Here is a 71,786-nt window from a genome sequence, read left to right as displayed (position 1 = left end):
GTTCCCATCAAAGAGTGGTGGTGAACTCGAACGCCATATTTCTATTCCTTCTCTTCATTCACTTTCGCAGAGAAACAATTAGAGCACTTTTCAAGCAACTTTGAAGCTTGCCAAGGTCTACTAGTCACAGATAAGACTTCATTGACGACCTTAAGACTATTTTGTTCATCAATCGGTTCTTGAACAGCTTCAAGAACATTGAACGTCACCTCCTCATCTTGGTCTTTCAATTTTAGCGTTCCATCATCCACATTGATAACAACCTTTGTTGTCTTCATGAATGGCCTCCCAAGAATGAGTGGTACCCCTTCATCTTTCTCCATTTCCATCACCACAAAATCAACTGGGAATTTAAGATTATCTATTTGCACCACCACATCTTCCACCACGCCATAAGGGTACTTGATGGAGCTATCTGCTAGTTGCAAGGTCATCCTTGTTGGCTTGGCTTCGAGGCCACCAATCTTTTTAAGCATAGATAGGGGCATCAGATTAATGCTAGCCCCTAAGTCAACAAGAGCTTTCCCCATATCTTGATTTCCAATGGTGCAGGGGATGGTGAAGCTACCCGGATCCTTGAATTTTGGAGGAAGATTTTTCTGAATAATGGCACTACAACTCCCTTGCACTTTAATGGTTTCCTCTTCTATGTATTTCTTCTTTTTGCTAAGGAATTCCTTCATGAACTTTGCATAAGAAGGTATTTGTTGTAATGCTTCAGAAAACGAGATCTTGATCTCAAGTTGCTTGAATATGTCTTTGAACCGAGCTAATTGTTTCTCTTTCTCTTTTCTTGAAGGATTTTGATGATAGGAAAGGGGTTTCACAACAACTTTGTCTTTTTGTCTTTTCTCTTTATCCTTCTCTTCACTTTTATTCTTTTCTTCTTCCACAACAATTTCTTCATCAACTTCTTCCTCTTGAATCTTTTCTTCATTCCTTCTCTTTTCTCTAGCCTCCACATTTTCTTTAGAACCTAGTCCAACCTCCTTTCTGCTTCTAGTGAAGATGGCCTTACATTGCTCTTTGGGATTGGCTTCGGTATTGGCGGAAAAAGAACTTCCTCATTGATCAACCAATTGCTTGGCTAATTGCCCCACTTGCACCTCCAAATTTTTTATTGATGCATCAGTGTTTTTTTGATTTTGAATTGACATTTGCAAGAACTGTTGCATCATGTCCTCAAGCTTTGAGGTTCTGTCAGTCAGAGAGGGATGTTGGTAAGTTTGTTGATGTGGGGGCCTATTGGAAGGTCCTGCTTGGCCCATGTTTTGGTGAGGTTTCCATCCTTGATTATAGTTCCCTGGTCGGCCTTGATTGCCCATATAACTAACTTCCTCTTGAGATGTGCTTTGCATAGCACACTGCCCATTGGTATGGTTTCCTCCACATAACTCACAACTTTGCACTTGTTGGAGTTGAGCTATAGAGGCATTTTGATGCTCTTGAGGAAGTTGTGACGGTTTCTTCATGAGGGTCTCCAGCTGCTGAGTCATAATCTTGTTTTGAGCCAATAGAGCATCTTGAGATTGAAGCTCTAGAATACCCTTCTTTTGAGAATGGGCTCTCTTAATATAGGCTTCATTATCATTAACTGCCATATTCTATATTAACTCATAAGCTTCCTCTGGCGTCTTCCACTTGATACTCCCACCGACAGAGGCATCTAACATCAACTTTGACTGGGATTTAAGACCTGCCAAGAAAAGAGTAAGTTGTGTAGGTTGATCAAACCCATGAATGGGAGTCTTCCTCAGCAGTCCCTTGAATATATCCCATGCTTGGCCCAAGGACTCATCCATATCTTATTGAAATGCCGAGATTTCCTGTTTTTCCTTGTTAACCTTGGACTGGGGAAAATATTTGCTCAAGAACTTTGCAACCACATCATCCCAGTTAGTGAGGCTATTTTCAAGAAATGAATTCAGCCAGGCTTTTGTAGGTCCTGCTAGTGAGAACGGGAAGAGACTCAGTCGTATGACTTCATCAGAAACTTGATGGATCTTCACAGTATTGGATATCTCTAAGAATGTGACCAGATGAGTGTAAGGATTCTCATGAGACAGGTCGTTGAACTGATTACTCTGCACCAGATGAATAAGAGATGGCTTCATCTCCATGTTGGTGGCATTGACTGTTGGCCTAGCAATACTGTTGAAGTTAATATGGCCTGTGAACGCTGCATAATCTTCCAAAGTGTGTCTTTCACGACCTCTACCATCACCATGAGGGTTGTCTACCATTTCTTCTTCTGAGTAAGAATCAAGATTCTGAGAAGTAGACGAAAGAATGTATGAAGTAGAAGAGTGATGGGCAACTTGTTGCGCTTAAGCTCATCTTCTCCTTGTGGCACTATTATTTTTGCGGGCAGTTTTCTCTATCTCAGGATCAGCAAGGAGTAGTTCTGAAGATGCAGTCCTCCTTGTATGGATCCTACTCTTCATAAACTATAGAGCAACAACAAAAGCAAGCTCAAACTACAAGTTAGCCCACAAATAATGTGCGTATATAAGTAAACCGAAAGCAGTAAATATGAACAAAAGAAAGTCTAAATAAGTCAAAATCACACAATAGTCTAGTATTAGATACGGGTCCCCGGCAACGGCGCCAAAAACTTGTTAAGACTTTGGCAAGTGTACCAAGTCGTGCAAGTAGTAACCGGTAAGACCGGGATATCGTTTCCCAAGAGACTCGTGTATACTAATTAATTGCGTAATTGGTGACTAATTTAAACTAATGAATAAATCCATATTTTGAGTTTCAATGTATGAAATTAAATTTTGCATAAATAATTAAAATTGAACTTTGGAAGTTAAAGGCACTTAGTGAATGGAAAAGATTAGAAATGATATGACTTGATATTGTCGGGGTTAGAATTCACCAACTATGCTCTCATGCAACTACAATTTGACATCCTCTTCATTAATATGCTAATGCCAACCCACAATTTTACTCAAACCCTAATTTCTTAATGGATTGAGCCTAAATTCCCTTATTAAAAGTCAATTCCTTGAACTCTTGATAAGCAAATTTGCTTTATGCATTAAGGTTTAAGACAACCAATGGGTCAAGCCCCATTCCTAGGTACAAGCTCCATTGAGTTTTCTTGTTCCAAATCAAGGTTTCAAAAGATATTTCCACACCCAATGAACCAAAAATCATGCAATTGATGGCTAAATCAATGCAAGCATTAAGTGAAGAAACAAAAAGACTAACATTCAATGAAAAAGGCATTTATATATTCAAAGCATTGCAATTACATAAGAGTGCAGTAGCTACTTCTAACCCCAACAAAAATGGGTTTAGCTCTCCATTGTCATGAAGAGCTCAAGCTTAAAAATGGAAGAAATGGAAGAGAAAGAGATACAAGGAGGAAGAAGGAGCCGTTCCCACAAGCCCTAGCACACCTCCAAGCTGTCCAAAATGAGTTTGTCTGCGCCTCCTGTAAGACCCGTAGAATTTAATTAATTAATTAAATAATTAATTAATAAATACGGGAGGAGAAATAATTATGACATTAAATTATGGTTGGTATGACATGGAAAAGTACTAGCTCAAGTGGTTGAGAGTACTTTATTGTGTGTGAGGACTTGGTTTCGAGTCCTATGCATGATACTTTTTGTGTTATTATTATTATTTCAATCTATGAAAGCATGTTCTGTTATGATATGATGCTTGAATTGTGATGGTTAGCATGAAACATGATTGGTTGAAATGGTTATGCACTTGAGTGGTAACAAAGGGGTTATGGGTTCAAACCTTGGAAATGCTAAATGGAAATTATGCTTGTTTTTATTTTGCTAATGGTGACTTTAGAGGGAAATGGGAAAGGTTAACAGAGGCCATGGGAAGCAGTACGGCCAAGGGGGGGTCTGCATTCCCATTCATGATGAGAGATGGAGAGTTATTAAAAGGTAAATGAAATTAAATTCGTTTTAATATTTTAAGTAACCTAAAGTACTAGTTTAAAAGGAAAAAGTTGGAGTTTAGGCAAGGTTTTGGAAGGCTGAACTTAGACTTAGAAAAACAGAGGCAAGAGTGAGTGAGAGGGGCTGACGTGAGGGAGTTGAAGGCAGAATTGAGGGAAACCAAGGTTGGCCATTGGTGATCAAGGGAGAACTTCATCAATTGTGCAAATTTAAGCTAAGGAACCAGGTTAGGGGAGCTGGTCTCTGATTTTATTTATTCGTAATTATAATTGCATGATTAGCATGATAATTGGATGTGTGATTCTGTTAAATTCTGCGTTTTTTTCTGGTTTCTGGGAATTTTCCAGAAACCGTCTGGCGGACTACACATAGCCGCCAGGCGACTCATGTTATATTAGAGGGTTTCTGGGTTACCTCGAGGGACCGCCTGGCGGTGATGCCTTATACCGCCAGGCGACGCAAACTGATAATGATTTCTGGGTTTTTTTCTGATGAACTGCCTGGCGGGGATGAATACCCGCCAGGCGACACGAGTGGAATGGGCTCGGTTTTGGTGTTCTCTGTGTTCTGGAATGATTCTGATCGGGAGAAAATGTAGTTGCAATGAAGGAACGAGAAATTGAGTCATTATATCGTAAGAATCCATATGGCAGAATGCCAATATGATACAGGGCTATGAAATCCTTGTTTGGTCGAACGCTGTGATATCCTGTGGTATGATGGAACGCGGAGTGTTATGAACTGTCGTAGTAACTGATGATTTATAGGACTAGATTTCGGTTGCTCTGAACGTGGTTGGAACCTGAATGGAGAATGAAGAGAATTATCAAAGTAGGGTAATTGGCAGGGGCGTGGGTTCTGGAAAAGAACTTGGAATTGGCAGATGGGGTGTACCGCCTGGCGGCACGAACCTTGCCGCCAGGCGCTAACGCAGAAGTTTCCTCACCGTGTTGACGAGAAGAATGCGGAGGGGTTGGAGAATTGGTCTGGGAAGAATTAGTTCATTAAGAGGAAATTGGGGTCGAGAAACTAGGAGGTCATGAGTTGTTTTATTATGTTGCGGACAAGCATGTTTGACTAGGTCACATGAATAATCAAGCACGAGAGTTGTTCATAACCAGAAGAAAGCTTAAGTCGGGATAAATCAGATGGTTTGATTATTGATAGCTGAGTGGATTGGGATAGTGAGTATAAGGATTTAAATTGTTAGGGGCATGGGAGGAAGCGTTGGATTAATATACTCGCAAGCCTTGAAGAAAGAACCGTGAGCAAGTTACTAATAGTACATTGTTAGGGCTTAGAGTACTGAACAGAATACTTAAATTGGCATTAGTCACTCTGTTAAGTCTAAGGTTTCAGGCACGACTTATAATTACGTGTTAGAGTGGGGGTTGTTGGGATTGAGGACATAGATGGTTGGAGTACATTATTACTGACTGGACTATTGAAACACAATATGGTAAGGTAATATGGTAAGTTTTACATTTAGTGTCTGAAACTCATTGGTATTGAGATAAATCTGAGATAGAGAACCTAAACCAGTAGAGGTCAGCTGTACTGATACAGCGCCTGGCGGCGGGAATGGGTAGCGCCAGGCGATGGTAAGGACTCAGTGGGGTTCTGGATTGATTGACGCCTGGCGGTGGGATAGGCTCCGCCAGGCGGCGGCGATACGAACAGTGGCTCCTGGACCAACGTCCGCCTGGCGGTGTAGACTGTTCCGCCAGGCGGTGGTTGCAGACTTTGTGAGTTTGAGGCGCTTGACGCTTGGCGGTACGTGTCCCCCGCCAGGCGGTCTGGAAGCTGTGGCGCCTAGCGGTACGTGTCCCCCGCTAGGCGATTTAGCTGCTAAGCCCTAGTTGTTGGACTTCGCAGGGTGTTCTACAAGGCTTCTGGTAGTGCTTTAGAGGTGAGGTTGCTGGAGTTCCTTGAGTTGTGGCTCGGAACGTATCCCTTGAGTTGTGGCTCGGGATAGGGGTTAAGCACGTGGTATTCCTTGAGTTGTGGCTCGGAATAGCATCTCTTGAGTTGTGGCTCGGGATGGCAGATGAACACGAGAAACCCTTGAGTTGTGGCTCGGGTTGGCGAGTGTTGCCGGTATGAGTGTGCTGGTTGTGGCCAGTACGGATGGGTCCAAATAGATTGCCCTCCTCAGTTGTTGGCTGACGAGTTTGGTAGTCTTAGGACGATACGGGCTTTGTTCGTATATGGGAACTCTACTTGGCGTTGCGGTGTATGATCCGTAGCATGTTTTCCCGCACGTGCTCTATCGGTTGTGACCGATAGGTATGGCAGCAAGTCACCTTGAAGTAATTAGCAGACGAAGTAGAACACGAATAAACTTATTGGAGATCGAACTGAGGGAATAAAGATATAGGGCAATGTGGAAAGTTAATTTAAGTGGTGTTATGTGTATGTATACTGATTTATATATATGTTTATGGCTTTGTATTTATGTGTGTTTTATCTGCTAAGCTCACCCTATCTGCGTGTGTGTGGCGATGATCGTGTACGCGGTACACGGGAGCAGATGTTGGTGATGCAGGTGGCTCTTGTGCAGCTTAGTCGCGGAGAGGGGATTGACTTGGGGAACTTTTACTTGTATTACTTTGTTTTGGAAACATTTGTAAACCCGGATGGGTGACTTAACAACATTGTGGTTTTAATTATGTAATCGATGTTCTAAACTTTATCCGCTCAATTAATAAAGCTTTAAATTTTCCCGCGTTTTGGGAAAATGAGGTATTATTAAATGCGCTGTTATATTTATTTGTTTTATTTATTCATAAATCAGTAATATCCTGACGGGATGTTACACCTCCCACTGCCAAAGATGGTTTCCCCTTGAGAATCCATAAGAAATAGGTTAAATTTTACCACATCAGCACTGATGCCGCTCAGCGTCGTCCCCGCACCGCTCAGCGCCCAAAAATGCGAGAAGAATGGTGCTCAGCCTTGAATTTCTGGCGCTGAGCGCTGGAAAATGCGAGAGGAATGAGGCTCAACCTTGATTTCTGGAGCTCAGCCTTGAATTCTGCTATATTCTTATCTTCAATTTTGGCTTTTTTCTTCTTTCTTCTCTGGTTGACAACTTCTTTGACTTGAGATAAAAGCTTCCTATCATTAAATTGGACACAAAAATGGGGATTAATGGTATAATTAGATATATGTAACCCATATTGTATTTATTCACAAAAGCAAAGTAAAAGTGAGGATTAAGTGGGTTAAAAGCTCAAGAGGAGTTGATTTTTTTAGCAAAAGATAGCCAAGATAATGGTAAAAAACTACATTATCATGTACACGCAAAGTTTCAGCACTGTTTGGTGGTTTGCGCCTGGCGGTGAGAGGCTTCCGCCAGGTGGCAATTTTCGCTGATGTGTCAAGTTGACCCTTTTTCTTTTATTTTCGCGAGAGAAAACTCATCTTGGACATTTTGGAGCTCGAGAAATGCGTTTTGGAGCACTTGGAGGTCTGCTAGGGTTAGTGGGAACTACCCTTTCTTCCTCTTTGTAACTTTTCCCTCTTCCATTTCCATTTTGTAAGCTTGAGCTCTCCATGACAATGGAGAGCTAAACCCATTTTTGTTGGGGTTAGATGTAGACACTGAACTTTCATGTATTTATGGATGATTTGAATATATACATGCTTCTTCCATTGATTGCTAGTATCTCCGTTTATTTGCTTAAAGCTCGCTTTGTTTTAACCATTAATTGCATGATATTTGGGTCATTAGGTATTGGAAAATATCTCTTGAAACCTAGAATTGGAACAAGATACCTAATGGAACTTGTATCTAGGAATGGAACTTGACCCATTAGTTGTCTTAAGCCCTACTTTGTAAAGCGGGTCAGTTTATTTAGGGATTCAAGGAATTGGCTCTAAATAAGGAAACCTAGGCTCATTCAACTAAGGGATTAGGGTTTGAGTAGACTTGTGGGTTGACATTAGTAATTAATGGAAAATAGTTTTATTGCTTAAAATACATGAGAGTGAAGTAGGTGAAGTCTAACTCCAACAATTTCAATCCATTGCATTTCTAGTCTTTTCCATCTTCTAGAGTGTTCAAATATCCAAGTTCAATTTTACTTGTTTATAAAATATTTACTTTCTTGCATACTAAAACCCAAATTATGAATTTATTCATTAGTTTAAATTAGTTACTAATTACGCAATTATTTAGTATACACGAGTCTCTTGGGAAACGATATCCCGGTCTTATCGGTTACTACTTGCGCGACTTGGTACACTTGCCAAAGTCTTAACACACGGAACCATTCTTTTTCTCCAAGACTTATTCCTCTTCTTTCACAAGAAATGTATTTTGACAACAGAAGAAAATCCTTTGACCTTTTTCCTTCTTGTATTCACCTTTTCCATTTTCTCCATTGGTTTGTTTCTAGTCTTTTTCCCCATCCCATCATATTCCCCTCTTTCAATTGTGTACTCTTCATTTATTCATTGTCTTCTTTCTTGCCACCTATGCCTTAGGGTTTTTCATATTTTTTCCTTTCAATTTTCTAATGCACTATGTGTTAAAAGGTTGAAGGCTAACATGAAAGCATCGTCGAACATGGAAAGGAGAGGTCAATTGAAGATGATTTTGACGATTGAAGATTGGAAGGTTCAACCTTTGATCAGACAACGATTTCTTCATCATCAAAGGTTCTTCCTCTACATCTTCATCAAATTAGGTTTTCTTGATTTGGTTTCCATCTTTTCGTTTGGAATTTTTTTTTTTGTGCAATAATAACATCCAAATTAATTATTCTTTTGCTTTGTTCCGAAATATACCCATCCTTGTCATTCTATTTATTTTTAGTTTTGGATTGACTTTCTTCTTCTTTGTTCTAATAGATACACATCCTTGTCATTCTTAGTTTTTGATTGGGTTGAGTTTCTTCTGGGTCTGCAAAGGTAAGCATTAAAGGTTATATTTGTTGGGTTTTTTATATTTGTAATGTCAGTGTTGGTTCAAGTTGGTATAATTTTACTTATTTAATCATCATGTATTTTATGTTTTTGTTTTAAACATAGGGGTTTGTTATATTTCGTTAAAAAAATATTTGGTTTATGCTTGGTATGAATTTGGTGGATGAAAGTTAGAAATTTGCATGCAAGTTGCAGCCGAGGTGGCAGAGTGTGAGACTGTAATTGGAGTTTGTGACGATCTTATGCTAAAAAAAAGTTAGTTTTTACATTTTCCATGTTTATTTGGTTCTTATTTTTTGTTTATCTTGAAAGCTTCTATGGTTTTTCAGTTATGGTTTTTGGATTAGTTGTGATTTGTGGTTGAAGTGCTAAATAAATGTTAGTTTTTGGTATTTTGGTTGTTACGTTCGAGTTAATGCTTTTCTATTTTTTGCTTTGTGGTCTTTTGGAATGTGTTTCATATTTTAGGGTTTGTTAAAGTTACCATTGAAGCGTTTAGAGGTGAAGAACTTAAATTAATGGGTTAGATGTTCCTTAACATCATTTCTTTAACCTATCAATTATTTATGTTTTGTGGTTGTATGTTTTATGAAAGTTTTTTTTTATATATTTTGGTTCTTACCGTATGAGTTGAATATTGAAAACCAAAAGCAAGTTAGATAATTTTTTATAATGTTTGTGATTTTGTCATTATTTGTTGGAATTCTGTTTTAAGTTATGGTAAGAACAATACATCATTAAACTATTTTTGATTGAGAAATTGTTTTCTTTGTTCGAGAATCATTTGTTTATTCAATAAAAAATATGTCTTTATTTCTTTTTTTATGATTATCAACTATACGTGTTTTATTGTAACTTTTTATTCTTGCACTGTATTGCATTTAGATGATTCTAGATTTTTTAAAATAGGTTTATTTTATTTTAAATATATGTCAATCAAATAATTACAGTGTTACCTTTATTATGACTTTTGTGGTGACATATATGTTAATCAAATTACTATCATTCAAAGACAATAATTTTCATATTATTGAGGGATATAACAAGATTGTTATTGTTCTGATATATAATAAATATTGTTATTATTTAGGGATATAATCATCATATTCATATTATTCAAGAATACAATTAGATTTCAATGATTTAGGAATATTTTTGTTACACAATAATGGTAATCTACTAAATATGAAATAATAAAGTTTGTGTTTCATACCAAGTTTTAGAGATTGATAACATTTGTATTTTGAAAACTAATATTATTACGGATTGGATATTCTGTTGTCCTATTATTATATTTATAATATTTTAATAGTTTGTTATGTTTCTTGACTCTTTATGTTTACCATTTTACTTTTTTTTCTAGGTGCCTCTAAGCCTACAAGACAGGGTAAGATATTTGCATTTCAAAAATGAATATTTAATGTTGGGTAGTCTAATGTGTTTATGAATTTTTTAAGTTTTTCGTTTAAATTTGTTTTTTGTAATTACCTTTGAGCAATATAACATTTGTCCTCTACTCTAATGTTATTTTTATGTTTATTTTTCTTAAATGTTTCTAGATTCTTTAAATTTTTTTGTTTAACTTATAAATTATTGGGTAAGGATGACAATTCGGGACAGGCTGGCCCATAGGCTCACACAAAAAAGTGCGGGGTGGACTAGGATGTTGAACCCGCTAGCCCGTAATGGTTCGTTTCGCATACCGCACGGGCTAAAGACGGGACGAGACGAGCTGACCCGCTTACAAAATTATATGTTCTCATTGTTTTAGTTCTCACATCATTCATCACGTTGTTTCTTTAAGTTTATTTTATTTTTATTATTATTATTATTATTATTATTATTATTATTAGTTCAAAAGGATACAGTAACTGGCTAATATGCAAATGATATTATTTTCATTTGAGGTTGATTTAGATGCATTGACTCTACTGATTTAGATGCTTCCTCTAATGAATAATACATAGGGTAACTGTTCTAAGCAGATTAAGACTGATAATTAATTAATCAAACAATAACCACACTCCATTAACGCTAAACCAAATACATTTTAAAATCATAACGCAAAACGTGGACACTCTGTATTTTTCCACTCTTACGCGTTGACTTTCGCAGCCGCATAATCTATGTACAGTGTGATGTGACAGATACAAAGATTCCATATAAGTGCAGAAAGATTCAGACTGATAGGTGCAGCCACCACTTCTATCTGCACCAATTAACAACATAATTTACATCAAATTGCATTTAACATTAATGCTTATATTAATCAAAAGTATTCAACATAAAACTCAGAAGATCACAACCACAGCAAAACAAAAACAGTGTAACCAACCACATTCTTTATCATAGTCCATTGTCTAGTGGTTATTCATTCATGTTTCTGCAATATACAAAACCAAGAAGCAGCAGAGGAAAAACTTTATGAGTCAGCCATGCTTTTACATTGCAAAAGTGGTGGTGGCTTAACGTATATATAGTGATGCAAACTCGTACTTCTCTCATCTTTATTCATCATGGTTTTCTCTTCCTATAAACTAATACCATGATGCTGACATACTTCTCAACTATCACTCACTACTACTACTACCATAACAAAACTCATCATCATCATCATCATTTCGTCTAGGACAATAATATTATCCATTGTGCTTAATATGGCATCACTGCCACCTTTCATTCACTCTAATTCAAATTTCAATTTCATATGACCTCCACGTCATTTTCCTTTATTAATTTATCAAACTATAGTTCTAAATAATTATTTTAAAAGAATTACTTCTTTCTCTTTGCATTCTATTTTCTCTTAAAATATCAATTAAAAGTAAGCTAGTCGCTATTACTCAATAATTCTTCCATACTTAAATTCAATCCAATCCAATCCAATCCCATCCCATCCATATCTATTTTAGAAAAACAAAGTTATATATAAATGAATTTAGTGGGTTGGATTATTCTGATTGGTAAAAAAGTGTTAGATCTATCTATTTTTTTCAAAACCAATTGGATTACTAAATTAATAAAATTTGTTTACGTGATTTTTTAACAACTGTTTCTTCCTCTTATTTCTATTTAAAGCCCGATTATTTTTACTTTCTTTTTAAGTAGAAATCAAGTAGTTCGAGATTTTGGTGGGTGCTTGCAATACAATCTATATCATAATCTATTAGGTTCACTCATCGGTCTTTAAATTTAATAAATTGACTTATTTAATTAAATGTATTATTATATTAATTTCATATAATATATTAAAATTATATATCTATTTCATTTTTTAAATATTAAACATGTTCACATAAAATTCCAACTTGATCAGAGGTTTATTAAATCATCATCATGTCATTTCGAATGTCTTTTCGTCTTGTAATACATTCAATGGATGTATTAATTATAAAATTTCAGTAATTATAAAAGTCTATTAATAAATAAAAATTTTAAAAAATTCATCAATAAAATATTTATCATACATCAATTTTTGATAAGGAATTTCACGAATAACTATTAATGGATCATGACTGTAGTAATTACCAATCAGTAATTATCAATGACTTCTCGTTTTTAGTAATTATTAGTCATTTTTTGTTGACTTTTTTTTTCTGCTCTCCTTTTTTTCCTTTTTTTTATTTATTTCCAATTATTTATAGATTTTTTAAAAATTTAGTAATTAACATATTTATCGATGAATTTTCAAAAATTTCAGTTATTGAAAGATTTACTAATAAATTTTAAAAAGTAATTATCGATCAATTTTAAAAAGAAATCATTGATGTACAAATTGTTTTCCAAAATATCAAAGTCCAAAATAAGAAGGTTGACAGTCATTTTAACGACAAAATCTTTCGGTAATAAAATTTCTAAATTACTCATAAATATTTTTTTGATTAAATTTTTTTTAACTTAACATTAAAATTTATTAACAAATATTTTACTGACAGATTTATTAATAACAAATATTTTTATTAGTAATTAACATTGTATTGGTAATTTGACAATTTGAAACCTTTATAAATATAATTAATACCATGATTAAAGTAATATTACAACCAAAATCACTTTAGACAACATTATAAAATTGTAATCTAAATTATAAAAACCGTGGTCTAAAGATTAGATCACAATTTTTCGGACGTGGTATAAGTGAATGTAGTTATAGGTGATAAATAATGGTTTTTAGTACGATAATACTTATACAACTGTTGCTTAAAATCCTCATAATAAATAACAATTTTTCATGTTGATCTTAGACATCGTCTATATTTTTAGACTACATTTTTACTGGTTTTGTCCACATAATTATAATTTAAAGCAATAGTTATATAATTATAAACTTTCATTATATTTATACAACATTTATAAAAATATTGTTTATTATATATTTAAGTCACATTTATTTAACCGTTCTCTAATTTAATGTGACCTAAACTAAAAAATATTTAAAATAGTTATTACCTATCGTCATTTTGATAAAATTGATAATGATGAAATTAAAGTATCTTTAATAAATGTTCACTACTTATCAATAAGGGACTATCACTGTCTTCCAATCTTATACTTGTTTCACGTGGAATGCACTTCAATAAACGATGCTCTAATATTAAATTGAAGTCAATAATTCTATTTAAACACGTCACTAATATATACTGTATACGAAAATCGAATCTATAGTCTTTGTGAGCTACGTAGTTATTAGCCTCACTTTCCACTCTATCTTAAGTTATTAATCAAATTTATTAGCTTTTGCAATAAAGAAAGATAGTGAGTTCTGTAAACAAAGTCATTTCTAATATAGAAAATATCAGTCATTAAATATATTTTTAAATCTGTTAGTAAAATATTAGAGTCTAAATAATTTTTAATAGTTTTTTCGTTGTGGAACCATCATGGTTTGATTTATTATTTCATCTTTTTACCTTACCAAACAAATTATTGCAGAATATATATTTTCTTTCTCAATACTCCAAATTTTGATTACTTTTGACCTAACGGATCTTGAAGTTGTTTATAGGCGAAAATCCAATTGACACCGAAATTGTCCAACCAAAACACGTACTCTTTTTCGGTTCGCCACATTTGTTTTGATATAACATGTATAATTTATTAAAAGTTAAAAAATAAGGTAATACGTACGCATAGAGAAAATTAATAATACGAGTTTAAGTATTACATTAAATATAAATTAAGATTGATGAAAAAAATTAAGTAAAATATCATAAAAAGTAAAGTAATATAAAGGTAAAGTATTATAAACTCGCTATTTTTAAAGTTTTAGGTTTGAAGTCTTATAATGTGATTGTTCTTTACGTGGATTAATTCATGGTTCATTGAGAAATTAGAAAAATAAAAATTAGGGTTTCTGAATGGCCTTTGGAACCTCTATAAGGAAAAAGTTTGATCCGAATATATAACCTTCTAGAGTTTGAAGGGTCTTGTGGTGGTCGTGATTAGATATTATTATGCATTTATTTTGGAAATTAATGTGAGAAGCCTAAGTACTAGAAGACAAGTTTGAATGCATATACATTGGATCAATACGTCATTTTATTCCAATGCTTTTTCGTGTTTGTGCGTCACATGTTAATGCTTACGCCTCATTCTTCTATTATATCCCATGAACTCCCACGAATTTTGCGTGGCATACCAAAAATAAAACTTCACTTTTGTATATTTAAGTAATTAATAAACTATTTTTTATGGAAGAATATTATTTGTTAGGTTTTCATTAGAGCCACAACCTCTTTTTTATATATATATATATATTACGATCATTTTCATCTGATTCTTGGTTCGTGATTTTAAATGAAATAAATGCATATAATTTATTAACCGTGAACCAAAGCAAGAGAAATATTATATTTAAATTGAGTTTTGATTTAAATATTAAAAAGTGGCATGGAGTGTAGATACTATATAAACACGTTCAGATATAGTCATTGGGAATCCATTAAGGTAGGTTGAAAGGGTTGAAGAAAATGCGAAACTCAAAGAAAGTATTACTGTGCCTAATTCTGCTTCTGCTTTTATTTGCCCAGTTTGAAAGTCGTTCTCTTGAAGCATTCATGGAGGAGAAGAAGAAGACACCACTGGAAGGTTTTTCACAAAAATTCATTAAAATATCACAACTTATGAAGCCAAATTTTCCGAATACAAAGCCTTTTACAAATCCTACAGTCTCCAAAAGACTAAGCCCAGGAGGACCTGACCCCAAACATCATTGACTTTTTTTTTTTTCTTTCATTTAAGCGTGCTTTTAATTATTGTAAAATGAGTGAACTTTTATTTTAGTCATCGCAATTGTGTTTTGTTTTAATTTCTCTCAAATTAAAAATCATCACTTTTTATCCTTATTATCATTCAAGACTCGCTAATTAAAAAAATATATTTTTTTCGTTTAACGTTGCAATATTTACACGTTATTGTGAGTAGTATAAACGTTAAATCGATGGACCACTCCATAGATAATACAAAATATTATTTTGTGTATATTAATTAATTCATAGAGTGGTCGAGGTGTCAACAATTGGTAATGCATGGGTGAAAAATAGTATAAATTTACTGCACGTTGGTCACTGATTAATGTGCTCGGCTCAGAATAGTTTCTACATGTGTTGTGTCGCACATGCATGGTATGGTCGCAGCAACAAATTTAAATTAAATTTAAACAACTTTTGCATTAATGAAATAACTAAATATGTTTTGTTGTAAATTTTTCTCTCATATTTTCACTACTCACTTTTAAAACCATCAACAATACAAAGATATTATAAGAAACTTATATCTTATTATCATGATATATTTATATATATTATGTTACTTTATATCTTATCATCATATAATATGTTACCTACTTAATAATGTGAATTTTGGTCCACAAATTATTTTGTCACTAATCTTATCATCATCTAAGCTTTTTAATTAAAAGTTGAAAAGAAAAATAGTTTACAAGATTAATTTTTTATAATATATTATTTATAAAATGTAAATATATAATATTTTAATTTAAATAATTAATATAGTTGTTTAATTTATCTATTACAAATATTAATTAATTAAAACTTAAAATGTATTTGTATAAATAAAGGAATTATATATATATATATATATATATATATATAAATACAAAACTAAAAATAATGTTTATATATTGATATGCTAGTTTATTGAATACCTTATGACAAGACCTCTTAATATTTTTAACCCACTTTACTATTCCGGTCAACTCTTCTATCATATTGTTGAAGAGTCTCTACATATTAAGAATGTTTATAATTATCGATAAATTTTTATCTATGAATATTTACAAATACAAATAAATTTGTCAATAAATCCAAATTTATTGACAAAAATAAATTCGACAATAAATTAAATTTAATAACGGATTTCAGAATTTAAATTATTGATAAATATTTTCATTGATAATGAATTTGTCGATAAGATCAATTGATAAACTAAAATTTGTATTATTGACGAATATTTCCATCAGTAATACACTAAAAAGGCAATTTTGTTAATAAATTTATTAGTGAATTGAGCGACAAATTTCTTGCCAAATCTTATACGATTTTTATAAGGGGTAGATACGTGAAAAAAAAAACAAAGAGAAGAATAAGAAGGAGAAGAAGAATCAGAAGAATAAGGGAAGAAGAAAAAATGAGGAGGAGGAGGTCAAAGTCGATGGTGACAATAGAGCCACAGTAGTAGTGATAATGGCTCGGCGACTTAGCAGCTCGACAAAGGAGTGATGGTGATGTAGAAGTGTGGCGATGATGGCTGGCAAAGTTAGAGAAAGAGGAGAATGAGGAGGAAGAGGAAAGAGAATAGAAAAAAAGGCAAAGGACAAGTCAGAGGTGACAACGGTGGATACAGTGACATGGAAGCATGACGAGGAGGAGAGAAAGGAGATAAGGAGAAAGAAAAGGAGGAAAAGGAAAAAGAACAGGAATATGAATAAGAAGACTATGTCATAATTTTTATCAACAAATTTTACCATTGGCCAAAATTTGTCACTATTTAGCAATGGATACATAGAGATAGATTTTGAAATTCATCATAAAATTTATCAACGACCAATTCATTGATAGATTTTTGGCCATGCACTACAAAAAATTCATTTATTACTAATGATTAACAGGGTAAAGTCTAATTTTTTGATAAATGTTTCAAACGAATTTTGCATTTAAATTTATTGACGAATAATTTTGTCGAAACAAAATAAGTTTGTAAAATTCATCGAAAAGATCCACCAGTAACTTATCATGACAATTATTATCAAATATTTTCATTGGTACCTTACTATCACATTTACCGACAATCGAATTTCGTTCGTAAATATGTCAATAGATTGGGCGGCAAATTTCCCATCCAATCCATTGGAATTTTATATAATATTTAGGAGAGATTGGTGAGAAGAAGAAAAGGAAGACCAAGAGGTGGTAAGGGGTGAAGGGAAGGATGGTGATTGTTGCGGAGGCTTGACGATGACACACCCTAGTAATGTGTGCCAACGACATCGATGATCACTAATGATGTCAATGACAATAATGGTGGGACCTTGAGTTAGAGAGGGAGGACGAGGTTGAGGAGGAAGAGGATGACAAATAGGAGGAGAATGAGACTCAAAGGATGAAAATGACTAGGATTAATGGTGGTGGAGCGATTGCCAATTAGCTATGAGGAGGAAAAAAATAAACAAAAAAGAAGATGAAGAAGGACCACATCGCTCGTTTTGCCGGCAAGTATTAATGACAACTACTTATTGACAAGCATTTAGCATGAATGTAAGTTTGTCAGTACATTATGACAAATGTTTGTATCCGTCAATAAATTTTACTGATGACTTTCTGTTAATAGTTTATCAATAAACACAACTTACCCTTTTTGTTGTTATTAAAGAATAGTAATTGTCGATAATATGCAATTTTTTTATAATGATATGTAATTGATTAGTAAATCCATAAATAAATTTGAATTATGATGAATTTTTGTATTACTAGCAAATTGTGTTTGTCGATAATATAACTATTTCTTTTATAGTAATATTCAATGAAGCTAAAATATATGAGATTGATATGTTTTTGTCACTTGTGCATTTTATTTATATTATATATTTAATCTTTTCTTTTACAATAAAAATATATATATTTTAATTATTACAACTCAACAAATTTAATTTAATTACTAAAATTATAGTTTTTCTTATTAAGATCCAAATTGTTACATAAAACCTAATTCTATAGGGTAAGAATCTTATTATCATATTACATAATAAGCTTACTCAATTTTAAATTTTCTAGTAAAACTTTATATTTAAATTTAATATTGTGCCCTCTTGGATGGAGAAGATCTCCATTAAACCGAGGTATTTAATAAGCCAAGGAATCAAGTGAAAATTTAAGTCAGAAAACACGTATCCACATAACAGAGGTCATTGCAAGAAGTCAGAAGGATGTCTCCCTAGGACCGATGTCACTAAGGGTAGCTGGTTGATGGTTCAAGATTTGCGAGGATATTATCCTAGGACCGACCTCCCTGTAGGAAGTTAAGATTGAGAGGAGAATATTCGATAATATAAAAGAGAATCTTGGAGAAAAATCTCATATATATTTTATGAATATAAAATAGATTAGGAGATATTATTGTTGTTATTACTAATTATCTTTTGATTAGATTATTTGAGAATATTTGATTATGTATATCTACAAAAATTGTACCCGACTTGCTTATAAACAAGAGTGTTACTCCCATGGTCAAGGGAGGGGATTATTTTGGCCTAAGTGAATCATTAGCTAAGGTTAAAGTATTTTTTTCTTTTTGTCTTCGGTCTAACGTTACACATTTTTTGACCAAAAAAAAAAAATATATATATATATATATATATATATATATATATATATATATATATATATATATATATATATATATATATAAAGAGGATACACCTTTTTGGTGTGCCACATGGTTTGTAGTATAACTTTCTTTAATTTCTCCACCCCTTAGATACATTTTTCCAAAGTTTGCCATGCCTTTTCTGAAGTTACAACTCTTGCAATCTTCTCAAAGTGAGTTTCATCAACAAATTGATGAATGATAAAGGTCACTTTACAATTTTTCTTGTTTGCTTTGTAAAGAAACTTCCATGTATTTGTAAATTCCTCGGTCAACATTGGAAACCCATATTCAATAGTTTATACAAGTTATTGATACACAATAATTGCTTTCATCTGCACATGTCGTCTGTCCCAATTCTTTCCAGGGAAAATGGACAAATTTGTTAAAAAAGCACCAGGTTCATCTAACCTTAGCTCTTGATACCAATTGTTAGAGGAAAAGGAAAATTAAAGAACTCACACCATCTCACGGAGTTGAATACAAAAATTTGTACTCCTAAAATGATGAGTATAGAACAACACGTTTATTGGTGAAACCAAAAGTATTTATAGTACAAGACTCTTAATAAAACACTTTTGAATAATATTCTAATAGGATTGAGATTCATTCTTGTTTAAAACTTTGATACATTTTGGTTTTCAAACTTTAAAATTGAATAAATATAATTTTTTTAACAAAAAAATGTTAACTTATTTTTATATGTTAAACGTTGTTTTAAGTTGACATTTAAGTTCGAACATGCCAAATTGTGTAAATAACTAAAACATCAATTTGAAACGTCACTTAACACACTAAAAGAGTTTTATGCAAATGAATTAAAATAATTTTATCTATTTTTTTAAAGTATAAAAATCAAATTATATCAAAATTTGAAACATGAACAATTTTATTTTTACGTCCAAATTTATAATTTATAGACTAAACATATATTTAACCATTTAACCATTGTTTTAATTTATAACTATAGGCCAAAAAGTCAACTTAGATTATTTATCCTTTATTAACTCTTTTAGTCTAATAGATAAATTTTGTTCGAGAACCTTTGAGCCTAATAAAAGATAAAATAAAATTCCTCAGTACCTTATAAAGTAGCAAAGTATTAGTAAATACAAATAATTAAGTTTTATTTGACAATGAAAAAAGGTAAAAATATTATAAACCTCGAACGATGAAAAAAAAAGAGTTAAATATTATTATCTGAGCTAGTTAAAAAAATATAAAGAAATTACTTTTGTTGAAGGAAATTAATATAAATGAAACAAAAAAGTTGTTAAGGCTAAGTATACAGGTAAATAAAGTGTTTATAAAGCTTTTAGCAAATGCTGTTTTACAAAATAAGTGGCAACATTGTTTTCTTGCTTTGCTAGCATGCCATGACCCAGGTTTTAAAATGAACGTTAAAAGAAAAAGAAAAAGAAAATTATGTTTCTCTTAGTTGCTTCAAGGCGAGAGGCCCAAATAGAAAAACGGTTTGGAGCCCAACTAAAACGACCTATTGGGCTTTCAAAGTAGAGCCACATGAGAAAATGCTATCATTCAGGACTTTGTTACTTACACACCTCCATCTTTTTTAAGCAAATTGAAATGATAAACAAAGATGTCAAAGTGAATTAATAGGACTCCCAACGGTTGACTAATAACAAATTGAGTAAAAAATAATTGGCTTAATTTAATTCACTTTTTGATAAGTCAATAATTTTGTAATTTGACTTGATCTATTATATTAATAGATTAAGTGAATTGATTCAATTACGAATATTTTATTCTTTTCTATTTATCTTTTATATTTATTATGGTGAAATTAAACAAAATTGATCTGACTCGTCTATTTGTAGACATTAAATCACTTATTTCATTAAATACGGTTGTAAATACACTTAATTGAAAATTAAAATACTAACTTATATAATATCATTGGACAAATAAATAAATTAAATATTCAACCTATTAAAATATTATTGAATAAAATTTCAGTATTTTAAAAAAAAATTATCGACCCTTATAATTAAAAGTAATAAATAATCGGAATAATAAAATTATAAAAAGTATTTTGTTAAAACATTGTTTTTATTTTTCAAATCATATAATGCACAAATACGATACGTGTATCGAATATGACACATATCTAATACACTAATACGTTGATTTTGAAAATAATAGGATACGATACCTAATATATGTATATTGAAAAATGTAAAATAATTATTAAAAACATGATAAATATATGATTATTATTGTGTGAATCCAAATTAAAATCATATGTAATAAAAAATTATCAACATAAAAAATTATAAATTATTGTCATCATAAAAATATTATTACTTTATAGATTAGATACTTCATTTATAAGTGTTGACGAAGTATATGTGTCTCAAATATGAATAGTGACCTAAATTAAAGTATAGGTTTCATCATAGGTCAAAATCCATCAAATTGTTATATTAGTATTTGATACCATATTAGTATCTAATACCATGTTAGTGTTTAATAAAACAAAAATGAAAGAAAATTAGAAGAAAAATAGTTACTAAAAGTATGAAAATGATAATTTGCATATTTACAAAAGAGAAGCATCGAATATATATATATATATATATATATATATATATATATATATATATATATATATATATATATATATATATATTCAACCCATAGAAAACAAAAAATTATAAACATAATAAACATGAGATATTAATCATGTCAGAAGATATTAATCATATCTCATAAGATATTAACCATATATCTATCACGTTGACAAACTTTTATAAATCTTATCTTAAAAACTCTTCGCTTTCATTTCCTAATCCCAAATCTCATAAAAGAAACCACACCACTTTATACATTTTCTCTCAATTTTAATAACCCATTCTCCTTCAAATCATATTTCCAAAAATAACAATTAATAATGGTTACAATGGAGAATAAAAAAAACTTTTAGTCCTTTAAAAGAATAAAAGTAAAAATATAAGAACTCCAAAACGAAAACTTTATTTATCTATAATTATATATAAAAAATTCCGTATTTTGTGTTTATATTTTATTTTTTCTGTTTTACACTTAATTATTATTTTAAAAATAGTTTATTTTTAATTGTTATTCAATTTTTTTATATTTTTAATTGTTATTCAAAAACATATTTTGTATATATATTTTATTTTTTCAATTTTACGTTTAGGACAAAAATACTATTTAACCCTTTAAATTTTTATTATCGTTAAAGTCTACATGTTTAGTTAATGAAATTATTTGTAATTAAAAAAAGATTTTTTTTCCAAATATGACTTCGCCACTTCGTCTACCCCTGCAGTTCTTATCTTAAAATTCTTAATTAATGGTACCTTTTTCAGACATTTTTATATTTGTTATGTGGTAGACAGTTTATGATGTTGTCTCTTCTTCATTTGGTTTTTCATTTCCACCATATCTTCTCTCAATATTTTATTGCTTCCACTTCAATCTTCACTAAACACCTTCAGATGCAGTTTCTCATTTGAAAAATAAGAAAAATAAAATAAAATAAATAAATAAATCACAAAAAAAAAAGGTACGATTCTTTATATTTTAAATTTCTGCAACAAAAAGCAACACAAAATTGACTCATCCATTTAGTTATGTGGAAAGTGAAGCTTTTACGTGGCGATCCGTTATAGATAAAAAGTAACGTAAGTGGAAGATTTCAAAGCATTAGTTATATCCGTTATTACGCGTGTTTTATGATTTTATTACTTTTCATATTTTGTTCTTTCCAGTTCCTAAATTTTAATCATTTTTATTTCGATTTGTTTGGCCATAACAGTATTTAATTCATCACAATAGTGTTAATAAATAGTGATTGGCAACCATAATTACATTGGTGCTAATTGCAACCAAGATCATGTTTTTCTTTAAGATTATAATATATATATATATATATATATATATATATATATATATATATATATATATATATATATATATATATATATACACACATGGTGACATTAAGACATTAATATCTTGAAAAATCTCTTCAATTAACATATCTTAGAGTCTGATTAAGGTAATCAGTCTCATAGCAAATGCATCATATTTAAAGAATTTTTTATGCTGCAATAAAATTTTAAAAATACTTTGATGATCTAATATTGTAGAATTTATATTTTCCGAAAATTTAAACATGTTTTTTTAAATAAAAAATATTGATAAAAGTATTAAGAGAATGATCCCTAAATTAAAATTATTTTCTCTTACCTATCAAAACCGCTTTTTATCTTTTAAATAGAGGAAGCATCTCGTAAATTGGGGAATATAAAACTCAATTCAATCCGCCTCTAAAATATGCTTAACTCTGCTAGATTTGAGAGAAAAATACCATGAAATAGTCTTTTAATTATAAATACGAGTATATTATATTTTATTCATTAGATTATAAATAATTAACACATTTAAAATCTTGATTTTTTCAACTAAGAGTTTGCTTGTTTTTTTTTTTCACTTTTGTATTTGAGAAATATTTTCTAAAACAAATTTTCATATCCAACCATCAATTTTTATCTAAGATATATTTACTTTTTGAAATTTATTTTCATAATAAGATTTTTAAATATAAAAAAGTTTTGTTAAACCGAAGATGGTTTAATTTTGAAATATTTTTTCTTAACAAGTATTTTAAATATAAAAAGCATTGTATTATTTTGTCTTTTTATACTAAATATAAAATACTTATATATATATATTTTCATTTTCTATAATTGCTTTTTATTCAAGTACTTAGAAGACAAACTTAAAAAAAAAAAGAGATGTATTCATAGGACAATCACTTTCAAATGTTAAGGGGAAAACAAAATTGTATAAAATTAAACTATTCTCTCAAATCAATAAATAAGATTTAAATGGTCTTTTTTAGGATTAGAAATCTAGATATGAGCTTAACTTTAAGATAGAATAAAAATTAAAAAGTTGAATAACATATAAGAAAAAAAAATTATAAAATTATTATCTTAATATATTGGATTAGAATTGATATAAATTCCTTGTATGAATTGAACTTCTGACTTGTTAATATTGTATTTTCTTATTTTAAAAATGATCGATAAGAATCAAAGTAACAATTTTAATATTTTTCAGAGATCATTTAGATAAATTCATCTGTTTAAATAACAATTTTGAGATCATAAACTCATCTGTTTAAATAACAATTTTTCTTCTGTACAAGTCTAAGCTGATGAAAAGAAAGCACAATAGAGGAACACAAACGGATAATGCTAGAAGCATATTCTGAGGAATAGAAAACTATGAATTTTTTTCCCTATCTATTTTGTACGTCCTTGTTCCTCCTCAAAGCTAACTCCTTTTCCTTGTATTTAAGGTTAATATGGTAGCATGATGCTTTAACCTGATTGCTCAAACTAGAATCATATCTTTTTTCTTTGATTCGTTGCATTATATATTAAAGAGATCTTTTATGTGGCTTGCATGAACGTTAGAGGAACCCCTATGCATGCATGCATTGAGCCCTTCAAAATGGATCAACACTACAACTTTATTAGCTTCCATTCACGCTTTGAAAGGTTGTTTTTTCAAATCATCTTCTTTCCAATAATAAACAATCACTTTCAATCATAATATACAGCTTCTACTACATTCCTTTTTCAGGTTCACCATCATAAAGACCACATACTTTATTATTGTTTCAAATTTTAGTCTAATTAGTTTTACATTTTTTTTCCGTACATTTCTTAGGTAGAAAACTGAACTCATTCAATATAACATTTATAAGTGTTCATTAACTGAGAAAACTGAAGTTCTTCAACTAAAAAAAAAGGTAAAACTTGTGTATCCAAAACATAATTTGTATTTAAATGCAGTAATTATATATCTTAAAAATATAATAATATTTTAACAATTTTTTCTTATAATATGAGATGATATTTTTTAAGTGTCACAGGATTACTAATTGGTGGTTCGCATGAGTAAAATTTTTTCCCCTTCCACTGAATATAGAAAACAATCATGGGGTAGGGCCGTACCAGGGTTTGACCATTTTTATGTTCATTTTCTAATTACAAATTCAACTTAAAATTCGTCCCCATCCGATAATGATATCTCCATCTCATAATATTATTATACTCGCACCTTAAATAATTGTAAAAAATAATAAAAATGATTAAATTCGTATCTTAAAAATAAGTATGTCAAAACTACTACTCACAGTACTTGAACTAACTAATAGAAAAACCACTACTTAATCTAAAATTGAGTTAGTTTAACCTGATTTATCTTTTTAGCATCTTAAAAATTTTGTAGCATAACTTGACATCACACATTGATAAGTTAGGTTACCGACTAATATTATAAATAAAATAATTGAAAATTAAAGTATTAATTTATACATGAATTAGTTCTCCGGTCATTCATCTGAAGTTGTTAATTTTCTGATATGAATTTTATATTTAAGTGATGCTCAGTGAGAAAATTTGGAAACAGAGATTACAAGATTACGAGGAGCCACATCCTTTTACATCATTTTGAGGTATTAAATATTGGATTAAGCACCAAAAGTTGCACCCATCATTTCATCCAAATTCTTACAAACGCCACCCTGCACTATAAAATGTTTTCATATATTTATTAATTCTCATTCATCTGATGTACAGTAGATTGTGACCCTTAAGCTTTGTAAGGGATAGTCAAGCTTTCAAACTTTCTACAGATGCCAAAGAGTTGTTTATTTCTAAATTCATATGTTTTTATGCAAATTTATATCGTCCCTCTTATCGTATTCAAAATATTGTCGACCTAGACATGTTAAAATATGTTTTAATATGCGAGTCAATTCGATTTATTATAGATTTGAGTCGAGTTAAATTAAAAAAAAATCAATTTTTTTAAAAGTTGATTGAACCGAAACTCATGAATTAAACGGGTTTGAACTTGATTGAAGATGAGTTATTCTACTTAGTCTACTAATATTTTTTTAAAATTATTTTATTATAATAATTTACTATTTTTAATTATATAGGTTCACAATTTCATATTTTTAAATGTTAGAATGTTGCTCAATAATATATAAATAGTTTGAATGTTTAATTAATTTGTTTGTCAAGTTATATAAGTTGATACTTTAATATTTAATTATTATCTTTATAATAATATTTCAAATATTAGGCTAACACTTTGATTAAACTATTAAAAAAAATAAATTCACTCAATTCACTCTCATTGTAATACAACAAATATATAAAATAAATTGCAAAAAAAAAACATTCGTAAGTAAGCCAATCCATTAATCCACCAACCCGTGATGAGTCAGGATAGGTTACAAAATTTCTGGCTCACCAAAAAGTGTGACGGGTTGAGCTGACCCATTTTTAGTTCAATTCGTGGTAAACCATCCCGTGTGAACCAAATTGATTCACTTTGACATCTCTAGTCAACAAATTTTAGAGTACAAACCACATCACTTTCTGATTAAAAACATTACTCGGGCTTACTAATTTAGTTAATGTAAATCCTTCTTATTAGGGTTAAATATGTTTTTGGTCCCTTAATTTTCAGTGAATTTTGAAATTTGTCCATTTTGAAATTTTGGACCAATTTAGTCATTCATTTTTCGAAATACGTGAATTTAGTCCTCTTAATCAAATCTTGTTAAGTTTATTTGATATTTTAAGTGTGTTTCATAATAGTATTTGACTTAACATTAAAGCAAAAATGTGTCAAACAATATAAACAACTTAAATACAATCCTAAAATGCGTGCGAAACATCAAATAAATCTAACAAAATTTGATTAAAATGACTAAATCCACATATTTCAAAAGATGAAGGATTGAATTGGTCCAAAGTTTTGAAATGGACTAATTTCAAAATTCACTAAAAGTTAAGAGACCAAAAACATATTTAACCCTTCTTATTATTACCAACACGTAATTGTTTAAATTTATAATAAGGAGATATAAAGTGCTTGAATAAAATGGATAAGTTGATAAACATATTAATATAAATATTCATAAATCATATGTACTTTTAATGTTTATGGTTGAATATTATAATAAAATAAGGGCATTATTTTGGTGGGTTTTGAAACTCATCCCATATGCCTTCCTCTTATGTATAATGTTGGTGTTGTTCATCTTTCAAGCTTTTTAGTGTTCAAAACCTTCACATTGGGTAGCTGGTTGCATGAGGTAGCATTGGGAGAGACTAACGTTGAGGATTGAAGCAGTGACACATGAGAAATTATTCAAAAAGGTGTTGTTTCTTGAGTATCGACTCGAAAAAAGAGGATTGGGCATTATGTCACCCTATCATTGACTTCAACATCTTTCGACGATGACTTCAAAATCACGAATCATGAAATTGAAGTTCCGATAATTCCAAAGAGAGATGTTGCGACTATGATAAAATCTTCAATAGAGATAAATGTTTACTACTTTGATGTGGTGCTAATGGAGCTTTTGACGAGAAACGTGACATAAAAGAGACAATGGTTCAGGTGCAGAAGACAATATGGGAAAGACACCCGATGGGACGTTAGAATATTACGCAGAAGAAAACCTAAAAAATGAACAGGACAATGAAATACTATAAAAAGAAAACATGGAAGATGAAAATTAAGGAAGGAAAGTTATCTTGAACCAAAATTACACTTATATCTTTATTAACCAACAAAAAACATTTATACTTTATTATTTATAAATAAATAAAATTACGTGTAAAATAATATCGAATTACACACTATAAATGAACTATAAATTAAGTAGGAGATTCAAAACCCATTTTATTTAAAAGTACCGTAAAGTAACTTCCTCATAATAAATTTGTAAGTTATTCATTAACTTTTCTCCCGTCTCATCTCTTAACTTAGAATATTTGTAGGGTTTCCAAAACTAAAGGACTCTTATGCGAGAGCACTAGCCTCTAAGTTAATAATTAAACAGAATCCAGTCCTATATCTAATACTCTAAACCCTCTTTTTATTCTTATTCTGCCACATTATAAGTAACACATATTGGTATGCTTTCACACTCATCAAGTTTTGTCCAACATTCATTCAGAGTTTGATATCAGCATGGCAAGTACAACAATGGCTCGAGTGTTGATGCTTGTGATCCTCTGCACCCTTTTCATCACTTTGCAGGCACGTAATCTCCATGGCCACCCATTCATTCCTCAAAATAATGTTGCAGAGAAGCATCATCAATTTCATCACAAGTACTTAGGTTTGGACCTATCAGAACAGCATATGCATCTTCAAGATGCTGCTGCTGATGTCCCTCACAAGGATGGAAATACACATAGACTCGCCCCAGAGGGACCAGATCCTCATCATAATTTTGCAGCACCACCCAATTGATTAAAGTAGCTTTCTTGGATTAATGGAACATGCTAAAAGGTTGTCTTATGAACATCTTAATTTTCTGGTATTTTCAAATAAACCTACTTGCTTCTGAAACCCACTGTTCTTGAGCATGTTTAGGTGGAGTTTGAATCATTTTTGTTTGTGTTATTTGTCTCCCTTTGTTTGTGCTGCATTTTGTTTTTTCCTTTTTCACTGTTAGAGAAAGTTGAAGGTCTTATGCCAATAATATATCTCACCTTTCTTTCTTATGTCGATTTATATATATATTCACAATGATAGTTAATTATAATATTCTTTATAATTTATTTTAACTGATTAAATCCTCCAATGTGAATTTTAGAATTTTTAACATTAAAGAGTAGCCACTATTTTAATTCTTTTGATAAAAGGATTATTTTTTTTCCATCGTATTTACTTATGTTATAATAAAAATATTTAAAAATATATGTACAAACTGCACATATATATCCACCGATTCTAATAATGGAAAGACTTAATATTATTTTGTTTCAATAAAAAATATTAATTACAAAAACTTTCTAACACTTAATTTTTTCATTGTCATTCTCAAAATTAAGTCATCTTACAGGCTAACATAATAACATAATTTATACAGAGGTATAAAAAGTAAATATGAGGTATGATTTAGTTAAACTTTTTATATAATAATAATATAAAAAAAGTCTACGAATTTTAATAAAAATAATTTAATGGTTCATTTATTTTCCACTTGTTTTTTTACTTAATCCAAACTTTAAGTTTTTTTTTGGGTTCTCATTCTTCATGAGACTAATTGTTTTTATCATAATATTAAACTGTACCTGATAAATTTTAAAGAATCCATCAACTACTGTAAATCAATCAAAATTTTAGAAGATTCTTTAATACACTAATGTCAACTGGACTATGATCCGCAACCTAAGCCCAAAGACAATAAATCCAAAGGCCCAACAAAACCTCATCTCACCCGCCATGCCGGCGCGTGTGGATCTCTTCAGGACTGGGCAGGACAGTGCCCGGTCCGAACTGACGAATACTCTTCACGCGCCACACCCCGCTTACGCAATCTTTTTTATTTTTTTGCCAACAAATCCTCACGTCACAAATCCGGCTTCCCTTCCTACCGCGTGACATCCACGTCCCTCTGTCTCTCCCCTGTCATTGGTGCGTGCATCCCACAGGCCAAACCTGTTAGCGAGTCTACGTGCAAAGTTTTGATGCTAAAACGGTTCTCTGTAACGCACCTCGGACGCGTCACTATCCACTCACCCGGTCCACGGTTCCACACATGCATCTACCGTTGCCGTACACCTGTGACGCGATAAGATGACACGATTTGCCGTTCACTTGCACTGAAAGAGAACCACACCGAGAGTTCTAGAGAGAATCTCCATCTCCAGAGAGAGAAACTGTGAGATCTGATCGGAGCACTAAGGTAACACAGCTCCAAACCCTATTCTGTGTCCTCGTGACCCCTCGCTTTCTTCTTCTCCATCGATTTGTTTCTATTTTCGGAATTTCACTTGTAGGCTGTCTTATTAGGTTATTCTCCTCCCTGGGTAAAACCCTATCTTCGGATTCTAGGGTTCCGTTAAGGTTTTAAGGGGAGGGAAAAAGCAATTAGGGTTTTGCATGTATGGCTTCGGGACAAATTGGGGGAGATGATGGCAGCAAAAAGGAGCAGAGATACACAGAGAGCAAAGTCTACACAAGGAAAGCCTTTAAAGGTCCTAGGAACAAAGCCAACGCCAACGCCGTGAACGTCGCTCCTCGTACTACCGCTGCAACTTTTACCGGGGACGACAGTTCGGGGACTATTACCGCCGCCCATTACAACAGTAGGGATAACATCACTGTCGATAATGGTAATCCTAGGGCTAAGGATAATTGCAATAACGCCTTGGTTCAGCAGGACCTGGAGGATGGGAATTCAGTTCGGCCGCAGCATGTGAACGGTGCTTTGAATGATCCTTCCGGTATTCCCGGGATACCAGAGTGGTTACCGGGACCAGGGAGTTTTGTTAGGCTAAGTTTGGATTGGCGGTCTAAGCCAGAGTTAATGAGGAGGCTTGAGAGTGAGCTCAATATGGTTAGGAGTTTGGTGAGTAGGATTGAAGAGAAGTTGGGGGTGATTGGAGCTCAATATGGTATTTCAGATATGATGGTGGATAGTGGGACTGGTAGGAGGGTTGGAACTAAGCGTACTCACTCGGAGGTGGCCTCGGCTGTTGTTCCACCACGAGAGCCTTCCCAACCTTTGCATCAGTTGAGCGTGTCAGTGTTGGAGAATAGTCAAGGGGTTGGCGAAACCATTGAGAAGGAGAAGAGGACGCCCAAGGCGAACCAGTTCTATCGCAATTCGGAGTTCTTGCTTGGGAAAGAAAAGTTTCCACCTTCAGGGAGTAACAAGAAGTCTAAATTGAATGGGAAGAAGCATGGTGCAGCTGAGATGGGACATGGAATGGGATTGAAGCTTTTGAAGAGTTGTGGTTCGTTGCTTGAGAAATTGATGAAGCACAAGCATGGTTGGGTGTTTAATACTCCAGTTGACGTTGAGGGTCTTGGTTTACACGATTATTTTGATATCATCAAGCATCCAATGGACCTGGGCGCTGTGAAGTCAAGGCTGAACAAGAATTTGTACAAGTCACCCAAGGAGTTTGCTGAGGATGTGAGACTTACATTTCGCAACGCCATGACTTATAATCCCAAAGGACAAGACGTTCATATAATGGCTGAGCAGCTGTCAGATGTATTTGAGGAGAGATGGGCTGTAATAGAGTCAAATTACAACCACGAAATGAGATTTGAACAAGATTATGGTGCGGCTGGCCCTTCGCCTTCACCTTTGTCTAGAAAGGCTCCTGGGTTTCGACCCCCACCTATTGATATGAGACGGATTTTGGATAGGTCAGAATCAATGACACAACCTCAAAAAAACATGAGCATCACTCCTTCGTCTCGAACCCCTGCTCCCAAAAAGCCCAAGGCCAAAGACCCTCATAAAAGAGACATGACATATGAGGAAAAGCAAAAACTCAGCACAAACCTTCAGGGTCTACCTTCTGAGAAGCTAGATGCCATTGTACAGATCATTAAGAAGAGAAACTCAGCACTTTCCCAGCATGATGAAGAAATTGAAGTCGACATTGATAGTGTGGATACGGAGACTCTCTGGGAGCTTGATAGATTTGTGACCAACTATAAGAAAAGTTTGAGCAAAAATAAGAGGAAGCTTGAACTTGCTATTCAAGCTAGAGCACAAGCTGAGCAGAATGCCCTGCAAAAGGTACAGTTTTCAATTTTAACTTTCATTGATCAGTGAATTCATTGTCAAACAGTCATTGCTAAATGTTTTTTTTTTTTCATGCTTCTGTAGAGTCAGGCACCAGTTATGGTTGAGATTTCAAAAGAAGCACAAACAGGTAATTTTTAATGGTAGCATCATTGTGGATCTCATTATTAGATTAATTGATGTATCTTGTTTACGTTTTTATCAGCAGATGAAAGAAATAGTCCCCCATCCTTGCCCGCGCAAGAAGAAGTTCAAGCGGATGGGAGTAAGACAAGTGGTTCAAGCAGCTCCAGCAGTGATTCAGGCTCTTCATCAAGTGTTACTTTGATTAATTATTTAGTCAAGAGATATCTTAACCTTTATTATTCTTGCTACTGCATGCTCACTTCTGCTTTTCGTTTTGGTCAAGTGTTCTGTCTGATTTATATTATTTTATTTGTGCAGATTCTGATACTGGTAGTTCCTCAGCCTCTGGGTCTGATGCTGGGTAATAGAGAACCTAAATTCATTCTGTCAGGTAGAATCACAACCCCCAAATCTTTGTTTCGCTATATGCTCTGCTTTGTACTCCCATCTTTTTATTTTGTAGAGTGACATATGTATCTTTCAAGATTATTTTTCTCGCAACTATCGTGATTGTTTGACTCATGATTCTTACTAGGTTACCATAAATGTTTTTTCGGTTGCATTCATCCTGGTGCTCCATGTTTGTTACTGGTTTTTACTGTTTACTTTTCTATTCAAGCTTAATATTTCTGCAATTTGAAAATTTAAGACGATCTTGTTACAGGTTTAATAAGTGGGTTTGAATTTAAAATTGAATGCAATGAGTAGTGGTTGTTTCTGGAGTGTGGCCTTGTTTTTAGATTCTTTGCATGAAGTGCAGTTTTAGCAGTAAGTATTTGATGCCATTTTCTATAAAATTTTACATTTTTTTCACGTGCTCTTCATCTTTTCTTAGTTCGTGTTGTTAAAATGTTTACTTGATTGCATACCCCTTACTTGTTTGCATATGTTCCATGTCCTATTCTATTTACTTTGTTGAGAGCATTTTTTATTGGTAACATAACCTATATAACCTATGTCTTGTAGTTCCAGATGTGCTGAAGTTTAGTTTCTCTTTATGGGTAGTTGTCTTAGGAATAATTTCTGCCAAAAAGCTTTCTACTTTCTCTCTTATCTATGGCAACACTGTTGTCTGATGTAAATGTATTTAGTGTGTAGATTATAAAGATTAATGGAAGATGACCTTAAAAATATACCTCTAGAGTATAAACATAATATTTGCGTGAAAATATTTAAAGCATGGTCTATTGAAAGTAAATATTAGTGGTGTGAAAAGTCACATTTGCTATCTTTCCTCATAGTTCTCTTCAGTTATTTGGTTTCTGGAACTGTTTTGAATACGGTATCGAAGGTCTCCTGAGTAGTACTGCGTTGTTTCAGTAAATTGATTTTATTGTTTTATTTTTGGTTATGTAGAAATGTTTAGTACCTTTATTAACGTTATAGCCTCACATCCTGTTATATTGGATTTTATACTGTACGATTAGGGTTTGAAATGTTGGTTATTGTATACTCACTACCATCTCCCTACTTAATGATGAATTGATGATTTGCTTGCTTACTATATTACAAACAATGGGAACTGAAATGCATTGTTGTGGAATGACATCTTTATCTTGCACTTGTATCCATCCCCGAAAAGAAATAACAATTCTTATGAACTTGTAAACATATATTATCTATTTATGCGATAACTACTATTTTCACAACGTAACGAAATTTTTAATGTAACATGTGAATTGAATTAATCAATATCAGTTGTTGCAGTTGGTTAGACTGTCCGAGTCTATTTATTGATCATAAAATTTGTGAACTAATAACTTTTTATCCATTGTTGTTTCATTTCATGTGGATTTGGCAGATCTCAGATATTTAAGATTTGCTAGTGATGTGATTCTTGGCTAGTTCGTTTTTCCGGTTTCCAAATTATTCATCCTAATTTAGCTGTTGGTTTGTAAAGGAAGCATTATAAGGGCCACCTGTGATCATACTGATGCAGCGTGGGATCCTTTACTCTCATCATCGGAACTGTTGTACCGTTGCTATAAGACTTTCTTTGTGATTACACGAACTCATGTAAAATATTTGGTAGAATGTGATGATAGTCAGATAGTTCTCCGTAGCGGTGTACATTGCTAACTACCGCTACACTGACATGCAAAGATAATCTGTAATTCAAGTTCTTGAAGTCATTATTGGTTCACATGGTAGATGTCTCAATATGTCGAAATAGTCAATTGTAATTACTCCTTCAAACAAAGCGTCAGATATTTTAACAATTTTTCTGGTTGTATAAACTTTTCATAATAATTTGTGGACAGAACAATTAGAATAAAAATAAAATGAATTTCTCCTAATAATTATCGATTAAAGGTAGTTTTGAAGTATTAGTCGTCTAAAAATGATAATTTGAGTCATTCCCCAGTTGTTTTGAAAATTAATTACTTTTTTCAGGGTCAAAGAGAAAATTGTATTTTTATCCTGTATTCAATCAAATTTTGCTGTATTAAACTTATTTTGTCATTGATAAAATTTACAGGAACAAGGGTCCCATAATCAAATAGTTTTTACGACTATTTTCATTGACTTAAACGGATTAAACTCAATTTTAACTGGACATACAAGTGCGAAGAAAACCTTTTTTAATTAAATTAAAAACGTAGTGATACAGTTTAAAAACAAAACTAAAAGCGTTTTTTTTTTTTTCAATTTCTGACTCTGCACTGCAAGAGGTTAAACAAAACTGAGTTATAGTGTTGGGCATATTTTGGGAGAAAGAAAGCTTGGAGGGAGAGTAGGAGCATAAGCATTGGGGAGTGAGGAAGCGGAAGTGATGCAGCTTCTGAAACTGGAAGCAATGATGGTATCACTTTCGGCCTCGCATTTGAAGCCCAGATGCTTCTCTTGTTCGTCTTCTTCTTCTACTTCGTCTTCATGTGGTGTGAAGGTTTGGCCATGGCGTGGTCTGGATGAATGGAGGGAGAGCCATCTGAACGAGAATCGCAGGTGGGGGGAGCATGGCCCAGAGCCCCAACCCGTGTTCTGTGATTCCACTCCATTGGGGAAAGCTTCTTCCTTGGCTGAGCTTGGTTCTATCGTTCTTTCCACCAGCGACCCTCTTGCCAAGTCCCAGCTTTCTCACATGGCTTACTCCATGTGGCGCCGCCACAACCTCCCCCTTGGCATTTCCCTACCCCCCTCTCGCCCCGCCCGACCACCAAATCCTCAACTGGTTCCCTTCTCTCTATCACTTCTTTCTTTCTATTTACCTTTCTTTTCTGTTATATTGCAAATTATATCATTAAGACCTAATTCTCCCAACACTCTCAATCCTTACAACTACAGTTAAGAGTAGGCAATTATACTAGGCAAGACTTGTTTTGAGGCATTCTCGCATGAGTTTGGAAAATTGTATTTTTGTGAGGTGTCCATGGGGAAAAAAGGAAAATTCTGATATGATATGATATGATATGGGTTAGGAATATTCTGTATCATAATAAACATCAATTATCATAATATTATGATTGCTACTAGTTTTTGTTTGTTTGTTACCTATTTACTGATAAGCTTATATATTACCGAGAAATGATAATGTCTCCTTTACAAATATTATGCAATTATGTAAAAGTGTTGTTCTATTTTCATGTTTGTGTATTTACACTGTATTGTATTTTAATTTTTTAAGAATTTCCCCATATCTTCCTTGTTGTATTGCTCTAGGCTTCGCAGTTTTTTTTTTTTTTTCTTTTTTTAAATAATAATGACATGTTGATTCTTGAAGTTGAAGGTTTAATTTTCTTCATGGATTTCACTTTGTCTTGTGCATAATGAAATTGTTTTCTTTGACTTAAGGTTTCTCCTAAGGAAATCCCTGCTCCCAAGGACTCGGGTTTGCCCCTGAATGCATATATGCTTCATAATCTGGCACACGTGGAGCTCAATGCAATTGATTTGGCGTGGGATACAGTTGTCCGGTTTTCTCCCTATAGTGAAATTTTAGGGGAGGGTTTCTTTGCTGACTTTGCTCATGTTGCTGATGATGAGAGTCGCCACTTCTCTTGGTGTTCACAGAGGCTTGCTGAGCTGGGTTTTAAGTAAGGTTATTTGTCTTTTCAATTTGTTTCCTGTTCTAGTTAATTTAATTATGCTGATCTTTTGGATCTTCTTCCAACCAGATATGGTGACATGCCAGCTCACAATATTCTATGGAGGGAATGTGAGAAATCATCAGACAATGTTGCTGCACGTTTGGCTGTGATCCCGCTCGTCCAGGTTAACCCCCACCTTCATTCTTTCTTTGAAATGTTTGTTACCATTTGGTGAAAAACTGATTAATAAATATGACAATGTTGCTATTTTTTATGAGATTGTATTTCTTTTTCAAGCGTATGTGTATCAATTATAGGATATGTGAAATAACACTCATTTTATGCTTTGAAAGCTGTTGGTTAGTTTAGACTTCATTACCTTTTTCGTTTTCATTTGTGCGTAGAAATGAGTAATAGTAATCCTGAGTTTTGGGCCTCTGACAAATTTATCTGGATTCTGGAGTGCTTCGTGAAGATTTCTAGAGGAGTCCTTTTTACACTGCCTAATTAGGGCTCATAGAATAACTCTTTTGTTAAAGTTGATGATTTTTATTAGTCCACAACCATATTTTACATCAACATTTTTGCCCATTGGCTTATATTTTTCACTAGCTATTACCTCTTGCAAAAGTGGGACATGTTCTTTTCTGAAAATTCCTGGAAATGCTTATTTACACAAGCTTTGAATCATGGGAGTTGTTCTAAATGTATTATTTATTTCACTTGTAGGAGGCTAGAGGACTAGATGCTGGGCCACGCCTGGTGAAAAAATTAGTTGGGTTTGGAGATAATAGGACATCTAAGATTGTGGCAAGAATCGCTGATGAGGAAATTGCACATGTAGCAGTTGGTGTCTACTGGTTTGCTTCTGTCTGTCAAAAAATGAATTGTGCTCCAGACTCCACTTTTAAAGGTTGTGAAACCTGGTTAATCTTTACTTATCTGCTTCGATACAACACACTGAAGGCATTGAATTTTCAACATTAATGTATTTTTGCAACCATTCAGAGTTGCTAAAGGAATACAATGTGGAACTGAAGGGCCCCTTCAATTATTCAGCTCGAGATGAAGCTGGCATTCCCCGTGATTGGTAAGAAAGAAATTATCCCAATTGTTTTCTAGGTTGTTCCTGCGACATTTCAGGCTTATATGACTGTCAAGATAGCTGAAAAATTCGATTCTACCACTTCACCTCCATATGAACCAACCTTAACATTTTGGTTTCATATTCTGCTGTCTAGGTATGATGATGCATCATCTATGAGCAATCAGGACAAGAAAGACAAAGATGGCCACAAGAAACAACTATCTGAGGTAATTTTATTTTTATGATAATTATTTTAAAAATATGTATATCAGCTTGTCATTAGATGACTACATTAAAGTTCTTTAAGTTGTCACTGCATAATCTATTTACACTTTTTTTTTTCTATCTAGCTTCTTCTGGCTTGATATTGATGTGTTGTCACAGGTTTACGAGAGGCTGGCATCCATCATTGCTATGGAAAAAGAGAATTCAAGTTTGACCAAACCGCCTGAATGATCTTGGCACCATATCATGAACAATTGCTATTTTCAGGAGAGAAAAATATAAACTGATATTGCAAGGTCGACTACAGTATTATTATCATATATACTTTGAAGAGATAAAGTTCCATCGACACGTTTGGTGATGCAATTTTTTTCCACTGGCAACGTTGTTTGACTGCAATACAAAGTAGTAATGGAAATTCTGAAGTTCAATCCTCCACGCGTCCAGTATTGATGTGAAGCGTAAGGAAAATGAAAAGGAAATAATGTTGTTTAGTTTGAGTACATAGACTCTGATGTAAGTAGCATCACTTTTTTAATGTGTATGATATCAAAGAAGTTAGCGTGATGTAAAAGTTGAATGAAGTCAATGGTTATTCCTTAGCTTCTTGGATAGTGTGCCGTGTATGTATATGATATCTATCAAGGAGTCATTACATTCTTGTAATATTTTTATTTTACAATTATAAAGGGAGGATCACACAACAAAAATTAAAAGGGAAAGTGACACAATTTCATTTCAAAAACTGTCACATTATAAATATCTTTAAACTTGAAATTTAAGTATCATGGTTTAAGAGTTTTTCTAGAGAATAAAGAATTTTTGCAAGTTCAATTAATAAATTGAAATTTATAATATTTGAATTGTTTATCATCAAATTATCTTTTGTTTTTTTAAATATTTTATCTTAATTGATTAATTAAAATATTTTAATTTTTTAATAAAGTAATTCATTTTGTTAAAATAAAATTTTATTTTAAAATTATTTACTTTAAAATATAAAATTTTAAAATTAACTTCAAGAAACATTACTCAAATTTAAATATTCAAATTATATTTAACAATTCAATTATATCTATAATTATATATCTATAATTATTTGTACCCTTTGGCGTTTTCTTTTATTATTTTTTAATCGATTAAATATGTTTTTAATGAAAATTGAAAATGTTTCTTTTCGAAACTTTGGACTAGTTCCTTAACTTTAGAGATGTTTGTATTTAGTCTCTTTAATCAAATTTTAAGTTTATTTGACGTTTCCAACACATTTAATCATAGTATTTACATTTAATCATAGTATTTGAGTTGTTAAATAAATTTAACAAAATTTTATTAAATGTCTAAATTTATCTAGATTTTAAAAATAAAAAACTAAATTGATCTCAAGTTTCAAAGAGAAACTAATTTCAATTTTGACTAGAAGTCAAGGGACTAAAAAATATTTATCCTTTTTTAATTTATACTCTTAATTACTACTTTTTTAAATTTATGAAATTCCTTATAAATAAGAAATTCCAGAAAAGTATTTGCTTCCTATTCTGGAAAACTTGCTGTTCTTGGTAATAGTGAAGAACAAACCAAACATACTAGTTTGCCTTAACTTGAAGCCACCAAACACAAACGCGTGTGCGCGTGCGTCTCTCTTCCCTTCTTAATAACACCACCGTAAGCCTTTCACTTCTTCTTTCTCAGACCAAAGGAAAAAGAAAACACACACACCAGAAAAATCAGTATGTGCAACTCAGATGGTGATTGCAGACCCTTGGGTTTTCTCTTGGGTCTCCCCTTCGCTTTTCTTGCCCTCATCGTCTCAATCGTTGGCCTCGTCATCTGGATCGTCGGGTAAGACCAATCATCACTTTTCTTCCTCAAAATTTCTAAGATTGAAAAATACTTGTAAAAGAGTTCAAAAGATTGAAAAAAAAATTGAGATTAAATTACCTAAAATTAGTCATCATGTAATCTGAAATCGATTTTGTGATTTGGGTTTGTTTGATTTCTGATTCTGTGACATGGGTTTGGTCTGATTGAGTGAAACATTCATAAAGTTTTAAACTTTGCTTCACAATATTCTCAGGTTGTTGTTGACATGCATATGCCCCTGCTGCTTGTGTATAACGGTAATAGTGGAGTTGGCATTGGAATTGGTAAAGGCTCCACTGCATGTCATGGAGTGGTGCACCTCTCAGATCCCTTGTTAGCTTCTGGGTTCACCAATTCTATCATCAAGTTCTGGTCCTGCTTCTGTTTTTGATTAGTTTTTATTTTATCAGCTTTTTGTGAGATTCGGGTTATCAACATGTAATATTGTTATTTTTCTTTTCTGGTTTTCTGCAAAATTAATAGTTCATACTTCTTCATAGTAGTATTGTTGTTTCTTGTGCATATATCATTAGTTCTATAATCAACAATCTTTATTTTGGTTCACTTTTCTTTTTCATTTATATTGCCTTTTATCTCTCTCTCTCTCTTTGTAAACTTAAAAAGTATAAATACAGGTAGTGTGTGTCTTTCATCCACAGTTACGATAATGAACTTACAGAAATTATTGTTTTGGCTCATTTTGATGACTGAGGTTCAATCAATGATGTGAAAGATTGATTAATGTCTTCTTTTCTGTTTTATCCACCATCAAGGTTGTCCCTATCAACCATAATGTGTTTGTGACGCCAAAACAAAGAACTCTGTTTTAGCCCTTTTTGAATGAAGATTTCTTGGATGATGAGTGTCACATATTCACACTCAACTTGAACTGTTATGGAATATATTCTTAATCAAATTCATCGTTCAGATTATTTTAAAGTGTCTGTTTCATTTGAAACTTTATTTTTCCTTTTTCCAAAATATGCTATAAAATAAACAGACAAACTCGACCTTTAGTCCTTTACAGTCTGTGATTATGCTTTTGATCATTTAAAATCAAATACATGATGCTTCCCTCCCAGTTACGTTGCTTTTTCATGTCATACAACTTAAAAAGAATTTTCTTCAGCATTCAATATTTTGGTTCATTCACTGTTACTGAAGAACTACAATGGTAGATATAATGTTTTCTTTTTGCCCTTGTATATCCACGAAAAAGTAATCTGCTTCTTGACTTTGTCACAGTTTTCTTGCAGTCTATTAAACTAAAAATTATTCTCACTTTGGATGTTGATTTCTCAAATTTATCAAGTTTTTTAATACGACAGAAGTTGAAACTAAAATTTTCACGAAACTACTTGTGTAGTGTTGAAAAATAACAAATTACTGAAGCTACACTGTAACAACCACCAAAGCCTAACAGATTAGTAGAAAGGTGAGTTCATAAAGAATTTGACTGCGTATGAATGCTAATACTTGAAGTCTATTTACTTAGTATAGTTTAACCAGTAATATAGAAGAATTCAAGTATTAAGTATATAAGCAAATTAACCACTAAAAAAATAGTTTTCCTACTGGTAACAAAGCAATTCTTGGAACAGAGTGTACTAATTTCCAATGAAGACAATTATTGATGAAAATCACTGATGGGTCAACACTGAAAAATCACCCCTTCAACTGCAACCACATTCTATTCTATGTTTGCTTCCTCAATTTCTTTTTCTATAATTATATGGCCAGAGATGTCACAATGATAAGAATTGAACCATAGTGCTTCAACATTTCACATCACTTGGAATAAAAGATATACCTTATAATACTACATTTGTACATGTGTATGAATTGCTTTAATTAATAGTTAATGAAATGTTCAGACTTGGTTCCGTATACACATAATCAAATCAACAGCAATATCAGAAGGAGATTACAAAGTTGAATGTATGAGAGATTCTCAATCCCCCTTTTGGATCACTCTTATCTGCAATGTGATAATGAAACTTTACTAAACTCATCACATTCTCCTGTGTTTCCCACAGTTATCATGTCTGTGTCAATGTCATTGCATTGAAAACCTCCTTGAAATTCATGTTCCTTCTCTCACAATTATCAAAACACCATTCTAGGTTCTTCATTCTCTTGCCTTTATATACCTCTATAATACTATAAACAGATTTTTGGAACAGAAAATATGAATAGGAAGTTATCCAAATAATGATTAGGAGTATTAAGTAGTCATACGTTAAAATGATGCTATAAGCGAATTATAGGATTTTACTGTGGAAAAAGGAGAAGAATATATTGAGAATTAAGTGTCAATAAAAAAAATCTCACATTACATTTAAGAAAAATTTGAAAGTGGTAAAATTCTTCTACAAAATTAGAATACTCCAAGTAACATGTATTTGTAACAGTGTCCTATGTGTTTGATTTTAGGGTTAAATATGATTTTAGTTTCTGAATTTTTGAAATTTGAATTCATTTCAATCCAAATTTTGATATATTTTATTTTCCAAACTTTAAAATAAATAATATAGTCCTTTTAATATAATTATATTTAAATTTTTTTGACGTGTCAAACGTTTTTCATTTTAATACTTGTGTTATTTACACCGTTTAACACGTTCTTGTTTTATTATTAGCTGAAGAACAAATTTAACAGATAACAAAAATGTATTAAAGTTTCAGACACAAACGAATTTTAATTTCGTGATAAAATTCAAAGATTAAAAATATATTTAATTTTAATTTTATTCGATATTTGTTTTTTTAGGTAGATTGAAAAGTATGAATATTATTAAGCCGAATCAGATTATGAATTATAAAAATGTATTGAGAAATACGCTGAGAAGGGAACAAAAAGGAGCAAAAGAGTCATGGAAGAAAGATCCATTTTTTAGAGTTTATCTTATAACAAATTAAAAATTAGTTTCCTTAGAAATAAAAAGTAATATCGGTAACAACTCAAAAAACGATTAAAGACATAGGTTCAATGAACTCTAGTTAAACAAAGAAAAAATGAGCTTTAAAATATAGGTTTACGTAGGATGAGGACTTCTATGTTGGTGGCAATTTTTCTTTAAAAATGGTTTGGCGAAATCGTAAGTTAGCTTATAATTTAGACGAACTCACCAAAATTTCAAGATTCCTTATGAATGAGTGTCAAGAACAATTTTCATTCTTGTAATTCTCTATTTTTGTCAACTTTAAATAGCAAGATACAAATTTATTAGATATATAGCACGTTTAGATAAGTTAAAATGAAATATTAAAATATTACTCAGTAAGGACTTGAATCCAAATAACGCAATATTACTCACTTATTAAATTATAATGTGCTCACTTAGAATTTTATTTTTCTTTTATTTACTTACAAATGAGATAAAATACTAAAACTAAATTTGAATTTAAATATTTTGAAATTCAAAAAATGGATATGAATAGTTTTGACAAATGAGTGAGAATATTTTTTTTCCTAGAGTTTTTGTTTCACATATTTTATCATTTTATCGAGAATTTTTCAATTTTAGTGACAATCATCCTTACATTTATCAAACTTTATTTGTGTTGTCTTTTTTTTTTTCGGTTTCTTCGTTTTTTGTTTTCAAATGTCAATTTTTAATTGATTTGAATATTTGGTTCAAAAGTTCTAAAATTTAGTTTCAATTATATTTGGAATCATATAATTTAGTATTCAAGTTAAGATTCGAGTTGTAGAAAAATATAGTATTTATTGTGGTATTCTTCATGTTATTATTTACCATATTACTTTTCACGCCATATTTTTCATTGTGTATTATTCATCACACATATTGATCATCTGAAGTACACTTAATTTTTTACAATTTTTTTTTTCTTCAAATTTATTATGGTTTATTTGCATATTGTTTTACATTTAAATCTACGATCTTTCAATTACATAAAATTCTATGAAGTAAAAAAAGAAAACGATAGTTAGCGCAATTTAAAATTAATATTATCTATCCAGTGAATGTAATATTTGTATAATGAGTCTTATTATAGTGGAACCCTGTAAGAATTCTTAAAGGAAAATGAAATATAAATTTGTTGGATTAGACTACTATAAAAATCAAATGTATCTCTACTTCAGTTATTACACTTATACAAAATTATATTAATCTCCGTGAGGTATTGTGAAAACCTCTCAAAAGTTGTTTTTAAATGATATATTGTAAAAATCTTTTACAGCATTTTGAATCTCTATTATTCAACTTCCTTTTAAAGTTAATTTATTTCTTTTCAAGCTTCTTAGTAATGTTTTGGTGTATTTCTTGGTGAGTTTTGTAATGTAAAGGAGACAAATCTTAGAGGGCAAAAAAGGTAATTTATGTCCTAGCTTGCATCCTATGTTTCACGAGGGATGGCAACGGGGCGGGGCGGGTACGGGTTTCGCTATCCCATACCCATCCCCGCATAAAAAATTCATCCCCATCCCCATACCCAAACCCAACGGGTATCAAACTTTTTTCTCATCCCCATCCCCACCGGGTAACGGGTATAATCTCGTACCCATACCCGTACCCGTGTTCTAACTACTTTAATATTAATTTTTATAAAAGAAAAAAAATTACGGTAAAGAAAACATAATATTATGAAATATTCAATATTAGGAGGATTTTCTTCGATGTCAAATACCTTAAAATAAATTATAATTGTTTACATTTTATATTAGAATACCAAATAAAATTTCATGTGAACCAAAACATTTATTAAATTTGCAAACTACAACATTGATGAACTTAGTTGATAAAATTAAAAAATATTTCAAAAAAATATAAAAGGAAAACAAATATTCAAATTAAAATATATTTTAAATGTTTTGTTTACTTCAATTTTTTAAATTCTAATGAATCTCTTTTTTATACACTAATAAAAGTTATAATATATCACTTGATCAAAATGACACAAAGAACAAATAATAAACATAATAATAAAAGGAAAAAAATATTCAAATTAAAATATATTTTAAATGTTTGTTTACTTCAATTTTTTAAATTATAATAAATCTCTTTTTTATACACTAATAAAAGTTATAATACATCACTTGATCAAAATGACACAAAGAACAAATAATAAACATAATAATAAAATTTTGACATAGATTTTGTATCTTTTGAACTTCAATATATGTTGGATAGTGACAAAAAAATATTCATAGCAATTACATTAAATTTTTATATTGTAGTAAATAAAAGTTATTTATACAATTAAAGTGAAAAAAATTACAGTATGATTAATAGTGAGTTATAAAATAACAAATAATTAGATAGAATATATCGAAATATTATTCTACATGATGAAAATAAACAATAAATAAAAATATTAAAAAACTAACAAATGTGTGTTTTAGAAATAATTTGAGAGACTATCGAAAGAAATCGCACAAAGGAAATCAAATGTATAATTAAGGTATGATAAAATGAAAAATACATTAGAGAACTAATTATTAAATTATGTTTGAAGTGGTTAAAATTAAATAGAAATATCATTAGTGACAAAAAAATTTGTCATTAAATTACAAATAAATTAGTAATTAAATTGGTCACTAAATCAAGTATCGATTCGATCATTGAATCAGTCACTAATTTAGTCATTGATTCAGACAATAAATCAACTACTACCACCAATGACGAAAAATAGTGACTGATATGGGTTACTGACTAAATCAGTCACCATTTCATGTTTTTCTTGTAGTGAATTATCATATACTATTCCTAAATATCATTATATATATATATATATATATATATATATATATATATAAAATTTTAACCACTTCAAACAGAATTGAAAGTGAAAAAATTACATTATGATTAACAATGAGTTATAAAATAAAAAATAATTAGATAGAATATATCGAAATATTATTCTACATGATAAAAATAAAAACAATAAATAAAAATATTAAAAAACTAATAAATGTGTGTTTTAGAAATAATTTGAGAGACTATCGAAAAAAATCACACAAAGGAAATCAAATGTATAACTAAGGTATGATAAGATGAAAAATATCTTAGAGAACTAAGAAAACTTTTCAAATATCAACATATATACTTAATGGTTGAAAAATAACGAAAATTATTTCAATGAAACAAAAGAGTTCTTCAAATTAAACAAAAATTAATAATAATAATAATAATAATAAGTAAAGAATTTTTTTTATATTATCTTAAATTGAGAGTATAAACATTCTCATGTGAAAGGAAAATTTATAATAAATAAAAATATTAAAAAATAATATAAATATTCAAATGTGAGGCATAATATTTTTTTTTTATTAACATACATCATTTTAACATAATTACATAAAGGTTATGATAAGATAAATATATTGGAGATGAGAATGAGTTTCATGACAAATGAAATAATTAAAAGAAAAAAAAATAGAATATATATATATATATATATATATATATATATAGGAGTTACTTAATTAATTGTGAATATTTTAATAATTTAAACGAGAATGAAGATATGGCGGGGACGGGTTTATGGCGGGTATATGTACATCCCCATACCCATCCCCATACCCAACTGAAAAAGTCGGGAATTCCCCATACCCATACCCATACCCAGTCAATGCGGGGATTCCCCGTCAAAACGGGGACGGGTTCGGGCAATACCCACGGGGACGGGTTTATTTGCCATCTCTATTCACGAACATCCGAAAAAAAAAAATATTCAATTTTCGACAAACTGATGCTTGAGAGCATATAATTGTCTGTAAATTAGATTCCTTTGTTTGTATCATTTGTCGGAAAATGTTGTAATGTAAAGTAGAAAAATTTGTATCTCCTATGGTTATGGCCAACAATAATGCTAAGTTCATAGGACCTCACCAACAACAAGATCACAGAGATTTGGTGGGTATATAATAGGTTTGAGATTTTTTTTTTCTCTAGCACATTCGAACGTGCAGTCAATGTGCCTATTGTTTATTTTGTCAGAAAAAAAAAAGAAAAACTGTGTACAAAGGAAGAGCTTATCATGTTTGAACAAGCAGTAATAATAACGTAGACACAACGAAATTAATCAAAACGGGAAATGTTAAATAATCAAACTGCTACTAATTAGTGCACCATGGTCTCATTTTATTAATATTTGTCTTGATATCAAATCATCTCAAAACTATTTTGTGCTTATTTCCAAAAGATTACTACACCATAAATGACTAACAAACAAGACTTCTAACCACACACACCTTGCTATAACAAGAATTATCATCACATCTCTTCGTTAACCATTGACCTTAGTATAATAGTTAAATGCTATGGTATGAATTATTATTAGATAAGACTGAATTTTGAGATCATGATAACATTATTTTCCATTTCTAATGAATCTTTGACTCTACATTACAGCTTTTATTATAGTATACATAATATTAAGAGAATTTCACGTAAGTGGTTTTTGCATACTATTTTATTTACAAACACATTGTGTAGGAGCTAACATGCAACCCTCTTAAGGAATTCCACCAACTAGTGCTGCAATGGATTATGATATTATCTATTTATCATTGCTACATTCAACCCAATAGGTTATGAATTCATAGTGGAAGCAATGGAAGAAAACACAGAGATAAAGATAGCCAGGTTTTCTAGTTGTCGCGGGGTAGCATTTGAAATCAATCCTAATAGAAGCAACCCCTTTGCAATTGCATCACCAACAAAGCAGGAACAAGTCAGAACTTGGCTTTGGCTTCCATGGACTCGAACCGATTCATTCAGAGTTCTTCCTCAGCCTCAAACAATCAGTCCAACACGGAGCAGAGGCAGCAGCCACTTCTGTGACATTGACATTGATGCTAGTGATGTTGAGGTAGAGTTCATAGCTGAACTTCAAGACATAGAAAAACCAGATAAAGCTAATGGTGCTAAGGTGCAGAAGCTACTTTCCAGAACTGATCCACCAAAGAGGTCAAGGTTGTCCATAATTCTGCTAGATCAAGGGTTCACATTCTACAAAGGGTTGTTTATGGTTTGCATGGCCTTGAATCTGGTGGCGCTGGCTCTTTCAGCAGCAGGGTATTTCCCTTATGCCAAGACAAGAGCTACACTGTTCTCTATTGGGAACATTCTAGCTCTAACACTGTGCAGAAGTGAAGCAGTTTTGAGAGTTGTTTTCTGGTTGGCTGTGAAAACCATTGGGAGGCCTTGTGTTTCTCTTGCAATCAAAACTGCCACCACTTCGTTTCTTCAAAGTGTTGGAGGAATCCATAGTGGTTGTGGGGTTTCTTCTATAGCCTGGATTGTTTATTCCCTTGTTCTTACTTTGAAAAACAAGGACAAAACTTCCCCAGAGATTATTGGTGTTGCTTTCACCATCTTCTCACTCATTCTACTCTCTTCCCTAGCAGCTTTTCCTCTTGTCCGCCACCTTCATCACAATGTTTTTGAGAGAATCCACCGTTTTGCTGGATGGATGGCTCTCGTTCTTCTCTGGGTTTTCGTTTTTCTCTCCACAAGCTACGAATCTAGCTCACAAACCTATGACTTGACCATGTCTGAGGTGGTGAAGATGCAAGAGTTTTGGTTCACTTCAGTTATCACAATTCTGATCATCATTCCTTGGCTGAGTGTTAGAAAGGTGGAAGTTTGTGTATCGGCTCCATCGAGCCACGCCTCAATCATGAGGTTTGAAGGGGGTGTGAAAGCAGGTTTACTAGGGAGAGTGAGTCCTTCACCCTTGTCAGAATGGCATGCCTTTGGGATCATATCTGATGGAAAGAAAGAGCACATGATGCTTGCTGGAGCAGTTGGTGACTTTACCAAGTCCTTGGTTAGTGACCCACCAAAGCATCTTTGGGTCCGAACCATGCATTTTGCAGGCTTGCCTTACCTAGTAAATTTGTATCAAAGGGTGTTGTTGGTTGCCACAGGGTCAGGGATTTGTGTGTTCTTGTCATTTCTTTTGCAGCCCAGTAAAACTGATGTGTGCTTGATTTGGGTGGCCAAGGATATTGAACTGAACTTTGGAAAGGAGATAAGAGAATTGGTGAACAAATACCCGAAAGAGAAAGTTATGGTTCATGACACAGCAATTTCTGGTCGTCCCAATGTAGCTGAGATGAGTGTGAATGCTGCCGTTAGGTGGAATGTTGAAGTTGTTATTGTTACAAGCAACCCTGAAGGCAGTAGAGACGTCCTTAGGGCATGCAAAAGGGCTAACATCCCTGCCTTTGGCCCCATTTGGGACTCTTGAATGCCTCAAACACATTGTGAAAGGCAAGTATTCATTAGTTCTCTGTTTGACTTCAACAGGGTATCAACTAATAATTATTCATCAACTTGTACATTACTCTGAATTCCTTCCTTCTGCTTGCTTTTCCAGTTCATACAGACGGTCATATTTTAACATTAAAAATTGTTTTACGTGCAAGTTCACAACAAAACCAAACAAGTTTAATCGTTATTCGATGGTAGCTTGTAAAATATGTTTAAACCAAGTATGAACGATATTTGGAGAACTCAAATTTAGTATTTTTGTAGCACGTTATTCTGCATGCTTAGGAAGCCACACGCATTGTTTACAAACAGTTCTTATACAGTGACAAAAACCCGTAGAACAAACCCAAAACATGGAAATTACAGAAACCAAGTATGGCATAAAACTAAACCTTAAAACACAATGGCTGACGTAGACTCAGCTCAACTCAAGCACTCTGTGACCCTTCATCGTGTTTGGCACGATCAGTTACCAGTGATGTTGGCATCACCCAACTTCTCATCAGTGTTTTTCAATGTTTGACCAGTCACACCCTTTCCTTCTTCTTTGGTCCCTCCTCCATCAAATGGTTTCTTCACCTTCGACCCAACATCGCTTCCCCCACCTTCCTTCGGCTTTTCTGCATTTTCTGCATTCTGGATTACAGTTTCGCCCATTCCTTCTGATTGCCTCTCTTCAGCTAACTAAATCAGAGTACCAATTCTCAGTACACAGTCTTCCAAAAGGCTAATTGAAACACATTTTTCTTACACTCCTACCTCCACAAGTACACAAAACTAACATAATTTATGTAAAAAAGTATTTTTTATTGAATGAGAATATCACAAAAATTGTCAGAAACAGTATCTGGTCATACGTATATGATTAAGGAGAACCTGACAAGATAAAAACTGTTTTTTTTTAGGCTGAGTTAGATTTTAGGATGATATAAAGAGTATAAGAGTGACTATATTGAATGAACCTGAGGTTGGGATGCTCTTTTGGCCTCCAATTCCCTCTGTGCCTCTTCTTTCTTCCTTGCAGTGTATCCCTTAGCAGATTCACCAGCTGAAGCAGCCAAACATTTGACAGCACCTACCGACTTTGAAGCAAGTTCAGCTGCCTTTTGCCCCGCATACCCCGCCGCCCCCTCAACCACATGGGCCACGGCCTTCGTCCCCTCCACCGTCATCTCCGTCGAAAATTGTGCCGCCGCCCACCCCACCACCGGCGCCCTGTCCTTCAAATCCCCAGCCACCTTCGCAGCATACCCCGCCGCAGTCTTCCCACCTTCCACGGCAACATCCTTCGCTTGAACCGCTTTCTCCCCGACGTAACTCGCTGTCGTGCCACCCGCACTCTTGGCCTTCTCCGCCACTTGAAATGTGTACCCTTTGGCCTTCTCTGCCACCGGCGCAGTTTTTTCCGAAGCGGCTTTCGCGGCACTTGAAATGGTGTCTTTGGTTATAGCACAGCCTTGTTGACCCTTCTCAACCGCTGCGTCCTTCGCTTGTGTTGCAACTTGAACTGTACTGTTCAGTGTCTCGCTCGCTGCTTGTTTCGCTTTCTCGTACCTCTTCTTCAGGTCTTTGGAATCAACCTGTTCCAACGTAGATTTTTCACTTTCACTCTCTTCTCTTGGTTTCCGAGTATTACTATCACCTTGTTCCAAAGTGCTAGCTATAGCCGCGGTTGCATTAGCACCAAGTTCTGATCCTCTTCCTTTCTCTGCCACTACTTGTCCTTCATTTTTTCTTCCTCTTTGTGTTCTTCCTTTAACCTCCCTGGTTCGTGTTTCCAGTTTTTCTCTATCCTTGTTCCCTCTTCCTCCACCTTCAGTTTTCATTTCGAACTTCCCAACATCACGAACACCGCCACGACCTTCTCTCTCTTCGCTTCCAACGACATTCGCTGCATGGTCACTTATCTTCACTTTGTCAGCGAGGGACTCAAACTGTGCACCCAACCCCTGAGTCTCTATGACTTTCCCACGTCCACCAACATCCCCAGTGGCTTTCCCTGCACGCTCTTTGACCTGATTTCCACCTTGTAACGCTTGCGGAGGCTCTTTCCCGGAAAGGTTCTCAAAGTGGGTAGCCATCTTTGGAACCGTTTCTTTCTCACGTCTCTCGGCGGTGGTGTTTTCTCTTCGAGCCAACTGTTGAGACGCCATGTTGTTGTTGTTGTTGTTGTGTATTTGTGTTTGGTAAGTAATAATTTTGTTGAAGTGGTGTAATGTGACAGTAGAATGCAGATTGTGGGGGTGTGGAAGGGAATGCATGTTGTTAAAAAGAAGAAGAGGTGGAGGTGATGGGTTTGCATGGAAGAGGACATGTGTAAAAGGTGCAGTAGGAAGTGCAACGTGTGAGCGTGCTACAAGAACACCTGAGATGAACAGAGGAATATGAAGATGTGGATTACAGGGGCATCATTGGATAAAGAAGGTGTTGGAGAGTTCCATGTTTGAGACACGTGGCAACTTTAATAAGTGCCTCGTATTGGTGTGCGAGTACATAGGTACTGCCTCCAGAACATTAATCTAGTTATATGGATTTTGATTTGTGGAATAGAAAGGACTGAAAGCCCATTATGTAGAATTCCAGGAGGCTTCTCTACCTGCACCCCATATTTTCTTCCTACACCGTTAAATTGAAAAATACCAACTTTACCCCTAAGTCATGTGTTACACCTCCAATCATCTCTTTCTCTCGCGGTATCCCATGTCTTTATGTAAGATAGCGATGAATGACGAGGGTTGAGGAAGAATTCGAGTACAAATACAACAGTTCTTTTGAACCGAGTGTTTAGAAAGTATTTTTAGATCGAAAAATATATTTCCAAATATTCACTCCAAAAATTATTAAGAAAAATATTTCAAATTAAGTTTTCTAAAAAATATTTTCAAATTCATAAATATTTTTCAAAAAACCTAAATTCAAATTTTTTGTATATTGAGGTGCACAAGATCATTGATGTACGAAGAAGGAGGTGCAAGAAGACGAGAAGAACTAGGACTAGGCCAAAAATAACTTATATCGAACTTTAGTTAATTAAACTGTTTTAAACTAAAATTAACCGAAGTAATAGCAGTAAAATTAATCTGTACTATTTATTAGTTAAGTTTTAAAAAATTAAACTTTAAAAGTTAACTGCTCACCTAACTACACTGCTCTGCCTATTTTATTTTTCCTTTTTCTACTATCTCATTTTGTCCACGCGCAGAACACAGCATGCAAGTTTGGTCTGTTTCTTCCTGCCTTTAAATAAACTGGAAAGAAAAAAGTGATTATATATATATATATATATATATATATATATATATATATATATATACCGTATCACAAACAGATTAAGAAATTGTTAATATAAGATATAAAGTGATTCATTATTTTACGTTTGATCAGAATTTACTAAAATAGTATATATTTTTTAGTTGATATTTTTAGTTTTCAAAAACGATAAAATATTATTATTTTTTAGTTTTCATTAGAATCTATGTGTTAAAATGTATTAATATTTTGATTTTTGTGTATTAAGTATTATCCATGTTTTAGCAAGAAAAAGTTCAATTCCTTGTTGGATGTAAATATGAAATCACTTCAATTCCATTTTTTGTAAAATAAAAAAAATACAATATAGTAAAATAAAAGTATTTTGTAAAAAAAATGGCTAAAAAAAAATAACACTTCGTTGAACCTTTTTCTTTACAAGCATAATCTTATTATATCATTCATAATATATATGGAGCATATGCCTTATTTTTTATATTTTTTTACTCTGTGGAAAGAGAGAAATGGATGATACAATTCCTAAAATATTTAGAGAATAATGTTTAGGTTAATGTTTTATGTTTTGAAACTTGGTGGTGTTTAAAGACAAGGAGTGGAGATTAATATGAATCCTTATGATTTTGGATGAAAAAAAATAACCCTTAAAATTTTAAAAGTTGTTAAATATGAAGATGAGTGTTTTGAAAAAATATGAATTTAGTCCTCAAATTTTGTGAAGTTTATTTGACATTTCAAGCACGTTTCATAATAGTATTTAACTTAACATTAAAGCAAAAATGTGTCAAATAGTATAAACAAATAAACTTAACAATATTTGATTAAAAGGACTAAATCTACGTATTTCGAAAGATGAAGGACTAAATTGGTCTAAAGTTTCGAAATGGACTAATTCCAAAATTCACTAAAAGTTCAAGGACCAAAACCATATTTAACCCTTAATTATATATGTGAAAGTGAGTCAACGGGTTGGCTCACCACAAACCGGGTTGACGATAAGTGAACCTAACCCGACTCATTTTATGGTGAATCAGAAATTTTTCAACTCGGCTTAACTCACCACGGGTTGGTGAGTTAAGTGGGTTAGCTCACCAACCTACATAAAAAAATCATTTATATTTATTTATAAGTATTCATATATTTAAATAATATTTTAAGCAATTCATGAGATAATAATAACAGTAAAATCAAGAACCAATGTCTTCATCATGTTCACCATCAATATATGATGAATTATTTCCAATAAAGTGTCCATATAGTCCAAGAAAACATGGTTAATATACATATTTTCTGTCATGCTATATGTAACGTCCCATTTAATTTATAAACGCAATTAAAGGAAACGCCACACATAAGATAGCATAATAGCGCAGTCCTGGGGTTCCCAACATCACCCCTATAAAACTAGGCACACCACGATGCCAACAAAGGTAGGCTGAATACGAATACAACATAGAGTGCAGCGTAGAAATACAAAAAGAGATACATGGGCCTTAGCCCTGAATAAAACACAAGGAAAGCTCCAGCCCGGACGGCTAAGCGGCGGAATCACCATTCGCTTGTTGACCATGAGAACTTCGCCCATCTGCTCCCATCAACCAAGTTGATGATCATCGCAAGGAAAACAGCCACATACAACACAGCCATGCAAACAAACGGGTAAGCTAGAGCCAATCAACATATTCAACATGCAATCAGATATATTCACATCATCTCATCCACATAGCAACCAAACATGTTATGACTCTTCATTCAATACACTACGACTCGACTCGACTCATCCGGATACGTATAACTCGGTCGGATTCAGCGGATGTTTGCACTTGTGGTGGATACCCCTGCTCGACCCTGAGCTGCTCGATCCTGAGCTATGTATTATCAGTGTTACGATGAATCAAAATCTCTCCCACCACAAGGTTAGCCCTTAATGAGTTTCAGGCCTCCTGCTACTCCCACCACAAGAGTCAGTCCACTCTAAGTGAGACTAACTGGCCCCTCGGAGCGTCAGGATGCAATCTTACCTTGAATCCTTACCTAGTTATACAGATGGGGCACCACCATGAACACCCACTAGCAGGGGCCATGGAATTACGTCCCGACCACTGAAGCGCGACCCCGGAGGTCTCACCTAGAGACCCCAAGGAATTTACACGCTGACACGGACCAACATTCATAACTCAACACTACTAGAATATTAAAAGCATGTTTACAATTCCATACCCATCCATGAGATTTATTCCTCATACGCATCACATCTGAGTCCATACCACTGATCATCACCATCCCATGAGTCTAGGATCTCATCTCATGTCAATACCACGTCCCTTAGATTTCAAACCACACATTCATTTCGCATGCTAAGTCTCATACCAACCCATTCACCCACAATTCATGAATCATACCCAAGAATATACTTCTTGCTCCGTCATATACAGGTCAATCATCATAAATCATACTCAACCAACACAGATCATTCAGGAAACATCAAACATCCAAAACACAGCACGGTCTCGCCCAGCATCTCGCTCAGGCTGAGGGGTCTCGCTCAGGCGAGACGTGCTCGCTCAGGCGAGCCTCCCCCTCGCCTAGGCGAGAGTACAAAGAAAACAAGGGCATGGCAACACGGGATCTCGCTTAAGCGAGATCCCTCTCGCTTGGGCGAGTTGCCTGCTCGCTCAAAAATTGAGCGAGCCGCCCGGGCGACATTTCGCGCAAAAAACTTCGGCGAGCTCCCTGTTTCATCTCGCCTAGGCGAGATGGACTCGCTTGGGCGAGATTAATAGGTCTCGCCACTATTCTTCACTGCAACAGCCATGAAAACGAACCACACCAGCATATAGAGCATTCTCATACATCAAAACGAAGGATAAAATCATACAAACAGAAATCCACACCGTTACAGATCAAAACTATTGGCAAACAAGAGCTCTAACTTCCTGTACCTGGGATTCAAGCTAACAGAACTTCGACACGGGACTTCGTAATGCACCAACTCAAAGATGGCTCGCAGAACTGGCTGGACAGCGAAAGAGAACCATGGAAACTGGGTCAACAGAGGCTTTTAACTGAAAGTGCGAAACACGATAGCAAAAAGGGAAAACGGTAGGCTGGGAGAGACACTTACATGGAGTAGAAGCCCCTTTAGCTTACGTGACAGTCGAACGGAAACCCTAGCGGAAAGGGGGTGGCGGCTGCAGCTCAAGGCAAGGCAAAACTTTTCTGAAAATGGCAAGGAACTCTAGGTTTAGGGCAGACCTAGGAATTTTATACATTGGGCCGGCCTTAGGCCCACTCACAAGGGCAGCCCATCAACTTTAGGGCAGAATATGAAAATGGGGCCTTACATTCTCCCCAACAAGAAAATTTTCGACCTCGAAAATAAAGACTCACCAGGTAAACAAATGTGGATGTGATTTTCTCATGTCCTCCTCTAACTCCCAAGTCGAATCACCCGTCCTCCGATCCCAGATGACTTTGACAAGACTGACGGTCTTTCCACGACGTTCTTCAACCTTGTTATCCTCAAGAGCTATGGGTGGTACTTCCACTGTGAGATCTTCCCTGATCTGTATATCCTCAGCTTCCAACACATGAGCCGGGTCAAAAACATACTTCCTCAGCTGTGACACATGAAACACTGGATGAAGGTTCGCCAACTGCGGGGGTAAGGCTATCTCATAAGCCACTGGTCCAATCCTCCTCGTGATCTGATACGGGCCAAGAAACTTGGGTGAAAGCTTCCTTGAGCGGAGAGCCCTTCCCACGCCTGTGGTTCGGGTCACCCTCAAGAACACATGATCTCCCGCTGCAAACTCCAAAGGCCTCCTCCTGCGATCCGCATAGGCCTTCTGCCTACTCTGCGAAGCCAACATCCTATCTCTCACCATCCTCACCTTCTCGGTGGTCTGTTCTAACAACTCTGGTCCAACTAATACTGCCTCCCCATCCTGGTACCAACAGAGAGGAGTCCTACACCTCCTGCCATAAAGAGCCTCGTATGGCGCCATGCCGATGCTCGCATGAAAACTGTTGTTGTAGGTGAACTCTATCAAAGGCAATACCTCATCCCAAGCTCCCAGATGATCCAATACGCAAGTCCTCAACAAATCCTCTAATGACTGGATCGTCCTCTCAGACTGACCGTCGGTCTGAGGGTGATAAGCTGAACTCATGGTGAGCTTGCTACCCATAGCACTCTGCAGTGTCTGCCAAAATCGGGATGTGAACCGTGGGTCTCTGTCGGAAACTATGCTCGAGGGGACTCCATGAAGTCTCACTATCTCCTTAATGTACAACTGGGCTAGCTTGGCCATAGACATCCTCAAGTTCATCGCCAAAAAGTGAGCACTCTTGGTCAACCGATCCACTATCACCCAGATAGTGTCATGTCCTCTAAAAGTCCGTGGAAGATGAGTCACGAAGTCCATGGAGATACTGTCCCATTTCCACACTGGTACTTCCAACGACTGTAGAATGCCCCCGGGTCTCTGATGTTCCACCTTCGCCTTCTGACAAGTCAGACAGGCGGATACAAACTGAGCCACATCCTTCTTCATCCCCTGCCACCAGAAAGTTTCCTTGAGGTCCTGGTACATCTTAGTCATGCCAAGATGCAAGCTAAGACGACTCTTGTGTCCTTCCTCAAGGATCAACCTTCTCACCTCAGCATCATCCGGTATACATACTTTGCCTCGAAACCTCAGTATGCCATCATCACCCACAGCAAAGTCTTTGGCCTCCTCGGATCCCAACTGTTCTCTAACTCTGTTCAGACTAGCATCCAACAACTGCCTCTCTCTGATCGAGCCCAAGAAGTCGCTAGATATAGTAAGGGTACTACACCTAATGGACTTGGACCCCAACTCCACCTGTAGCCTCATGTCTCTGAACTTCTCTAGTAGCTCTGCCTCTTTTATCATGAGAAGTGTTGTGTGTACCGTCTTCCTACTCAAAGCATCTGCCACTACATTTGCCTTCCCTGGATGATATAGAAGCTCGAAGTCATAGTCCTTCAGGAATTCCATCCACCTCCTTTGCCTCATATTCAGTTCCTTCTGATCAAACAAGTACTTTAAACTTTTGTGGTCGCTGAACACCCGAAACTGAGCACCATACAGATAGTGCCTCCAGATCTTCAAGGCAAAAACTATCGCTGCTAACTCAAGGTCATGAGTGGGGTAGTTACGCTCATGTACCTTAAGCTGTCGTGAAGCATACGCCACTGCCTTCTTTTCTTGCATCAAAACACAACCAAGTCCAAGATGAGACGCGTCGCAGTAGACTTCAAACGGTTTCCCCACATCCGGAATTTCCAATATAGGAGCACTCGTCAATCTCCTCTTTAACTCTTGGAAGCTCTCCTCACACTTGTCCATCCAAGTGAAAGGTTGGTCCTTCCGGGTAAGCAAAGTCAGAGCCGCCACTATCTTGGAGAACCCCTCTATGAATCTCCTATAGTAGCCTGCTAACCCCACAAAGCTCCTGATCTCTGTGGCCGACTTAGGACTTTCCCATTTAACCACTGCCTCGACCTTCGCCGGATCCACTGCAATCCCCTGGGCGGATATCACATGCCCCAAAAACTGAACCTCATCCATCCAGAACTCGCACTTAGACAACTTGGCATACAACTGCTTCTCTCTCAAAACGCCAAGCACCAACCTCAGATGTTCTGCATGCTCCTCCTGAGTCCGGGAGTAGATAAGGATGTCGTCTATGAAGACCACCACAAACTTATCTAGGAAGGGTCGGAAGATCCTATTCATGTAGTCCATAAACACTGTTGGAGCGTTAGTCACACCAAAAGGCATAACCACATACTCGTAGTGGCCATACCTGGATCTGAAGGCTGTCTTCTGTACATCATCAGCCTTTACCAAAATCTGGTGGTAACCTGATCGCAGATCTATCTTCGAGAATACTGATGACCCATGTAACTGATCCATCAAGTCGTCAATCCTCGGGAGCGGATACTTATTCTTGATCGTCATCTTGTTCAGCTGTCTGTAGTCCACACACAGACGCGAACTCCCGTCCTTTTTCTTTACCAACAACACCGGTGCTCCCCAAGGCGAAGTACTGGGCCGTATGAACTGTTTCTCCATCAGGTCTTCTATCTGTTTCTTGAGCTCTACCAACTCTGTCGGAGCCATGCGATATGGGGCCATCGAGACCGGGCCTGTTCCTGGGACCAGATCAATAGAGAACTCCACCTCTCTACTGGGAGGCAACCCTGGTACCTCTTCTGGAAACACATCCCTAAAATCCTGGACGACTGGTATCACAGACGTCATTTCTCCTCTCTCCACCTCCATATGCGTGAAGATCACGTAGCACTGCGCACCGTCTTGTAGTTCCCTCATGACACCCTGGGATGACACCAACTCAGGCTCCTCCGAGTCGGGAAACAACAACTTCTTCTCCCGATAATCTATCAGAATGCGATTAGCAGAGAGTCAATCCATCCCTAAGATCACCTCCAACTCCTGTAGAGGTAGGCAGATTAAGTTTACCCTGTACCTGCGCCCCTCTACCTCCACTGGAAGCCTAGCACACAAGGACGACGTCTTGACCAAACCCGACGCCGGAGTAGACACCGCAAGCTCACACTGCAGCTCGCACACCGGCAGACCTAACCGTTCCACACATGCATTTGACACCAAAGAGTGTGTCGCTCCAGAATCATATAACACACAACAAGATACACCAGCTATCAAGCAGCAACCCATAACCAAGTTACCTGAACCAGTCGCCTCTGCTCCTGTCATAGCATAGACTCTGCCCGTTGCCTGAGGCCTGTTGCCTCTGTCTCTCCCCTGATGCTGCTGGGGTGCCTGAACTGGAGGGCGTGTCGCTGTCCTAGCAAGGTTGGGGCAATCCCTCCCAAAGTGGCCTTCCTTGCCACAGTTGTTGCATCTACGATAACCCTCCCTACGGGGACAAGCATACCTCGGGTGGGGTCCTCCACATGAGTAACACCGAACTCGACCCGGCTGAGGAGAAAAGCTCCTAGACTCCTGAGGCTGATGGTGTGGTCTATCATACGGTCTCCTCCTCTCCTCATGTCGGGGTCGGGACCCAGATGGTCCACCAATCCTCTGGGGCGGCTGTGACTGCGGTGGGCGCTGGCCTTCCACCTCGCGCTTCATCTTCTCCATTACTCTGGCCTTCTCCACCAGAGCAGCAAAGTCCTTGATGGACAAGGGTGCCACCATCAAGCGGATGTCTCCTCTGAGGCCGTTCTCAAACTTCCTGCATCGCCACTCCTCATCGAGTGGTAGGGTGTAGAAACGGCTGAGGTGTTTGAACCTCTCAGCATACTCTGCCACTGTCTTCCCTCCCTGGGTCAACTGGAGAAATTCCACCTCCTTGGCGTACCGGATACTGTCAGGAAAGTACTCCGATAGGAATCTCTCCCTGAAAATCTCCCATGACATGGGCTCATCCCTCTCCTCCAGGATGGATCTGGTGCTGCTCCACCAATGCTCCGCCTCCCCCGTGAGCATGTACACAGAGAACGCCAACCTGTTCTCTGCAGGGCACATCTTTGCATCATAGATGCGCTCCAGGTCCTTCAGCCATTGGTCTGCGGCGTCAGGACTGGTCTTCCCGTCAAACTTCGCCGGGTGGTGTTTCAGAAAGTCCTCCAGGCTCCACTCCCTGACTGTAGGTCGTGGTTCAGGACCAAACACAGGGGCAGCCACCCTGTTCTCCTCCAACTGGCGGAGGGCCTCCATATGCTGCCTATGAGCATCCTCAGCAGCTACTCTCGCAGCCTCCATCTGCTGCATCACAGCCTGCTGCTGCTCAAGCGACGCCGCCTGTCGCTGCATGGATGCCTCATGTTGCTGCATCATCGCAGCACTCTGCTGCGTCATAGCTGCTACCATTGCCTCTATGGCTCTGGCGATATCAGGTACGTCTCCCTGGGATGATTGCGAAGTCCTACGAGGAGGTGCCATAGTCCACTGGCACATAGAAAAATCACTTGGTTAGGCTCGATAAAGGCAAGAATTTTAACTAAACACTCAGGGACACACAGAGAAAGCTAAGCGGACAACCCAAGTCCACAGACCTAAGGAATGACCGCTCTGATACCATAAATGTAACGTCCCATTTAATTTATAAACGCAATTAAAGGAAACGCCACACATAAGATAGCATAATAGCGCAGTCCTGGGGTTCCCAACATCACCCCTATAAAACTAGGCACACCACGATGCCAGCAAAGGTAGGCTGAATACGAATACAACATAGAGTGCAGCGTAGAAATACAAAAAGAGATACATGGGCCTTAGCCCTGAATAAAACACAAGGAAAGCTCCAGCCCGGACGGCTAAGCGGCGGAATCACCATTCGCTTGTTGACCATGAGAACTTCGCCCATCTGCTCCCATCAACCAAGTTGATGATCATCGCAAGGAAAACAGCCACATACAACACAACCATGCAAACAAATGGGTAAGCTAGAGCCAATCAACATATTCAAACATGCAATCAGATATATTCACATCATCTCATCCACATAGCAACCAAACATGTTATGACTCTTCATTCAATACACTACGACTCGACTCGACTCATCCGGATACGTATAACTCGGTCGGATTCAACGGATGCTTGCACTTGTGGTGGATACCCCTGCTCGACCCTGAGCTGCTCGATCCTGAGCTATGTATTATCAGTGTTACGATGAATCAAAATCTCTCCCACCACAAGGTTAGCCCTTAATGAGTTTCAGGCCTCCTGCTACTCCCACCACAAGAGTCAGTCCACTCTAAGTGAGACTAACTGGCCCCTCGGAGCGTTAGGATGCAACCTTACCTTGAATCCTTACCTAGTTATACAGATGGAGCACCACCATGAACACCCACTAGCAGGGGCCATGGAATTACGTCCCGACCACTGAAGCGCGACCCCGGAGGTCTCACCTAGAGACCCCAAGGAATTTACACGCTGACACGGACCAACATTCATAACTCAGCACTACTAGAATATTAAAAGCATGTTTACAATTCCATACCCATCCATGAGATTTATTCCTCATACGCATCACATCTGAGTCCATACCACTGATCATCACCATCCCATGAGTCTAGGATCTCATCTCATGTCAATACCACGTCCCTTAGATTTCAAACCACACATTCATTTCGCATGCTAAGTCTCATACCAACCCATTCACCCACAATTCATGAATCATACCCAAGAATATACTTCTTGCTCCGTCATATACAGGTCAATCATCATACAATCATACTCAACCAACACAGATCATTCAGGAAACATCAAACATCCAAAACACAGCACGGTCTCGCCCAGCATCTCGCTCAGGCTGAGGGGTCTCGCTCAGGCGAGACGTGCTCGCTCAGGCGAGCCTCCCCCTCGCCTAGGCGAGAGTACAAAGAAAACAAGGGCATGGCAACACGGGATCTCGCTTAAGCGAGATCCCTCTCGCTTGGGCGAGTTGCCTGCTCGCTCAAAAATTGAGCGAGCCGCCCAGGCGACATTTCGCGCAAAAAACTTCGGCGAGCTCCCTGTTTCATCTCGCCTAGGCGAGATGGACTCGCTTGGGCGAGATTAACAGGTCTCGCCACTATTCTTCACTGCAACAGCCATGAAAACGAACCACACCAGCATATAGAGCATTCTCATACATCAAAATGAAGGATAAAATCATACAAACAGAAATCCACACCGTTACAGATCAAAACTATTGGCAAACAAGAGCTCTAACTTCCCGTACCTGGGATTCAAGCTAACAGAACTTCGACACGGGACTTCGTAATGCACCAACTCAAAGATGGCTCGCAGAACTGGCTGGACAGCGAAAGAGAACCATGGAAACTGGGTCAACAGAGGCTTTTAACTGAAAGTGCGAAACACGATAGCAAAAAGGGAAAACGGTAGGCTGGGAGAGACACTTACATGGAGTAGAAGCCCCTTTAGCTTACGTGACAGTCGAACGGAAACCCTAGCGGAAAGGGGGTGGCGGCTGCAGCTCAAGGCAAGGCAAAACTTTTCTGAAAATGGCAAGGAACTCTAGGTTTAGGGCAGACCTAGGAATTTTATACATTGGGCCGGCCTTAGGCCCACTCACAAGGGCAGCCCATCAACTTTAGGGCAGAATATGAAAATGGGGCCTTACACTATACAACAAAATATAAATAAAAAAACTACACATTTTCTCATGCTAATTTAGAAAAATTTGTTTATAAGACAATTTGATTGAGTAATTTACTATAAAGATTATAATTAAATATTAAAGTATCAACATATATAACTTGACAATCAAATTAATTAAACATTCAAACTATTTAAATATTATTAAGTAACATTTTAATATTTAAAAATATAAAATTGTGAACTTATATAATTACGGACAATAAATAAGAATATGTTTGTGTAAGTTTTTATATTGGATTAAGAGAAGTGTTCTGCACAAAACTTGCGGTCCTAAATGTTAGTTAAGTGAAAAGAATGGTTTTAATAAAAAGAAATAATATCTAGAACTACAATAGTGACTTTTATTGAGAAAAGGTTAAGAAGTTAGGATTATAGAAGAATTTTATATATTTTTCATTTTAAACAGAATAAATAATTCTATTAGATCTTGATATCATTATAAATGTTGTTGATAATTAGATTAGTTTTCAAAAAAATAATAATTAATTGAATATGACTAACATAAATATAGATACCACTTTGTACCTGATAAATGGATAATATAAAATAATAGTGATAACACATAAAATTTAGAAGATGAAATAACGATTTCAAATAATAATAATAAAATGGCGATATAGATAAACGAGATGTTCCGCTAACGATAATGTGTATTTGATGTTTTAAATATGTTGATTGCATAAAGGAATTTGTATTTTGAATTTTGTTCGATAAATTAATTATTCTTTTAAGATAAAATTTTATTTTAAAATATTAGATTTTATAAAAAATTTAATATTTAATATTTTTTCCGATATATGTATATGTGTGCACGAAGAGAAAATATTTGTTTTAAAAATTTCAATTTCTTTGAATTCTGTTATTTTATGTATTTGAAATGTTTTTTAAGAATTTTTTTTTATTTTTTCATTCAAACGACGCATTTTACTTCAGATATTTTAAATTCTCAAATTAATTAATTATCTTATCTAAACACACTATTTATAATTATATACCTATATATGAAGCATATTTTTTTTGTTTCAATTTGTTTTTCAAATCTATATTTTAAATCATATTTTTTTTCAAATTAAAATATTTATTTTATCAATTTTACCATTTCTTTAATTTTAACTGTTCTTTTTTAAGTTTCAACATATTTTTAAACTTAACTACTTTTTTAATTATAAAATTATCTATAAAATAAATAAAAACTATTTACAATAAAATTATAAATTTATTATATTTAAATTCATAATTATAATAATAACAATATATAATAATAATAAATTTATTTGTGTTTTCACTAGTAATAATGTGATTTCTTGTAATTTATTTTGATGTAGTTGTGAAAAATTGTTTTAAGAATTTCTTAATAGTGACAAAATTCATGTAATGTTTTGTCAATTGAGATATTAAGTTAGTTATGCATGTGCTTGAGTCATTTATCATTTTCTTATGAATAGATACCACTATATTCAAGATGATCTTTATTGCCTTCTACTTTATTAATGGAGGTTTAATGATATTTTATTAATGGAAATTTTATAACGTGTAATATTTTATATTTGTGAGATATGAGACTATCATAACCAGTTATGTTACCTTAATTAGTTTCCATTAGATTATTTATAGTTTATGATTCATGTACTTTTATTCTACTTTTTCTGAGAATTTTATGAAAACTATAACTTATGGCAGTGATCCTATTTTATCAGACAGTTGTTTTCGATAGTAAATCTAATCATGGCGGTGATATATCAATGTGTATTTAGATTTTTTTTTCTCAAATAGGTTTTTCTCAACATTTATTAGAAGATATTATGTATGACAATATCATGTATTTTCTTAGAAGGGGTACGATAGCCAAAATGTTTTCTTTTCTTAAATAAATATTGCATACAAGAAATTATGAAATTATTAGTGAATATTTACTAATAGAAAAAAAATTATCGATAAAATAGATTTTATTCATAAGTTTTAATGATGAATTTATAATTTTTATTATTGTAAGATTTTTTCATTAGTAAAATTTGTAAGCCCCATTTCAATTTCTTTTTTTTTTGTTGTTTGGGCCTAGTCATTCGTGGGCCTAAGACCAGTCCATTAAGGGGGCCCCAAGACCCCCTTCTGCTTTCTCATTTCACTTGTCTCCGTTTCTGAAGCCGTCTCTTTATCCCCTCTTGTTCTTCTGCTAGGAACTCTGCTAGGGCACGAAATTGTCCGTCTCGGAGCTAGCAAGACTCATACTTCTCCAGGTAAGCTGAGCTAATAGGCCTTCTGGTCCCTTCTTTTCATTCCTCCACTGTTGAAAAATGTTAGTCAAGTTAGAGTTAAAGTTTCCTAACTTCGTCTTTCACAAATCCTGATGTTTCAGTTCACTGCCTTGGCCTTGGAACTGAAGTAACCCTTAGTTCGAGTTTGTTTTCGTTTGATTAGCCTCTGAGCAAGGTAAGGGAAGCTAGAGTAATCGTCTCCTTAAGTGTTTTTACCTATTCTGAACGAATCTTGTGTTTTGATGTTTGAATCTTATGGCTTGATGTATGAAGTTGGTTGCTGGGTGTGTGTGTTCGATCAGATGAGAAAATGCATGTACTGGTAGGTGAGAAACCTGCTAATCTCGCCCAAGCGGGTAACCCTCGCCCAGGCGAGAATAGCAGGGACTCACCCCTGAATTTCATCTCGAATGGTCGCCTAGGCGACAAGCATGATTTTTGAGCGAGACACAGTCTCGCCTAGGCGAGACGCTGTCGCCTGAGTGAGAATTCGATGAAATTCTTGCAGAGGTCACTGTTGGACCCTCGCCTAGGCGAGAAGAGGTCGCCTGAGCGAAAACGCCTGGGCGAAGATCTTCAGCTTAGGCGAGAATTCGTGACAAGGACTGCTGTGTTGGTTGATGCTACTACATACTTATGTTAATTACTTTCCTTATTCATAGTATGTGATCATGCTTAGTATGTGTGCTTGATTTGAACTGAAGAGTAGTCATTGTTATGTATGATTTATGTTTTGAATGTTGGAAGATATATTGTTATGCATGTGATGAGTATGAGTACAGAAACATGATATTCTTAAGTGTCTGAATGCACTGAATTTGGGTGATGGATAGGCATGTGATATGTGTTGAGAGGGAGTTTCATGGGGAAAACTCCTAGTGATATATATATATATATATATATATATATATATATATATATATATATATATATATATATATATATATATGTATGCATGTATGTATAAGTGCATGCCTAGTGTATACCTTGATATAGGAGATGTCTAGATAAAGGAAGGTATCCTGAACTCTAATAGACATTCACGCTCACGTAGAGCAGAATGGTTTATGTGGTGAGAGTGGCAGGAGGTCCTAGTCTTGGGACAGTTTGGGCCCGAGACATTAATGGATTAACCCTGTGTGTGGTTGGGTGATAACCCCTTGCGTCTAGACTCTGCAGAGTTTAGAAACCAGCACAGGTGCATACTTCCTTTAGAATTCTATATCAAGTGTATGATCCGGATATCGAGTCATAGGAACTTGCATTTGTCTGCCCTTTCACGATTGGAATGTTTATAAGTTCATTAATAATAATTTGCTTTGTCTTGTACATGTTTTTATAATATGTTAATGACGTTTGCACTAGCTCACCCCTTTGCATTTTATGTATGTTCCTGTTCTGTGTTTGCTTTGCGATGATCACCTCTTGGTGGGAGCAGATGGGGCAAATCCTGGTGGTAGATCCGATGGGGGCAGTGGTGCTGCATAGCTGGACCTGTTTCTTGTGGCTCCTAGGAATGACGTTTTGGCTCTAGGGTTGTTATAAAACTCTTGTCCTAGGACAGTGTCTCTTTTGGAAACTACCTTTTCTTTTGACTTTTAATTGTGGTTAAGGCACTGTGATTCTACCTAAGACTTTTACATGTTTATGGATGATTGTAACAATGACTTCCCTAAGTTCTTCTTTTGATTTTCCCTATTTATATGTATATAGCTATGTTACGTGGTTATTCGGTAGAATTAAATCTACTTAAATGGAATGTCACAAAATTTATTTGTAACATTTGTCAATAAAATAAAATTGTTATCAGTAATAGGTAGTTTTATTACTAGAACCAATGAATAATACTTTTATTTGTAAAATATATGTTAGTAAATTTTGTTAGAAAAATTTGTCGTAAATTAAATGCTAAAGTTTCTGGTTTTACTTATCATATTACTCTCTTTAATTCTTATTAAAAACTTAAATATTTGAACATTAGGATTTATGATTTTCGGATCAAAACACACTTTCTCTTCTTATCTTGGAGAAAGTAAGAACTTTCTTTTTATTGAAAGGTTGGGGAGCTAAAGTTTCCTCAAAGATTTTATTTAATCTAAATTTGGAAGCCCTATTTGTTTCTTCTAGTAATTTAATCTGGAATAATTAGTTTGCAGAGTGGGATCAGATTCTCCCTTGGCTTTCCTTTTTCTTAAGCTTCAGCAAGAGAGGAATTTCACCAAGCACCAGATTCACAACCATTCAGCAGCAAGTTATTCCAAAGGAAACTTCAGTGCAAATGCTTTTCAATATTCCAAAGGGGGTATTGTGTTTGGTACATTAATGGCATGTTTATGCCAAAACAATATGATAATTTACAATTTGCAGAATCAAACCCTTTTATTATTATCCAATTCCAAAGAAGCAGAATGCTAAACTAACATCTCCTACATTAGAAAACAATTGGTTTTCCTCTAAGAAACAAAGTTGGCAAGTCACTATAGGTAGGTGCTTCTTCCTTCAGCCAAAAAGAGCAGCATGCAGAAGCACATTCCATGTATCAGGCAGTCCTGGAAGACACCAATGGCTGCAATCACTTGCCATAATCCCACTGTACCCTTCAGGATGTGCATCTTTTCTGTACTGTGACAGTGTAGTAACATCAAGAAAATACACCGGCTTCTTTATCCTACTCAAAACCTTGTTCACTATCACCCAAGCCATTGGTGTCCCTGCAGGGTACTTCAAACCAAAGAATGGTTCTTTCTCACTCATGCAAGATCTTGCTGGTTGGTTCCAATCTTTCCCCCTAAGCATAACATCAAACACCCACCATGCACAATTAGTAAAACCAACAAACACTTCTTAACTTCCCATTTAACACCATCAAATAAATTACATCTCAGCAACAATTTTAAGGAGGTCTTCTCATTTAATTTAACCATGTCTCTTTGATCTATGACATAAAAACTTGATCTTTACTCAAGCTTAATCAAATGGGGGTAGAGAAAACTTACTCATAATGCACAGGAGAAATCCCCAGAAAGAAGACTTTGGTCTGAGCTGGATTCACGTTGATGTTAACCCATCTAGCCCAAGTTGTCAAACCTTTGTAGAATAAAATGAAACGGTTCATGTCTTTGTACAACTTGTTACCCTCTTGAACATAGTCCCACCTGCAATGAAGTAAAACAATAAGCAATTATTTCTCATCCCTGATTAAGGGAACTGATTATGATCATGATTATGACATAATGATGTGAAAGATGATCCTACGGCTGTGAACTCCCGGTGTGGGTCCACCAGTGCCACGTGTTGAAAACTAGCACGTCCATTCCTCTCCAAGCATCACCGCTCTTGATTGAGTCAATCTTCAGAACCCTTCCAACACTCTCACGGTCAAGGTCCACCAGATATGGTGTGCGATACAGAAACAACTCGAGGCCATAGTCCTGATAAAAACAAAATAACTACAATTATAAGAATCACACAGTGAATAATTTGTCTATTTTTGGTGTCTCCTCCAAAGTTTGTTTACTTCCTAAGAAACTTCCCTACCACATTATCAAAGCCTGTCTTTTCTTCCTATTGTTTCTAAATGTCAAAAACACTAAAAAGGACCATAGAATAACAAAAATTGAAGAAAAACAAAAATCCCTCACTTTTGTAGATAGAATTTACATAAGAAAAAGTCGTGCAAGCAGAGAACAGCGTATGAATCAAGCCACAAGTGTCAAGTGGTCCAATTCGGAACTAATCTAATTAAGAACAAAACTACAAATTATGTCTACAATCCTAGAATTACTGTTGCTGTCACATTTTTTAACTGTATAATCTACATGTTATGAATATAAAACATATATATTACTACGACCCACTTCGACTTTTCTTAACTTTTTCTTCAATGAACCCTCCATATGTATGATTATACTCGTAATGTTGTGTAAATTGCTTTGAAGCTGATATGGGGTTGGCAAAAATCAAACTTTCAATCATTGCACATTCGGAAACAGACTGTGCAAAGAAAAACGAGTTTTAGCAGAGTAAAGCTTTGTTCACAATTTAGTTATTACTAATGATGATGTGTGTTGGGTGCTGTGGAATTTCAAGCCGAGATTGATGACTTGATGTCACTACACACAGCAAAAATTAGAAGGGAAATCTAGATTTCCCACATTCATCATTGCTAATTAAGACATTTGTTTACCAAATTTCTACATAAAGAAAGAAAGTGCTGACAATTTGGATCACAAACATAAACAAAGCTTTTGATGGTATCTATACAAACCAACCATACCACACAGAGAGACACAAAATACAATACCAATGAATTGGTGACATTATATGTTGCACCTTTTCATAAAAACTTTTTACTTTATATTAGCATTCTCCTTTGAGAAAGAAGAACAGTAACAATAAAAGTTACTGTAATTTTAGCACTTTTGATTAACTTAGTCTATTCTTTAAAATAAAAAAGTCCAAGTTAATCATTGAACGTGTAAAAGATGTTACAATTCCATCTTTAGACCCTTTTAATATTAAAATATAATTTTGAAAACTAATTTAACACTGAATCAGATACCGCTTTATTGTTAGATTATAATATTCAGGAAACTAATCAGATTTTGTCAAACCGCTCAGACACTGGTATGAAAATTATGTGCAGGTTCAAAAAAATGGGCTGAATCGAGAGGGTAACAGCTCGAGTAAAGAATAATTAAAGCAATTAAAGGAAACATTTATTATCCTTCATGTTAACAATCAAAGGTGTCCCCTGCAAAAGAAGAAAGACGCCACCAATCACGTCGCAAACTTTATTTCGGTGCTTCACAGCAACACACACAACACAAAACAAAACCCGAGTTTTTTTTATTCTCGCCGGCTCTCACACCAATTCATCATCAATACCTCAGTCACAGTTCAACACTTCGAGAAAATAAATCGCATTTTTCAACTTTCTGAGAGAGAAAACGACACCACTTGCATGGACACAACTCAACACAATAGCTTAAATCACTTTTACTTTAATGTGACTGATAGAGTGTTGTTAACGCCACTACAAAATCTTGTAGCCAAACTTAAAATAAAGACAGGAATGGAATCAATTCAATTGAATAGTTAAAGTTAAATAATAAGAACTAGAAAACCAACCTCAAATGTGATTTTGGAGAGAGCTTCTTGCTTGGTGAAGGTGGTTTTAGAGTGAGGCACCCAAGAGTGAATCATACAAGCGAGAGAGTTGAACTGGTTTAAGCTCAAGGAGTCACCGACAAACATAACCTTCTTGCCTCTGTACTTAGCGAGAAAGTCAAATGCGTTGAACCTGTTGACACAAGACATGGAAATTGAGAAGGGTTGAAGCAGAAGAAGAAGAAGAAGATGAAGAAAAGATGAACTGGGAAAGTGAAGGTTGGAAGTAGGTGGTACCTTGGTAAGGGACAAGAGAAGGGTTGCCATCTATATTTCTGATACTGTGTGTCAGGGCGACCGTACTTTTGGCAGTTGAATTGTGGATCTATGAAGGGACATGTAGAAGGGTCGTAGAGAGGGTATGAAGAGTCATAAACCCATTTTCCACGGAACAAGTTGCATCTTCCTGCAAGTTTTCTGCCACTGCTCAAACTGGAAACATTGGCATTCAAGTAGGGGTCAAATTCCTGAGCTTTCGTTTGGAAAAAGCTTAACACAACAAATAGACACAACAACAGGGTTGGAAACAAGAAACCCATGTTGGTTTGGGGTTTCGTTCCTTACTACTGCTACTACTTTTCCTTTCCCTCTGTGTTATGTCGAAGGAAGAAAAAGGACGAGAAGTGCAGAAAAAGTTGTCTCAAACAAAGCCTTATATAATGTTTATTTTTGTGTTGGTCTGTGACTGAGAGAGGGAGAGAGATGGGGGTTGAAGAATGTGAAAACATGGCACCTTTTTCTCTCTGCTCTCTTTTTTGGTTTGTATTATTGTTACGTGTTATTTCATTATTTGTTTATTTAATTCAGCTGGCGGAAACAGTGCAATTTTGGATGGATTCTTTAACAGTGTCATGTGGTAGGGATGGATCTAATCCTCATCCTTGCATTGGTCATTTTTTATCATTATTTAGTCAGAGGTCAAATTTTCACAGCAGTTTTCTAGGATAATTCTGTTTCTTAAGCTTATGGAATTTAAATAGCAAATCTTTAATAATAGCTATCTCTTCTGAACAACATTGTAGTTTATGGAGGCATTAACAACATGGTCATTTCAAAGTGCCATTAGTTTATGTACATCCAGTAATCTCAAGTCACTTAGTAGTTGAAATTAAGAAAAAATGTAAATATCATTTATTCTTTCATCCTCCATACGTATCTTTAGGAGAAAAGTCATAATTCTAAATTTTAAGAAGAACAATATTTTGAATGTGGTAATTTATTCTAAAAATATCACATGACTAACTTAATATTTTGAATGTAGTAATAGATTCTAAAATTATCACACAAACTTTCCGAAAAAAATACGAAAGAAGTGAATGTAGATTAATTTAAAACCATCATATTCCTTTATGTGCAACACACCAACCTGAGTTATGCTCTCTGAAGCAACTCAGTTATTACCTCTGCTATGGTGGTAATTAATTATCTGAGTGCATCACGTTATCAACTTTGATCTGGTGTTCGGATCGTAGCAGAGACAGAGGTTGACCAAAAAAACAGTCTTTTTATCTTTCATGTGCCGCATGTTCTCTCTTGAAACATGGTTTCAAATCAAGCAATAGTCCAAATTTTTATATCACAAAAATAATACAAGTGAGGAGAAGATAGCATGCATCTCATGCAAAAGATAGGTCTTCTACGAAAGGTGTTAGATGTTGACCATAGGCTTAGCAGAGTTAGGCAACTAAGCACATCTTGAATCACAAATATGGGTGTGAGCTAACACTGTCCGTGTTTTATTCTCCCTTTTTGGTTCATATATACACCAGAATGATTTCATAAGTCACTGTATTCTTGATTTGTGATATAATATTTTATTGTAATTATAGGCACACAGTGATAAACATGAGAATTCAGTGACAGAGAAAAAACGAGAGAAATATATAAGCACAAAATGGTTGGTGCTTGCTTCTTCTGCAACAATAAATCATCCCATATAAATATGAATTATGATTGTCAATTATTGTTTAGGCTGTGATTATACTCCTTTTAGGTGAGATTGGCTTGTGTCTGTAAAAAATTTTAATTTATTTTTGTTTTACTTACAAGTTAAGCTATTCCAATATAATGTTATGTTTTATGTCTGTGTAGTTCCTGCTCTGAAGTGGTGACAGTGAAAGATGCTCAAGTGTTGCAGTAAGATTTAATTGGTAACAGGGACTACCAGGATAGTTTAAAAATAAGGTATTCATATTAACTTTGGTATGATTTTTTATTAAAAAATAAATTTTAAGTTGCTCTTAATTTTTTATATTTTCTGAATTGAGTTCTTATTAGATGTATTCTTATTAAATTAATATATTTTTATATTTTTTTAATTGAGTTTATTTTATTTAATATTTTGTATCAATTTGGCAATGTTATTATATTGTCACTTATGAAATGCAAAATTTTTTATAATTAAAATAAAATAATACTGCACTTGATATAAAACAATAAATTATTTTTATAATTTTGATGGAAAACATATAAAATAACAAGAGATGGCTCATCAAATAAACATCTAACTGAATAACCGCAAAAGATATTAGATTTTGATATGAAAATCTTCAGACAAATTATTATCTAACATGTTATTAGAATAATAAAAATCACTTATAATTTTATATTAATTACGTATTGTTTTATTATTTTATATCTCATTTATGAAGACAAATAAATACAAATATGAAGAGAACAATCATCTTACACCCAGTTAATAGAAAAATAAATTGAAAAATATAAAAACTTTGTATCAATAAAAATTTAAAAATAACTAAAATTTTGAATTACTTAAAACTAAATTAAATTTAAAAATTACTTACACGCTATATTTTATAACATAAGTTTTAAATATCTTTCAATATTAATAATAGATCTTGGTAAATATTAAAACTAATTTAATATTTAATTATAATAAGTTAAATATTATAAAACTGTGAATCTTATAAAGTTTCATGGTGAAAACAAGAGTT

General features: G+C 34.3%; 7 protein-coding genes and 1 long non-coding RNA gene across 14 annotated transcripts; 5 read left to right on the top strand and 3 right to left on the bottom strand.

Annotated features, from left to right (window-relative positions):
- Positions 1-41: 41 nt before the first annotated feature.
- On the bottom strand, positions 42-683 carry LOC114184707. Its single transcript, XM_028072017.1, has one exon. It carries the CDS (start codon positions 681-683, stop codon positions 42-44), a length of 642 nt encoding a protein of 213 aa, XP_027927818.1.
- A 28,591-nt stretch (positions 684-29,274) lies between these two features.
- LOC114185104 (transcription factor GTE4) lies at positions 29,275-35,538 on the top strand. Of its 7 annotated transcripts, none has more exons than XM_028072613.1 (5): positions 29,275-29,523; positions 29,631-31,377; positions 31,468-31,513; positions 31,589-31,900; positions 33,311-33,659. In XM_028072613.1, the coding sequence occupies exons 2-5, from the start codon at positions 29,725-29,727 to the stop codon at positions 33,352-33,354; spliced, it is 2,055 nt and encodes a 684-aa protein (XP_027928414.1). In that variant the 5' UTR covers positions 29,275-29,523; positions 29,631-29,724; the 3' UTR covers positions 33,355-33,659. The 7 variants fall into 7 exon arrangements, with proteins under 7 accessions (XP_027928414.1, XP_027928418.1, XP_027928415.1 ...); XM_028072617.1 differs by lacking the exon at positions 33,311-33,659 and adding an exon at positions 35,302-35,538 and having other exon boundaries at positions 29,278-31,377; positions 31,589-31,699; positions 31,828-31,900; XM_028072614.1 differs by having other exon boundaries at positions 29,279-29,523; positions 29,618-31,377.
- LOC114185106 (uncharacterized protein HI_0077) lies at positions 34,151-37,559 on the top strand. The gene is made up of 7 exons (XM_028072620.1): positions 34,151-34,681; positions 35,302-35,543; positions 35,625-35,721; positions 36,267-36,450; positions 36,546-36,627; positions 36,779-36,851; positions 37,009-37,559. Exons 1-7 carry the CDS (start codon positions 34,283-34,285, stop codon positions 37,078-37,080), a joined length of 1,149 nt encoding a protein of 382 aa, XP_027928421.1. The 5' UTR covers positions 34,151-34,282; the 3' UTR covers positions 37,081-37,559.
- An 825-nt stretch (positions 37,560-38,384) lies between these two features.
- LOC114183985 (signaling peptide TAXIMIN 1-like) lies at positions 38,385-39,293 on the top strand. Its single transcript, XM_028071207.1, has 2 exons — positions 38,385-38,691; positions 38,927-39,293. The coding sequence occupies exons 1-2, from the start codon at positions 38,582-38,584 to the stop codon at positions 39,048-39,050; spliced, it is 234 nt and encodes a 77-aa protein (XP_027927008.1). The 5' UTR covers positions 38,385-38,581; the 3' UTR covers positions 39,051-39,293.
- Positions 39,294-45,608: 6,315 nt separating this feature from the next.
- Positions 45,609-47,986, top strand: LOC114183640 (adenylate-forming reductase 06235). Its single transcript, XM_028070723.1, has 2 exons — positions 45,609-47,664; positions 47,713-47,986. The coding sequence occupies exons 1-2, from the start codon at positions 46,294-46,296 to the stop codon at positions 47,932-47,934; spliced, it is 1,593 nt and encodes a 530-aa protein (XP_027926524.1). The 5' UTR covers positions 45,609-46,293; the 3' UTR covers positions 47,935-47,986.
- A 204-nt stretch (positions 47,987-48,190) lies between these two features.
- On the bottom strand, positions 48,191-50,262 carry LOC114183639 (seed biotin-containing protein SBP65-like). The gene is made up of 2 exons (XM_028070722.1): positions 48,920-50,262; positions 48,191-48,641 (listed from the first exon to the last, which is right to left on the bottom strand). The coding sequence occupies exons 1-2, from the start codon at positions 50,216-50,218 to the stop codon at positions 48,423-48,425; spliced, it is 1,518 nt and encodes a 505-aa protein (XP_027926523.1). The 5' UTR covers positions 50,219-50,262; the 3' UTR covers positions 48,191-48,422.
- A 13,284-nt stretch (positions 50,263-63,546) lies between these two features.
- On the top strand, positions 63,547-65,298 carry LOC114183381. Its single transcript, XR_003604354.1, has 3 exons — positions 63,547-63,645; positions 63,765-63,838; positions 65,102-65,298. It is a non-coding gene; the product is annotated as an uncharacterized LOC114183381 (long non-coding RNA).
- A 625-nt stretch (positions 65,299-65,923) lies between these two features.
- Positions 65,924-69,548, bottom strand: LOC114185267 (protein trichome birefringence-like 39). The gene is made up of 5 exons (XM_028072894.1): positions 69,070-69,548; positions 68,794-68,965; positions 66,919-67,094; positions 66,660-66,818; positions 65,924-66,451 (listed from the first exon to the last, which is right to left on the bottom strand). The coding sequence occupies exons 1-5, from the start codon at positions 69,369-69,371 to the stop codon at positions 66,163-66,165; spliced, it is 1,098 nt and encodes a 365-aa protein (XP_027928695.1). The 5' UTR covers positions 69,372-69,548; the 3' UTR covers positions 65,924-66,162.
- Positions 69,549-71,786: the final 2,238 nt, after the last annotated feature.

This window comes from Vigna unguiculata, chromosome 5 (genome assembly GCF_004118075.2).
Source record: "Vigna unguiculata cultivar IT97K-499-35 chromosome 5, ASM411807v1, whole genome shotgun sequence".
In the NCBI taxonomy this organism is placed as follows: Eukaryota; Viridiplantae; Streptophyta; class Magnoliopsida; order Fabales; family Fabaceae; genus Vigna; species Vigna unguiculata.
This window is presented reverse-complemented; position numbering and strand designations above follow the sequence as displayed.

Bases quoted from the DNA above. Each gene is read 5' to 3' on its own strand.
- LOC114184707 (XM_028072017.1), bottom strand. From the start codon at position 683: ATGAAGGAATTCCTTAGCAAAAAGAAGAAATACATAGAAGAGGAAACC.
- LOC114185104 (XM_028072613.1), top strand. From the start codon at position 29,725: ATGGCTTCGGGACAAATTGGGGGAGATGATGGCAGCAAAAAGGAGCAG. The intron at 31,378-31,467 runs GTACAGTTTTCA...ATGCTTCTGTAG, and splicing joins AGCAGAATGCCCTGCAAAAG to AGTCAGGCACCAGTTATGGT. The intron at 31,901-33,310 runs GTAGAATCACAA...TGGATTTGGCAG, and splicing joins ACCTAAATTCATTCTGTCAG to ATCTCAGATATTTAAGATTT.
- LOC114185106 (XM_028072620.1), top strand. From the start codon at position 34,283: ATGCAGCTTCTGAAACTGGAAGCAATGATGGTATCACTTTCGGCCTCG. The intron at 36,451-36,545 runs GTTGTGAAACCT...GCAACCATTCAG, and splicing joins TCCAGACTCCACTTTTAAAG to AGTTGCTAAAGGAATACAAT. The intron at 36,628-36,778 runs GTAAGAAAGAAA...TCTGCTGTCTAG, and splicing joins GCTGGCATTCCCCGTGATTG to GTATGATGATGCATCATCTA.
- LOC114183985 (XM_028071207.1), top strand. From the start codon at position 38,582: ATGTGCAACTCAGATGGTGATTGCAGACCCTTGGGTTTTCTCTTGGGT. The intron at 38,692-38,926 runs GTAAGACCAATC...CAATATTCTCAG, and splicing joins CTCGTCATCTGGATCGTCGG to GTTGTTGTTGACATGCATAT.
- LOC114183640 (XM_028070723.1), top strand. From the start codon at position 46,294: ATGGAAGAAAACACAGAGATAAAGATAGCCAGGTTTTCTAGTTGTCGC. The intron at 47,665-47,712 runs GTGTGCTTGATT...AACTTTGGAAAG, and splicing joins TGCAGCCCAGTAAAACTGAT to GAGATAAGAGAATTGGTGAA.
- LOC114183639 (XM_028070722.1), bottom strand. From the start codon at position 50,218: ATGCATTCCCTTCCACACCCCCACAATCTGCATTCTACTGTCACATTA. The intron at 48,642-48,919 runs GTTCATTCAATA...ACTCTGATTTAG, and splicing joins AAAGAGCATCCCAACCTCAG to TTAGCTGAAGAGAGGCAATC.
- LOC114185267 (XM_028072894.1), bottom strand. From the start codon at position 69,371: ATGGGTTTCTTGTTTCCAACCCTGTTGTTGTGTCTATTTGTTGTGTTA. The intron at 66,819-66,918 runs GTAGGATCATCT...ACTTCATTGCAG, and splicing joins CACACCGGGAGTTCACAGCC to GTGGGACTATGTTCAAGAGG. The intron at 66,452-66,659 runs GTAAGTTTTCTC...TGTTATGCTTAG, and splicing joins ATTTCTCCTGTGCATTATGA to GGGGAAAGATTGGAACCAAC.